Below are 72,089 nucleotides of genomic sequence, written 5' to 3'. Positions count from 1 at the left end.
TAAGGAGAGCGCAATTAATTACCTTTGACTCCTTCCCACATTCTCACGCTTCAAGAGAGCTACCCATGGAGTGGATGACATGTCTAATAAACAGACGATCGATCTAATAGATGGGCGATCAGAAGATGCTATAGGTATCGTTCGCCTTCCACATCACCCTTTCAGAGCCCTTTAAAAATATACCAATACACAATTATTATTCTTGACATATAATTATGATGGCTCCAACAAAATCAACACAAGCATAAGTAAAATCAACAACAAGCTCCTCAAAATCACCATGCGAGACGGAGCTATGTAATAATCAACAAAGATCCCCAAATTCAATGATGGATTTCAGAGATACTGATGAAATTTTAATCCCATTACTAAATAATAAATATATAAGTAGACTGCTCAGGAATTTAAATAAGATACTTCACATCCAATGCGAACAATTATTTCAAGAGAAAGCTCAGTCAACAGTTTCATAATACTAGTTAGCACTAAACTTACTATCTAGGGAATATATATTGCAAGCAGCAGGAGCTTCTTCTTGTAACAAAATAACCAGTATAAAGAAGTTAGCAAGCTAACAAAACGTTGGTCTCAATTTTATGATGCATTGTTCAATTTCTTGGAATCAACAAATTAAAAGATTCATACTATAGTTACTATGTTTTTGCCGGGGATTTTCTATATACATCTCAATTCTCAATGCAAGTTCGTTAGAATAACTGTTCTACTCTTACTTCAGTTAAGATATATACAATTCATATAGATAGATGTATGCACTTATGCTTCTGATTTCTCTTCAAGGATGAGTTCTCATATGGAGATTTCATAGATATCTCTTACAATCTTGTATCCAAACAGATTCAGAGAGCCGATCCCCTACAATATTGTATCCAAACAGGTTTTGAGAGCCGATCCCCTACAATTAGGGGTGGGAATAGGCCAGACCGACTAACAGGGGCCTACGGCCCAGCCTACATAGGCCTAGGTCAGGCCAGGCTTTTTAGATAAATAGAAAAGGCCTAGGCTTTTTTATAAGCCTATTTAGCTAACAAGACTAGGCCACAGGCCACATAAAAAGCCTTTTAAGCCTAAGAGGCCGGCCTATTTAAATACATATGAATAATTTTATTATTATTATATTATATTTTTTACTTTGAATTAAAAATATAAAAATAAATTTTAGTTATCTTGAAGAAATTATGAAAATAAGATGAAAAAAATCTTATGAACAATGTTATAAGTTGTTTCGATAAGTTCTCTCAAACAAATAATATCACAAAATTTATGCTACTAGGTAAACTCAAATAAACTAATGCAAACAAACATTTAATCTCATTGATCTTTTAATTTGTTAGTCTATATAAAGACGAGTTGAATGACTTATTTACAAATGTTCAAATGAAATAGGCTTTTAAGTAGGCTAATAGGCCAATCAGGCCTTCAAAAAGGTCAGGCCCAGGCCAAAAAATAAGCCTATGATAGACTACAGGCCAGACTTGGGCTTTGAATATTATAGCAGGCCAGGCTCAGGCTTGGCAAAGCCTAGCTCGGCCCAGCCTATTCCCACCCCTACCTACAATCTTGTATCCAAACAGATTCTATGGCTACTTTCAAGAAATTCCTTCTTATGGCTACCTGTTTTTTACAAACTTATATGTTTCCTGGCAATCTCAAACACTATATGTCTATATGGTACCTCACAAGCAAGTAAAGCATAGGAGAGGGTTCAACTATTCCATAATATCTTAACAACTTCTAATGTACTTTCTACATCAACTTCTTCATATCCAATTCCATCTTTACAAACTTTGAGCAACCTTTACATTCTTTTCTACTGCAATGCAAAACAATTGTAAAATCAAATCACTATACATTCTGAAAAAGAAATTCCAAAATGCATTATATTGCTCATTAATCAAAGAACAAAAAGTAGAGAATTAAATTGTAAGGACTAAGACCCTGCAGTAATGAACATGATGAGAAATTGCCACAGCTTCTGTTGACTTAGTTCAAACAACTCATATGAGATTCTAAAGAAATAATTGATAATAGCAGTGTTATGTGTGATACCGGTAACACCGGAAGCGGCCTTGCCGGAAAATCCGCATAGCGCCGCGATATCGGCCGCTACAGCCGCTATTAACAACATAGGTTGAAACTACTATCAATTCGTTGCCTAGTTTGATGGAGAGACATAAGAATTATGCAGTAAAAATAAAATACTAACTAAAGTTGTTTATTCTGATCCCCAAATCTGTCCACAAAATTTCAAAGTTAATACCAAACTGAATTAATATTTCAGTTATATTAGATTACCAATTATGTCCATCACAGCCTTAGTACAAGTTAGACAATAAGTAACTGATAAATGAGACTTTCATTCAATGTGATTCTAGAAAAATAATTGATATTGCAAGAAAAAGTAATAATACATAAAATATCTTTTAAAAGTAGAATGCACATTTCACCTTTTGGATCATCTAATTAATGATGTGAAATTTTGCCGAAGCTGAATTTTGAAGCAAAAATCCAATTATTTCACTAGGTATGGATGAAGATTGTTCTTTCAATTCTTCTGTTAACTTGGCAACTTCTTCCTGTGATCTGTCGGGCTTTTGAGCTAATTTGGCATTAATCAATAACCCAGATAAAGTAGATGAAATTCCTTTCTCTTTTATTATCAATGTCTTCAACTTGCGCAACGAATTGAGTTTAACCTTGCATACATCAGGAAATAAGGAGAGAACATGAAGACTAGTAGAATACAACACCAATGATTTAATATCAGCAAGTTCTTGAAACAAGTTGAGCAGAGCCGAGGGAGCTTCTCCATAATTCACTATTTTATCCAAGTAAATCTCCATCTGTTTAAGAGAACCGAGATGGCTTCGATGCACTATCTGAAACGGAGTACCAATAAAAACAAAAGAAGAGAGACTTGGGGTAGATAGCTCAATTTTGCAATGGACCCGGGGTTTAGAATACTTTTGTATGACTAATCCATCAAGGGTGTTACTTGATATGCATAGATTTTGTGCACCCAAAATATGAAAGTGACAAATAAGCAATCTATTCAATTTGGGAAAAGTTGAAAAATAATCAACTCCGCCATGAAAGGCCACAAAACCTATATTCAAGTAAGTCAATGATGGCATATTGAGAGAGTCTGGAAATAATATTTTACCACGACGATTTCTAGGGTTTCTCGGTGGGACAAAAAAGTTAAGAGATGTTAAACCGTGGTATGAAGCGATACAAGACGGAAAGACCTTAATATCACATTTGACATTCATTCGTAATTGCTTGACATTGTGTGAGACAGCATAATCTAATATCGAATTGAAGAGATCGGGATTCAGGCCGACGTCGAGGTGGGAAATTAGGCCGCCATTGTGGCGAAAATCGAGTGTGTGTAGTGAAGTGGAGGGATCGCGATAGCAATGACGGAGAATATTAGTGACAAATCTGATGAAATTATCGAAATTGTCGAAGTCTGAAGAAAATAGGTTAAGTGTGGGAAGATACTTCCAGAGATTGACCCATCTTTTGGATAAAACACACGTCTGAACAACTTGTTTGGCATTCAGAAAAGAGAATATGTGAAGAACAACAGAATCAGGTAAATTGCTCAGCCAGTCCTCTGCACTATCATTTAGTTTCAGAGTCTTCATATCTCACAATTTCTGAATCAATAATCAGATTTGATCATTTATATAGAAGAATTTCGGCGAGAATATCGGTTGATTTTGCTTGCTATCTGCCCTAACTAATGACCTAGATTTTCTCGTGATTCTGGGTTTTTTTTCTTTAAACTACTAACCAACAACTATTCATTCACACGGCTTCAAAAATATTTTGTTTTTTTTTATATATAATTTTTTTATCTCTTTATTAAAAAATCATATATTTAAAATATTTGATTTAATTTTTTATTATTTTAAAAATAATAAAGTTTTTTTTATTATTTGATTTTATTCTTTTGTTTTAAAACTCTCATTTATTTATATGTTTTAAAATTTTGAAAACAATAAAATTTATTTAATTATTTAATAATTATATTAATCATGTTGGTGTTAAATTTTGTGAAAATATTTTAAGATCGTCATATCTAAAAATCTAATAGATATTATATAAAATTTATAAATTTTATACTCTGACAATTATTATAAGTAAATATTCTTTTTTTAGATTCATTATATAATGAATGTATTTGATCTTTTATGTAGACCAGATACATTCATTAACCTAAAAAAAATAAACCAACAAATTTATTACTATTTGTAATCAAAGACTTTAATCACCCTTGAAATCACACTTGAAATCCCAAATAGACCAACAAATTTGAAAAGGAGCGAATACTTAGCTCTATTATTCATTTCAATTCTTCAAAAAGTACAAATACTCATGTTCTAACTTGTTAAAAATACTAACTTTTTCTTTTATACATCTTCCTCGCCGGCCTTTCTACCTTCTTTAGCTTGAATAGAGGATTTGAGTGTTTTTTAGTTTGTTAATTAATTCAATTTTTATGGTACTTTATTTAATTTTTGTCTGTTTTCGTTACTAAATCAGATTTAGTCTATTATATGCTTTTAACTTTGGTCATTCTCATGATATAAAGCACACATCTAACTCTAAGAGTTTCCACATAACACACACCAAAATATCTTGTGATAAATTTTGTGCTAAACCTCAGTTCAATCAGAACTTGAGGAGAACTAACCCAAAAGGACCCAAAAGAATGTGGGTACCTAAGGAAAAGATTATACATGTTGCAGATCTCGTTCAAGGCTCAAAAGACAAAGGAAAACATGTCATGGTACTTGGACTCTGGATGCTCGCGACACATGACATAAAGAAGATGCTCTGGAACCATATGCATTGATAACTCTCCCTCTATAACTAATGTTCTTTTAGTAGATGGATTAGCTCATAACTTATTGTCCATAAGTCAATTAAGTGACAATGGTTATGACATTATCTTCAATCAAAAGTTTTATAAAGCTATCAGTCAGAAGGATGGCTCAATCCTATTTACAGGCAAGAGAAAGAACAACATTTATAAGATTGATCTTCATGATCTTAAGAATCAAAAGGTTACTTGCCTTGTGTCTGTTAGTGAAGAGCAGTGGGTCTGGCACAGAAGATTGGGTCATGCTAGTTTGAGAAAGATTTCTCAGATTAACAAACTTAATCTGGTCAGAGGACACCCTAATCTGAAATATAAGTCAGGTGCTCTTTGCGAAACATGTCAGAAAGGGAAGTTTTCAAAACTTGCATTCAAGTCTAAAAATGTTATCTCTTCCTCTATGCCGCTAGAACTTCTGCACATTGATCTTTTTGGCCCAGTCAAAACAGCATCAATCAGAGGGAAGAAATATGGATTAGTTATCGTAGACGACTATAGTAGATGGACAAGGGTAAAGTTCTTGAAACACAAGGATGAGTCTCATACTGTGTTCTTTGACTTCGGCACTCAGATTCAATCTGAGAAGGAATGCAAAATCATAAAGGTCAGAAGTGATCATGGTGGTGAATTTGAGAACAGATTCTTTGAAATTTATTTCAAAGAAAATGGTATTACCCATGATTTCTCTTGTCCTAGAACTCCACAGCAAAATGGAGTTGTAGAACGAAAGAATAGGACTCTACAAGAAATGGCTTGAACCATGATCAATGAAACCAATATGGCTAAGCATTTCTGGGCAGAAGCAATTAATAATGCATGTTATATTCAGAATAGAATCTCCATAAGACCTATTCTAAATAAGACTCCTTATGAATTGTGGAAGAACAGAAAGCCCAACATTTCTTATTTCCATCCATTTGGATGTGTTAGAACAAGATTTGTTCTGATCAATATTCTTAGTTTTGATGATAACAAGGATATGAATTTTGTATGAGATAATGTGGTACTCTAATACTATGCAATTTCCGTTTCAGGAATAATACAAAGAGTATGCACAAAATCAGCGCAAGAAGCACTGACTCAGAAGGTTCAGCATGCAACATCAGAACATGGTCTGGCAAGACATCAGAAGATGGTCAAGCAGAATCAGAACATGGGTCTATGGAAGCATCAGAAGAACTTGAGATCAGAAGCAGAAGCACTGAAGTTCTCATGGTATCACGCTCAGAAGCACTTCAAGGTCAGAAGACAAGAAGATGCTCTGCACCAAGCTGTTTGACTCTGATGATATTCAAACTTTGTCTACACAAACATCAGATCGGAAGCAGGTACTAGATGGCAGGCTACGCTGACTGACAAAAGGAACGTTAGAAGCTATTAAAGGCAACGTCAGTAGACACAACGGAAACAAGGCTCGAGGTAGTTGACAAAAGAGTGAAACCTTAAATGCAATGCTGTAAGGATTACGCAAAGCATTAAATGCTCCCAACGGTCATCTTCTCAAGCCCCTATAAATATGAAGTTCTGATGAGAAGCTATGTAACGAATTTTGAATACAACACTTGCGCATTATACAGAAACGTTGTCAAATTCAAAAGCTCCCAAACTTCATCATCAAGCTCACTTCATTGCTGTTGTAATATATTAGTGAGATTAAGCTTAAACTTTAAGAGAAATATCACAATTGTGATTATAGCTTTTAAGAAGCATTGTAATACTCTTAGAATTTGTTTACATTAATTTGTAAAGAACTAGAGTGATCAGGTTGTTGATCAGTATAATCTAGAAAGTCTTAGAAGTTGTCTAAGCAGTTTGTTCCTAGAGTGATCAGGTTGTGATCAGGATACTCTAGAAGACTTAGAGTGTTTCTAAGTGGAAAACCATTGTAATCAAGTGTGATTAGTGGATTAAATCCTCAGGTGAGGTACATCACTCCAAGGGGGTGGACTGGAGTAGTTTAGTTAACAACGAACCAGGATAAAAATCATTGTGCAAATAGTTTTTATCTTACAAGTTTTTTAAAGCCACACTTATTCAAACCCCCCTTTCTAAGTGTTTTTCTATCCTTCAATTGGCATCAGAGCGTCGGTTCTAAGGTGCAAGCACTTAACCGTGTTTAGAAAAGATTCAGGAAGAGAAAAATGCTTCAGTAAAAGATGGCTGGTGAAATTCCAACAAACACATCTACATCTACATCTGGCTCTGCTGAGCAATACAATGGTAACAATGGTTATACTAGACCACCCGTATTTGATGGTGAAAACTTTGGTCTAGATTGTGAACTATGGGATCTTTTGATGGATGGTTACAAACATCCAGTAAAAGCTACAGGCGTAAGGCTTACCAGACAAGAAATGGATGATGATCAAAAGAAGCTTTTCAAGAATCATCATAAATGTAGGACTGTTTTGCTGAATGCTATCTCTCATGCTGAGTATGAGAAGATATCTAACATGGAAACTGCCTATGATATATATGAGTCATTGAAAATGACCCATGAGGGAAATGCTCAAGTCAAGGAGACTAAAACTCTTGCTCTAATCCAGAAATATGAAGCCTTCAAGATGGAGGATGATGAAGATATTGAGAAGATGTTCTCAAGATTTCAAACGCTAACTGCTGGATTGAGAGTTCTGGATAAAGGCTACACCAAGGCTGATCATGTAAAGAAGATCATCAGAAGCTTGCCCAGAAGATGGGGTCCAATGGTGACTGCATTCAAGATTGCAAAGAATCTGAATGAGGTTTCTTTAGAAGAGCTAATCAGTGCCTTGAGAATCCATGAGATAGAGCTGGATGCAAACGAGCCTCAAAAGAAAGGTAAGTCTATTGCATTAAAATCTAATTTTAAAAAATGCACTAACGCTTTTCAGGCAGGAGAAGTAGTTTCTGAGGAATCAGAATCAGAAGAAGAAGATGAACTGTCCATGATCTCCAGAAGGGTAAACCAACTCAGGAAGAGAAAGCAAAGGAAGTTCAAGAGCTTCAGAGGTTCGAAGAAATTTGAACGAAAAGAATCTTCTGGTGGCAGAAGATCTGACAAGAAGAAAGTTGTCCGCTATGAGTGCAATGAGCCTGGACACTTCAAGAATGAATGTCCAAAACTTTAGAAGGAGAATCCCAAGAAGAAGTTTCATAAGAAGAAAGGTCTTATGGCAACTTTGCACTGATGGCCACAGTGGATGATGGATCAGAATCTACATCAGAATCTACATCAGAATCAGATTCTGAAGAGGTATTTTCTGAACTATCTAGAGATGAATTAGTTTCCTGCTTGACTGAACTTCTAGAACTCAAGGCTCACCTTAGTATCAAATACAAAAAGCTGAAAAAGCAATTTGAATTTGAAACTAAGAAGTTAGAAGTGGAAAATTCTGAACTGAAGGAAAAAGTTTTAAAATTATCCAAAGATAGTGGATCTCCTTCTGAATCAGAAAAATCCATTCCTAGCCTAAATCATATTCTGAAAGAATATGACTCGAGTTTCAGAAAGTTCCTATCTAGAAGTATTGGCAGAAGTCATCTTGCTTCTATTATATATGGTGTTTCTGGAAACAGAAGGTTTGGTTTTGGCTATGAGGGTGATACCTCACATAAATTTGAACCTGTTGATGATATGAAAATCACATACAAGCCATTGTATGATCAGTTCAAATATGGCCATGCACACGATATTAGGCTCACTTCACATGCACAGAGTTTTAACACTGTACACACCAAGAAGTATGTGACACAAACTAAGAAATATCATGCTGTCAAACCTAAAGAATATCATGTTGTTCCTCCTATTAACTATTATGCTAAACCCAAGTTCAATCACAACTTGAGGGAAACTAACAAGAAAGGACCCAAGAAATTGTGGGTACCTAAGGAGAAGATAATTTTTATTGCAGATATCATTAGCTGCAAAGAGGACAAAGCACAAAATGTCATGGTACCTGGACTCTGGGTGCTCGCGACACATGACGGAAAGAAGGTCTACGTTCCAAGACCTGGTGCTTAAACCAGGTGGAGAAGTCAAGTTTGGAGGAGATCAGAAGGGCAAGATTATTGGCTCTGGAACCATAAGTTTTGGTAACTCTCCTTCCATAACTAATGTACTTCTTGTAGAAGGATTAACGCATAACTTATTGTCCATAAGTCAATTAAGTGACAATGGTTATGATATAATCTTCAACCAAAAGTCTTGCAAGGCTGTAAGTCAGAAGGATGGCTCAATCCTATTTACAGGCAAGAGAAAGAACAACATCTATAAGACTGATCTTTCAGATCTTGAGAAGCAGAAGGTGACTTGCCTTATGTCTGTTTCTGAAGAGCAATGGGTCTGGCACAGAAGATTAGGACATGCTAGTTTGAGAAAGATTTCTCAGATTAACAAACTAAATCTGGTCAGAGGACTCCCAAATCTGAAATATAAATCAGATGCTCTTTGTGAAGCATGTCAGAAGGGCAAGTTCTCCAAACCTGCATTCAAATCTAAGAATTTTGTCTCTTCCTCAAGGCCGTTAGAACTTCTGCATATTGATCTGTTTGGACCAGTTAAAACAGCATCTATCAGAGGGAAGAAATATGGATTAGTCATCGTAGATGATTATAGCCGCTGGACATGGGTAAAGTTCTTAAAACACAAGGATGAGTCTCATTCAGTGTTCTTTGAATTTTGCACTCAGATCCAATCTGAGAAGGAGTGCAAAATCATAAAGGTCAGAAGGGATCATGGTGGCGAATTTGAGAACAGATTCTTTGAGGAGTTCTTCAAAGAAAATGGTATTGCCCATGATTTCTCTTGCCCTAGAACTCCACAGCAAAATGGAGTTGTAGAGCGAAAGAATAGGACTCTGTAAGAAATGACCAGAACCATGATCAATGAGACCAATATGGCTAAGCACTTCTGGGCAGAAGTAATAAACACTGCATGTTATATTCAGAATAGAATCTCTATAAGACCTATTCTAAATAAGACTCCTTATGAATTATGGAAGAACAAAAAGCCCAACATTTCATATTTTCATCCTTTTGGATGTGTGTGTTTTATTCTGAATACTAAAGATCATCTTGGTAAGTTTGATTCTAAGGCACAAAAATGTTTTCTTCTTGGATATTCTGAACGCTCTAACGGCTACAGAGTATACAATACTGAAACATTGGTTGTAGAAGAATCAATCAATATCAGGTTTGATGATAAGCTTGGTCTTGAAAAACCAAAGCAGTTTGAGAATTTTGCAGATATAGATATTGATATATCAGAAGCTGTAGAACCAAGAAGCAAAGCTCCAGAAGCTGAAAGTCTCAAAAGCAATGGATCAGAAGATCAAGTTGCTGCATCTTTAGAGAATCTCAGGATTTCTGAAGAGCCAACAGTCAGAAGATCATCTAGACTTTCATCAGCTCACTCAGAAGATGTAATTCTTGGAAAGAAAGATGATCCCATCAGAACAAGAGCATTCCTTAAGAACAATGCAGACTGTCAATTAGGTCTTGTGTCTTTGATCGAGCCAACTTCTGTTGATCAAGCTCTAGAAGATCCAGACTGGATAATTGCCATGCAAGAAGAACTTAATCAGTTTACAAGGAATGATGTATGGGATTCGGTTTCTAGACCAAAAGGATTCAACATCATTGGCACTAAGTGGGTGTTCAGAAACAAGCTTAGTGAAAAGGGAGAAGTGGTAAGAAACAAAGCCAGACTGGTGGCTCAGGGATATAGTCAGCAAGAAGGGATTGACTATACAGAAACCTTTGCACCAGTGGTCAGGTTAGAATCTATTCGCTTATTAATCTCTTTTGCCACTCAACATAACATCACTCTGTATCAGATGGATGTTAAGAGTGCCTTCTTAAATGGATATATAGATGAGGAAGTCTATGTCCACCAACCTCCTGGTTTTGAAGACTTTAAGTCTCTAGAACATGTTTTCAAACTTAAGAAATCATTGTATGGATTGAAGCAAGCTCCTAGAGCTTGGTATGAAAGATTAAGTTCTTTTCTTATGGACAATGGTTTCACTAGAGGACAAGTGGACACAACTCTCTTCTATAAAACATCTAAGAAGGACATTTTAATTTGTCAAATTTATGTTGATGATATTATCTTTGGAACATCTAATGCTTCACTTGGAAAGGAGTTTGCTAAGTCTATGCAGGCTGAATTTGAAATGAGTATGATGGGAGAACTCAAGTATTTCCTTGGGATTCAAATCAACCAAACTTCTGATGAAACCTATGTTCATCAAACGAAGTATGTGAAAGAACTTCTGAAGAAGTTTAATCTTTTTGAAAGCAAAGAAGCCAAAACTCCTATGCATCCAACATGTGTCCTAGGTAAAGATGAGGTAAGTAAGAAGGTAGATCAGAAGTTGTACAGAGGTATGATTGGATCTCTTCTATACTTAACTGCTTCTAGACCTGACATTCTATTCAGTGTTTGTTTGTGTGCTAGATTCCAATCAGATCCTAGAGAATATCACTTAACTGCTGTTAAGAGAATTATGAGGTATCTGAAAGGTACTACTAACGTTGGTTTAGTCTACAGAAGATCTAAAGAATACAACTTAGTAGGATTTTGTGATGCTGACTATGCTGGAGACAGAATTGAAAGGAATAGTACTTCTGGAAGCTGTCAATTTCTTGGAAGTCATCTGATCTCCTGGTACAGCAAGAAGCAAGCTACTATAGCTCTCTCAACTACAGAAGCAGAATATGTTGCTGCTGCTGGATGTAGCACACAAATGCTCTGGATGAAGAGTCAGCTAGAAGATTATTAGATTTATGAGAGTAACATTCCTATTTTCTGTGATAATACTTCTGCTATATGTTTATCTAAGAATCCTATCTTACATTCCAAAGTTAAACATATTGAGATTAAACATCATTTTATAAGGGACTATGTTCAGAAGGGTGTTCTCTCTTTGAACTTCGTAGATACAGACCATCAATGGGCTGATATCTTTACCAAACCCCATGCTGAAGATAGGTTTAAGTTCATTCTGAAGAATATCAGTATGGACCTGTGCCTAGAATGAGAAGATGAGAAGATCTTTGTATGAATATCTTCTGAAATGTGTTAGGACTAGGCAGCCATAAGTAGTTCTGATACTAATCAATTAGAAATTCTGATTCTGTTGTTACTAACGTTTCATTATCTAAGTTGATTCAGAAGCTCTTTTAAAGCAAAACAGTTGTCACCAGTCTTTCCAGAAAATGAACACGTGTTCACTATTTTTGAACAAGCATGCGTGCAGTTGAGGAGACGCCGCCCTAGGTAACTGTGCAAATCATTTCACTTTGTCACATTATCTCTCCTAACGTCATTTCTCATTAAATGCATATTGATGTCTTTTTTCTTGTAATCATTTCTTTTAAAATAGTTTTCTTTTTTCTTTATTTTAATCTCCTTTTCAAACCGTTTAAATAACCCGCTTCATCTTCATTTCATCTTTTTCACTCTCTCTCCATTTGTGTATCTCTCTCTTTGCATTCGTTTCCTTCAAACCCTAGTTTCTGATCTGAACTCAAGCATAATCATCATGTATTCATCTTCAAGTTCATCAAGCCCAGTAGAAAGACTCACCTCTACTTAGATTCAGTTACGCAAGTATGGGTACGCTCCTCTGAAAACATGCATGATTCCCACTGACGAACTGGAAGTTTTCTATGAATCTGCTGTGGACTTCAACAACCTCAGAGCAAATGGTTTTCTGTGTGACGCCAGAATATTAGAGCAAGGATGGTCAAAATATCTCGATAGATTGGTTGGACCAATTTATCCTGAACTTGTGAAGGACTTCTAGGTACATGCAACGGTTACCCCAACTGCTATCATTTCCTTCGTGCTAGGGCATGAAGTGGTCATTACTGAAAAGCTCATCAGGAAGCTATACAACCTGGATGATGAAGAAGGTTGCACCGGTCCTCAACCTGGAACGATAAACTAGTATCAGGTTGAACATCAAATCTCTCTTGCTTTCGGAACTGAATCTCATAAAACGGGTACCTTAAGGTCGTCTTATCACGCGTGGGCTGAGATTATTCTGGGTTCTCTTCACCACAGAAAGAAGCTATTTTCCTCCTCCGCCTACATCAGTCCGAATCACAAGTATAGTCTCTTCTGCATTGGCAGAAAGATAGAACTCAACATCTCTCACATTCTGTTTGAGAATCTGAAAACTGCTATTTTTGAGTCAAGAGAAGAAGAAAGGGAAAAGTACCCACATATTCCAAGGAACACTATTCCTTTCACCAGAATGATATCTGACATTCTGAATGAAAGCAATCTGCTGGATTCCATCAGGACCCTTGATGCGTCCCAATTTCTTGGAGTGGTTCAAGGTCCCGTCTTCAACGGTGTGGATTTGTTCAGACTTGATCTCATCCAGACGGTATCTTCTGTTGGTACAAGCTTTCCTGACATTCTGTCAAGGAGAGTTCCTGTTGAAGGCTTTGCAACTTTGTTTCATCTAGAACTTCACAAGGCTGTCAAGCACTACTTGGAAGATTCTGTTAGGAAACAATCAGAAGTTGATCCTGCTTGGATCCGTGGCAGAGTACTTCTGTCCAAAGCTGATCTTCAGAAGAAGGATTAGAAGAAACAACTGGCTAGGCTAAAAAGAAAGGCTCAAGAAGATGAGGCCAAGCAAGCCAAGAAGCTGAGGGTCACCTATGATCCTGACAAGGTGAACACTCCAAAATATAGGCAGCAGAAGATCAGAGATTCTTTTCGTACTCCCAGATCTGCAAATGCTCATTCTACAACAGTTACCAGGCATGTTTTTACTCCTCCTCCTTCTGTTCCTCAATCTTCTAACCAACCACCTTCTTCTGAACCCCAAAACACCTTCACTATACCAAATCCTCTTCCACCTTCTCTTTCACCTCCTGTCTTAAACCCTACACCTCTAAACATCCTTCCCCTAACTCCTTCTGATAAGCCATCCTCATCAACCCCCATCATAATAATTCCTTCTTCTCCTACCCAAATCACAGATATCCCTTCCTCCTCAAACACTGCACCTCCACCTTCTCTATCCCATCCCCTACCTACCAAAAAATCCAACCCCTACTGCCTTCTCTACCCTGACTATAAATTCACCTTCAATCCACCTGAACCTGAACCCCATATCTACCTGGAGCTGTTCAGAAATGAAGTGATTAGCAGGCTGGACCTCTTGAGGGATGCTTTCCTCAATGGTCTTGATGATGTTTCTACAAGAAACCTCTGGAGAATCTTTCGCCAGGATTTTCAAGTAGGAGCAATGGGAGTACAGAAGAGACTAGTGGCTGCTGCCCCTGGTTATGCTGGTTATCTTCTGGAGGGTGATAATGGTTGAAGGATAGAAAAACACTTAGAAAGAGGGTTTGAATAAGTGTAGTCTAAAAACTTGAACGATAAAAACAAATTGCATAGTTATTTTTATCCTGGTTCGTTGTTAACTAAACTACTCCAGTCCACCCCCTTGGAGTGATTTACCTCACCTGAGGATTTAATCCACTAATCTCAACAGATTACAATGGTTTTCCACTTAGCCCACGACTAAGTCTTCTAGAGTATCCAGATCACAACCTGATCACTCCAGGAACAATTTCTTAGACACAAGCTAAGACTTTCTAGAGTATCCTGACCACCACGTGATCACTCTAGTTACAACTGCTTAGACACAAGCTAAGACTTCCTAGAGTATCCTGATCACACTTGATCACTCTAGTTACTTACAAATTAATGTAATCAAATTCTAAGAGTATTACAGTGCTTCTGAAAAGCTATAATCACAACAGTGATATTTCTCTTAAAGTTTAAGCTTAATCTCACTAATATATTACAACAGCAATGTAGTGAGCTTTGATGAAGATGAAGTTTGAGAGCTTTTGATTTGAACAGCGTTTCAGCAAGTTTATTATCAGCAGAGTTGGTAACCTTGCTTCTCATCAGAACTTCATACTTATAGGCACTTGAGAAGATGACCGTTGGGAGCATTTAATGCTTTGCGTATTCCGTACAGCATTGCATATAATGTTTCACTCTTTTGTCAACTACCTCGAGCCTTGTTTACGCTGTGTCTACTGACGTTGCCTTTAATAGCTTCTAACGTTCCTTTTGTCAGTCAGCGTAGCCTGCCATCTTGTACTTGCTTCTGATCTGATGTTTGTGTATACTACGTTTGAATATCATCATAGTCAAACAGCTTGGTGCAGAGCATCTTCTTGTCTTCTGACCTTGAATTGCTTTTGAGCGTGATACCATGAGAACTTCAGTGCTTCTGCTTCTGAACTCAAGTTCTTCTGATGCTTCCATAGACCCATGTTCTGATTCTGCTTGACCATCTTCTGATGTCTTGCCAGACCATGTTCTGATGTTGCATGCTGAACCTTCTGAGTCAGTGCTTCTTGCGCTGATTTTGTGCATACTCTTTGTATTATTCCTGAAACGGAAATTGCAGTGTATTAGAGTACAACATTATCTCATCCAAAATTCATATCCTTGTTATCATCAAAACTAAGAATATTGATCAGAACAAATCTTGTTCTAACAATCTCCCCCTTTTTGATGATGACAAAAACATATATAAATGATATGAATTTACGATCAGAAAGAGCAGACGGCTAAAGAGAATTACACAGCTAAAGCATAAGCATGTGAATATGTCTCCCCCTGAGATTTATAATCTCCCCCTGAGATAGATAATCTCCCCCTGAAATTAATACTAGAAGAATTTTAATAATAAAAGACGTCCCTGAGTATTTCAGTAGAGACGTTCACATATGCTTTATCTTCAGAACATTCATGACTTCTGATTCTTGCTTCCATAGGACAGCTTCAGAACTTTGAATTTCTTTAGATCCTCAGAACATCCATAGCTTCTGATTCTTGCTTCCATCGGACAACTTCAGAACTTGAATTTCTTTGATCTTCAGAACATTCACAGCTTCTGATTCTTGCTTCCATCGGACAGCTTCAAAACTTGAATTTCTTTGATCTTCAGAACATTCACAGTTTCTGATTCTTGCTTCCATCAGGACAGCTTCAGAGCTTGAATTTCTTCTTACATCACTTCATGCTAGATTGTATCAGAACATTGTTGAATGTACCAGAGCATCACCAGAGCATCTCTACATCCTGAAATGTTACAAAACAAAGCTAAACGACAAAAGTCAACATGAATGAGTCAGAACACATAATATGTATTAGAGCCACATAATATGTATCAGAACAAATAGACATAATGTTTCAGAGCATATTCTATCATTAGAATATCTGAACATTTTTCCTTCTTGCTTCTTGCTTCTGATTCTGAAGCTTCATAGCACTCAGCTTGCTTCAAGAATCCAAGAGCTTGATTCTTTATACTTGCTTCTCCTCATGATTTTGCTTCTCATGTTGAGCTTTGAAGAGGATCTTTAATTCCTGCAAGTCACTTAAACAACACAGAACTTACAAGTTCTTGTTAGAAATGTGGGGACTTTCACCCAGTAACTGATAGAATAAATCAGATCATTTATCACAGTTTCTCCCCCTTTTTGTCATAACATCAAAAACATAAAAGATTCAGATGAAAAACAAAAGGAAACATATGGAAGAAAAAGATAATTTTCATTTAAGCTCAAGAAGACAGAAGTACAAGAGGATAAGCAAGAGAAGATGCACAAAACAGATGTAGCAAAAAAAACAGAAAAACAAACAAAACAACTAAGACTCAATCTACGATGACCCTAGCTTCGACAAGATCTTGGCCAGCATATCTTGAACCCCATTGTTGTGCTCATTCTGCCTCTCCATGAAAGCTTTAAACTCAGCATTTACTGAGCAAGAGGAAGGGCAAAAGAAGATGCAGAAACAGATTTAGCAAAAACAAAAGAGAAAAACAACTAAGACTCAATCTAAGATGACCCTAGCTTCGACATGATCTTGGACAGCATATCATGAATCCCACTATTGCTCTCATTCTGCCTTTCCATGAAAGCATGAAACTCAGCATTGATGGATCTCTGCTCATCCTGGTTCTTCTGAATAACTTCCAGAGTCCTTGTAAGACGGGAAGGTTCATCAGAAGAAGCTTCACAGCTTCTATCCACAGGGATGGCATTGTGATCTATAGCTTCCATTGATAGATCATTTGTAGGGTTTTCCTCAATAGGAATTGTTTCAGCAACATGATCTTCTACAACTGCTTCTTGCATAGAAGCATCTTCATATTCTGCAGCCAGAATCTCAGAATCTCCATTCTCAAGTGCCTGAAGAATGGCAGCTAGATTCCTAGGGGCAGAAGGACCTTCAACTTCTGGTGGGTCAACAACTTCTGGAATGACCAAGCTTGGGTCTTTCTTAGAAGGGTTTTCCCTCAGAAAGTCAAAGAGAGTCTTGAAATCTCCAAGCAGAACAGGATATTGAGGTCTCCAGACCACAATTTCCCTGCAAGGATAAGCTTCCAATGCAGCAGCAAGTCTTGCTTCTTCCAATTCATCCACAAAGGGCTTCTCCTCAGCAGCAACACAATTTCTGATAGGAAATTGTGTTGCTGCTGAGGAGAAGCGGTTTGTGGATGAATTGGAAGAAGCAAGAATTGCTGCTGCAATGGAAGCAAACCCTTGCAGGGAAATTGTGGTCTGGAAACCCCAATACCCTGTTCTGCTGGGAGACTTCAGGACTCTCTTTGAATTTCTGAGGGAAAACCCTTCTGTGAAAGTCCCAAGCTTGGTCATTCTAGAAGTTGTTGACCCACCAGAAGTTGAAGGACCTTCTGCTCCTAGGAATCTTGCTGCCATTCTTCAGGAACTTGAGAATGGAGATTCTGAGGTTCCTGCTGCAGAGTATGGAGATGCTTCAATGCAAGAAGCAGATGCTGATCATGTTGCTGAAACAATTCCTGTTGAGGAAAATCCTGCAAATGATCTAACTATGGAAGCTTCGGATCACAATGCCATTCCTGTGGATAGAAGTTGTGAAGCTTCTTCTGATGAACCTTCCCGTCTTGCAAGGACTCTGGAAGTCATTCAGAAGAACCAGGATGAGCAGAGATCCATCAATGCTGAGTTTCATGCTTTCATGGAAAGGCAGAATGAGAGCAATAGTGGGATTCATGATATGCTGGCCAAGATCATGTCGAAGCTAGGGTCATCTTAGATTGAGTCTTAGTTGTTTTTCTCTTTTGTTTTTGCTAAATCTGTTTCTGCATCTTCTTTTGCCCTTCCTCTTGTACTTCTGAACTTCTGTTTCTTTGAGCTTAATGAATTATCCTTTTTTTCTATGTGTTTGTCGTGTTTTTCATCTGAATCTTTTATGTTTTTTTTGATGTTATGACAAAAAGGGGGAGAAAAATGTGATAAATGATCTGATTTATTTTAACAGTTGCTGGGAGAAAGGCTCCACATTTCTAACAGAACTTGCAAAGTTCTATGCTTTTGAGTGTTGTCTTGTAGGAATTGAAGATCCTTTTTAAAGCTCAACATGAGAAGCAAAGAGATGAGGAAAAGCAATTCTATAAAGAACCAAGCTCTTGGAAATTGAAGCAAGCTGAGTGCTATAAAGCTTCAAGATCAGAAGCAAGAAGGAAGAATGTTCTGATATTCTGATGATAGAATATACTTTCATTCTTATCCCTTATATGTTCCGATGCATGTTTTTAGTTACAAAATGTGCTCTGAAACATTATGTTTGTGTGCTCTGACACATAATTATTTGCTCTGATACATATTATATGTTCTGAAACATATTCCATGTTATGATTCATTCATGTTGACTTTTGTCATTTAGTTTGTTATGTAACATTTTAAGATGTAGAGATGCTCTGATGATGCTCTGGTACAGTCAACAATGTTCTAATACAATCTAGCATGTAATGACTCAAGAAGATATTCAAGCTCTGAAGCTGTCCAATGGAAGCAAGAATCAGAAGCTATGAATATTCTAAAGATCTAGAAAATTCAAGTTCTGAAGCTGTCCTATGGAAGCAAGAATCAGAAGCTATGAATGTTCTGAAGATCTAAGCATAAGTGAATGTCTCTACTGAAATACTCAGGGAAGTCTTTTATTTATAAAATTCTTCTAGTATTTATTTCAGGGGGAGATTATTTATCTCAGGGGGAGATTGTTAATCTCAGGGGGAGACATATTCACACATTATCTATATGCTTATGCTATAGCTGTGTAATTGTCTTTAGCCGTCTGTCCTTTCCGATCGCAAATTCATATCATTTATGTATGTTTTTGTCATCATAAAAAAGGGGGAGATTGTTAGAACAAGATTTGTTCTGATCAATATTCTTAGTTTTGATGATAACAAGGATATGAATTTTGTATGAGATAATGTGGTACTCTAATACTATGCAATTTTCGTTTCAGGAATAATACAAAGAGTGCACAAAATCAGCGCAAGAAGCACTGACTCAGAAGGTTCAGCATGCAACATCAGAACATGGTCTGGCAAGACATCAGAAGATGGTCAAGCAGAATCAGAACATGGGTCTATGGAAGCATCAGAAGAACTTGAGATCAGAAGCAGAAGCACTGAAGTTCTCATGGTATCACGCTCAGAAGCACTTCAAGGTCAGAAGACAAGAAGATGCTCTGCACCAAGCTGTTTGACTCTGATGATATTCAAACGTTGTCTACACAAACATCAGATTAGAAGCAAGTACTAGATGGCAGGCTACGCTGACTGACAAAAGGAACGTTAGAAGCTATTAAAGGCAACGTCAGTAGACACAGTAGAAACAAGGCTCGAGGTAGTTAACATAAGAGTGAAACATTAAATGCAATGCTGTACGGATTACGCAAAGCATTAAATGCTCCCAACGGTCATCTTCTCAAGCGCCTATAAATATGAAGTTCTGATGAGAAGCTATGTAACGAATTTTGAATACAACACTTGCGCATTATACAAAAACGCTGTCAAATTCAAAAGCTCTCAAACTTCATCATCAAGCTCACTACATTGCTGTTGTAATATATTAGTGAGATTAAGCTTAAACTTTAAGAGAAATATCACAGTTGTGATTATAGCTTTTAAGAAGCATTGTAATACTCTTAGAATTTGTTTACATTAATTTGTAAAGAACTAGAGTGATCAGGTTGTTGATCAGTATACTCTAGCAAGTCTTAAAAGTTGTCTAAGCAGTTTGTTCCTAGAGTGATCAGGTTGTGATCAGGATACTCTAAAAGACTTAGAGTGTTTCTAAGTGGAAAACCATTGTAATCAAGTGTGATTAGTGGATTAAATCCTCAGGTGAGGTAAATCACTCCAAGGGGGTGGACTGAAGTAGTTTAGTTAACAACGAAACAGGATAAAAATCATTGTGCAAATAGTTTTTATATTACAAGTTTTTTAAAGCCACACTTATTCAAACCCCCCTTTCTAAGTGTTTTTCTATCCTTCAGGATGTGTATGCTATATTCTGAATACTAAAGATCATATGCATAAGTTTGATTCTAAAGCTCATAATGTTTTCTACTTGGATATTCTGAACACTCAATAGGCTACAGAGTATACAATACTGAAACTATTGTAGTTGAAGAGTCAATCAATATCAGATTTGATGATAAGCTTGGTCTTGTAAAGCCAAAGTAGTTTAAGAATTTTGCAGATATAGAAATCTTTAACTCGGATCTTGAAGAACCCATAAGCAAAGTTTCAGAAGATCAAGTTGCTGCCTCTTTAGAGAATCTCAAAATATCTTAAGAGCCAACACCCAGAAGATCTTCTAGACTTAACTCTGCTCATTCAGAAGATGTTATCATTGGAAAGAAAGATGATCCTATCAGAACAAGAGCATTCCTTAAGAACAATGCAGAATGTCAATTTGGTCTAGTATCTCTGATTGAGCCAACTTCTGTTGATCAAGCTCTGGAAGATGCTGACTGGATAATTGCCATGCAAGAAGAACTAAATCAGTTTACAAGGAATGAAGTTTGGGATCTAGTTCCAAGACCAAAAGGATTTAACATCATTGGAACTAAGTGGGTCTTCAGAAACAAGCTATTTGAAAAAGGAGAAGTTGTAAGAAACAAAGCCAGACTGGTTGCTCAGGGCTATAGTCAGCAAGAAGGAATTTAATATACAGAAACCTTTGCCCCAGTGGCCAAGTTAGAATCTATTCGCTTATTAATTTCATTTGCCACTCAACATAACATCACTCTGTATCAGATGGATGTTAAGAGTGCCCTTTTAAATGGTTATATAGACGAGGAAGTATATGTCCACCAACCTCCTGGTTTTGAAGACTCTAAGTCTCTAGAACATGTTTTCAAATTAAAGAGATCATTATATGGCCTGAAGCAAGCTCCCAGAGCGTGGTATGAAAGATTAAGTTCTTTCCTTCTGAATAATGGTTTCACTAGAGGACAAGTGGATACAACTCTTATTTGTAAAACCTTTAAAAAGGATATTTTAATTTGCCAAATTTATGTTGATGATATCATTTTTGGAACATCTAATGCTACACTTGGAAAGGAGTTTGCTAAGTCTATGCATGCAGAGTTTGAAATGAGCATGATGGGAGAACTCAAGTATTTCCTTGGGATCCAGATCAATCAAACTTCTGAAGGAACTTATGTTCATCAGACCAAGTATGTGAAAGAACTTCTGAAGAAGTTTAATCTTTCAGAAAGCAAAGAAGCAAAGACTCCTATGCATCCAACGTGTGTATTAGGTAAGGATGAGGTAAGTAAGAAGGTAGGTCAGAAGCTCTACAGAGGTATGATTGGATATCTTCTATATCTTACTGCTTCTAGACCTGATATTTTATTCAGTGTATGGCTCTGTGCTAGATTTTAATCAGATCCTAGAGAATCTCACTTAATTGCTATTAAGAGAATTCTGAGATATCTTAAAGGTACTACTAATGTTGGTTTAGTCTACAGAAGATCTGAAGAATACAACTTAGTAGGATATAGAAATCTCTAGCTCGGATCTTGAAGAACCCAGAAGCAAAGTTTCAGAAGATCAAGTTGCTGCCTCTTTAGAGAATCTCAAAATATCTTAAGAGCCAACACCCAGAAGATCTTCTAGACTTAACTCTGCTCATTCAGAAGATGTTATCATTGGAAAGAAAGATGATCCTATCAGAACAAGAGCATTCCTTAAGAACAATGCAGAATGTTGTAGCAACCTGCCCTAAAAATTTAAATTTAGAGTCGCCACCTATTCTACCAAGGCGAATATGAAACCTTTACACAATTACTGAGATTCAAGGTAAGATACTATATTCAGGTCGAGGGAAGGTGTTAGACACCCTCAACCCTTTCCTAAGGTTTGCATTATAAAGCTAAGGTTTATGGCTAACATAAAGAAAGATGACAGACAGTTAACAGGGTTAAGGCAAATAATTAAGATTAAAGGTTTATGGTTCAAAGAAATAAAAATCGGGACAAAATGAGATTTATGGGGGAGGGGACTCGCCTTGTTGCCAAGTGCCTACGTACCTCCTTATGGAGGATCAGAGTCTACGTAGTTCGGGAGACGGGTTGTACGCCTTAGAATTTGATATGGAGATGTTTGAAGGCTTTTTGAATGGCCTATCATAGTTTTGAATTTGATTTGAAAGGCATTTTGAATTGCCTAGGATAAAAATCCGTAGTGTCGTGGTTTAGTGTATTTTGAATGTTTGTTTGGATTCGGGCGTACAACCCTGATTTTAATTTGTACCATTAATCGCGATGATCAATAGGTTTGATCACCATAATTAACAGATTAATAAAAATATTGCTAATTATTCTAATCGATTGATTCGATTATCACCGTTAGCAAATTGATGTGTTTTAATTATTTAATTTTATCGTTATCCTTCATAATCAATAGGTTTGATTACAAATAATAACGAACTAATAAATGAATGCTAATCATCGTAACCAATAGATTCGGTTAAAACCATTTAGCAAAATAAATGTACTTTATTTTAATTATTATTTAATTAAAGAATTAAATAGTTAATTGATTATTACCCACCGCGATCAATTGATTTAATCGAAGCGAATAATAAATTAAATCTTATTGTTATAGCCTAGAAGACTAATGGGATTGGACAAACCCTAATGCTTACCCCTTATAGGGTTTTTTAATGATTAAAATAATTAAGTCGATATATCCGAAATAATCGGGACAATAATCATAACCTAATTCTAATTATGTATCCTAATCCTATTTTAAATATTAAATTATATACATAATAACAATAATTAATTATATAATTCTATAAACAATATAAAATAAATAATTAAATGAAACCTGGAAGTAATCCTGTGCAGCAAGCTTGTGAGCATCCATAGTATGCCCTCAGCCCTAGTACGTTAGATCTAGATTATAGGCAATCTTGTGACTGAACTCCTGAGGGCGCATGGTGAGCCAAACTTGGGCGTACACACCAGAACCTGTGGCTGAAGCTACGAATGAAATAAAAATTAAAGATCCCTACCCAGGAATCGAACTGGCATGATGAGTGTTCACGCCTATTACATTTGCCACTTAATCTATGCATTTTTGTTGTCAACATGATGGTTCAGAAAATTAAAATATAAAACATTGATTAATTGGGAAACAAACAAACTCAGCCAACATGTGGGACCCCTTTGTCCCCTGCGCCGCCAGTGAAGGAGAGAGAGAGATGATGGAGAATTTTGACCGTCCAACCACGATGCGCCACGTCTGGAGAGAGAAATGCATGCTGCTACCGGCCAATGCTGCGTCGACACGCGGTCATCTTCTTCATGGGAAGAAGAAGTGGATCGTGAGATACCACACACTAGAACCAAAAACGCAGCTTCACCTTCCCACCTTCATTTGCCCATAACTCTCTCAATTCTCCATGAAATCAAACGAAATTTGAACCAAAACTGTAGAGCTAAATGCCATGAACACAACCATCATAAATTTGAGACAATTGGAGCATTTTATCACGTATAAAATCAAACGCAAAGTCATGGTTTCAATATGTTTCAATATCATAAACACAAAATTAAACTAAGACAAAACACGGTTATTATAACAAAGAGATCGCCCAGATCTTCTAATCAAATCACGGTGAGTCTAATGGTATGATTTGTTTGGCTCAAAACCGGCCATAATCATGGAGACGAAAAGGAGGACCTTTATGCTCTAACAATGGCAAATGTTTGTCCCTGTGCCAAAGCTCATCACCAGCGGTTCAGACCTTCTCTATACACTGCCAGGAACTCAAGCATACAGTTAAATTAAATTAAAACGTTCTATAATGCATGATACATAAGTTTGAACCTGTACATAAATGATGGACACGTGAAGCACTTTTAGGGCGTCATGGCCCTTAGCTCTTGATCCAATCTTGCTCCTTAACTCCTCAGGGACGACTTAGAGTTGTTAGAACGAATTGAAACTTGGAGAGACGGATTTATCACCATGCCCTAGTTTCTTGCATTCTTTGAACTCATAACCCTAGTATTCCCTAACCAAAAATTCGTCCCCCTGGCCCATGAATACATTGCATATATATAGAAGAGACAAATAGGGTTTTAAGTTTGGAAAAAAATCAAGGTTTTGATTGAAAAAGAAATTTGATTTGATTTTTGTGTCCAAACTTTCTATTTCAAGTACAAACTTATTTTATGCATTTTTCCACATTTTGGATGCCCTTGGATTGATCTTGAAATTGATTATGATTTGTAAAAAATCAAATATATTATCTTTTAATATTTAATCATGACTTAATTTGATTTATTTTAAATTTAAATGAATAAATTCAAAGATAAATTAAATAAACCATAAAATAAATAAAAATTGATAAATGGGCTTCCCATGATCTTGTATTCACGTGAGAAGTTCAATCTTATAGGCCCAATACTCAAAGTTCAAAATCCAGCAATTAGGGTTTCATTTATTTCTCCAAAAATCGACCAACTTCTGAGCCTTTGAACGGGAAAGCCTTGGGATTGAAGTTTGATAATTGACATGGATGTACTTTGATATATGTGAGACACCTTGAGATCCATTTGAGGCCTTAGAGATTCACAATCCTTTGATAAAATGAAAACCCTAATTTTTTTTGGAGATCTTTGATTAGAGATAGACTTTGAGACAACCTTAGAACCCTGAGTTATTGAAGATGAAATGAGGAGGGCAAATTTTGGGGTATGACAAATGTCAATTTTGTCTAGTATCTCTGATTGAGCCAACTTCTGTTGATCAAGCTTTGGAAGATGCTGACTGGATAATTGCCATGCAAGAAGAACTAAATCAGTTTACAAGGAATGATGTTTGGGATCTAGTTCCAAGACCAAAAGGATTTAACATCATTGGAACTAAGTGGGTCTTCAGAAACAAGCTAAGTGAAAAAAGAGAAGTTGTAAGAAACAAAGCCAGACTGGTTGCTCAGGGCTATAGTCAGCAAGAAGGAATTTAATATACAGAAACCTTTGCACCAGTGGCCAGGTCAGAATCTATTCGCTTATTAATTTCATTTGCCACTCAACATAACATCACTCTGTATCAGATGGATGTTAAGAGTGCCCTTTTAAATGGTTATATAGACGAGGAAGTATATGTCCACCAACCTCCTGGTTTTGAAGACTCTAAGTCTCTAGAACATGTTTTCAAATTAAAGAAATCATTATATGGCCTGAAGCAAGCTCCCAGAGCGTGGTATGAAAGATTAAGTTCTTTCCTTCTGGATAATGGTTTCACTAGAGGACAAGTGGATACAACTCTTATTTGTAAAACCTTTAAAAAGGATATTTTAATTTGCCAAATTTATGTTGATGATATCATTTTTGGAACATCTAATGCTACACTTGGAAAGGAGTTTGCTAAGTCTATGCAGGCAGAGTTTGAAATGAGCATGATGGGAGAACTCAAGTATTTCCTTGGGATCCAGATCAATCAAACTTCTGAAGGAACTTATGTTCATCAGACCAAGTATGTGAAAGAACTTCTGAAGAAGTTTAATCTTTCAGAAAGCAAAGAAGCAAAGACTCCTATGCATCCAACGTGTGTATTAGGTAAGGATGAGGTAAGTAAGAAGGTAGGTCAGAAGCTCTACAGAGGTATGATTGGATATCTTCCATATCTTACTGCTTCTAGACCTGATATTTTATTCAGTGTATGGCTGTGTGCTAGATTCTAATCAGATCCTAAAGAATCTCACTTAACTGGTATTAAGAGAATTCTGAGATATCTTAAAGGTACTACTAATGTTGGTTTAGTCTACAGAAGATCTGAAGAATACAACTTAGTAGGATATTATGATGCAATCTCCCAATCTGCTTTCTTTGGTCCTTGTTGCTGATGGGATTGCTGAGGTGGCTGATATTGTTGCTGGTAAGGTGGTTGTTGCTGAGGCATATACTGTTGTTGTTGAGGAACTTGCTTTGGAGCATTACCCTGCTGATCCTTCCAAGAAAAATTTGGATGATTTTTCCATCCTTGATTATAAGTATTGGAGTAGGGGTTATTCTATCTCAAGAACTTTATAGCCTCCACTTGTTCCGCAGTAGCAACACAATGAATGGCAAAGTGTGGTCTGCCACAGATTTCACAGACCATCGCTTGAGCAGGTTGAACTTGGGCTACCCTATGGGTACCTAAATTCATACCTTTCAATCTTCTCTCCACTTCAACTTTAATTTGATCTTCCATGTTCACAACATGATCTGCTAGTTTTAAATCAATTCTTCCTTCAGGTTGACTCACAGTACGATCATATAACTCCAAATGCTCATTTGCAGCAATAGCCTCAATAATCTTCTTAATACCAGTGGCTGTTGCGAAGTTGGATGAGCCACCGACAGCTGTATCAATAAGTTGCTTAGTCTTCACTTTCAACCCATTCACAAAGTTTTGCATTTGTTCAGTTGGGTCCAGATTATGAGTGGGACATGCAACTAAACACCTCTTAAATTGTTTGTAAGCATCTCCAAGTGACTCTCCATCCTTCTGTTTAAAATTCAAAATGTCATACCTCTTACGGATATACACAGACGCTGGAAAATACTCATTCAGAAATGCTGTCTCCATCTGTTGCCAAGTAGTAATACTTCCTGCAGGTAGGGAATAGGACCATTCTTCAGCATCTTCAGATAAGGTGAATGGGAACATGACCAACCTTTTTGCTTCTTCTAAATGTACCTCGGTTTTTAATGATGTGGTCATAGTCAGAAACTTTTGTAGGTGCTTGTTGGCATCTTCATTGACCTTGCCTGAAAAAGGTTTACTTTCCAACTGACGAATGGTTGACGGGTGCAATTGGAAGTGAGCAACATTTACCGGTTGATTGACTATCGTCAATCTTACTGTTGGATTATTTTCTCTGCCATAATCACCCAAAAGACTTTCCGGAGGAGGTGGGTCATCCATGATATGAACTTCTGAATGTGAACCTGTGTCTGACTCTGAATCTGAATGTTCGAAATGAACAATGATTTTTTCCTCTCTTTCTGATTCTGCCAGTCTTTCTCGTTTAGCCTGTCGGAGCCTAGCACACAAAGATCTTTCTGGTTCTGCGTCAAAAGGAAAATCAGCTGAGTCCTTACCTTGCATACATAGATTAGACAGAGGTTAGTATGAGAAAAGTACAAAAGTAACTATAATACAGAAAATAAAATTTTAATAAAAACTGTGTTCATTACAGAATTCTTGACGAAATTAATCTTCAATGGTGAAAAATCACGAAACTCCACTGAAAACTCTGTTCTCCAGCCTTCAAATCGCACCTTTTCTCCCAAAAATCGTCCAACCTGGTGAAATTCGCACTCCTGGTTTTTATAGACACTTACTGGGCTTTTCAGAAAATATTGGGCCACCATACGCGTATGGTACGCGTATTGCTTTTGGAGGCAATGAAGCGTACGCGTACAATACGAATAGGAGCAGACAGGTAATTTCATCCAGCAAAGCATACGCGTATGGTACGCGTACAGGCAGGTTGCCTGTTTTTCTTCACTTCATACGCGTATGGTACGCGTACAGGCAGGGAGCCTGTTTTTCTTCACTTCATACGCGTATGGTACACGTACAGGCAGGGAGCCTGTTTTTTTCTTCTATGCATACGCGTAAGATACGCGTATGGGCAGGGCACCTTCTTCTCCTTGTTCTGTTGCTGCCTTGATCCAACTGTTCTTTGATACTACGATCATTAGAACCTGCACAGACATACTACACATACCAAACGTGTAAAAACTGACAGTAATCACTTAAAAGCAACAACTACGGACTAAACTAAAAATGACTTAAAATTTACTAGAAAATAACAAAGTTATACAGTTAATCATGGCTTTTTGACGCTTAAGTGACAGAAATATTTAGTATAAATGGTGACTGATCAGGATCCACTACTGAATCAAAAAGGACATGTTGGGTAGGTCGGAGTCAGGTTTGTGCACCTAAGAAGATGGGCGGTCTTGGCAGGAAAGAGCTGGAAATCTTTAACTTATCACTCCTAAATAAATGGAAGTGGCGCATATTAACAGATCAAAACACATTATGGTGGGACCTCTTGAAATTCAAATATGGACCTCTACAACAAAAAATCCTAGATGCTCCCAATGCAGCCAATAGAAGAGGCGAGTCAACTTGGTGGAAAGATATCATACTCGCGAGCACTTCAACAACACCAGAAGAATCATGGTTATCCAATAACATTCGATGTAATTTTGGAAATGGAACAAAAATTGACTTCTAGACCGACAGATGGCTGGGAGAAGAAACATTTGTTGCATTGTTTCCAACCCTTGATGCAAACAGATCCGAAAACCGCTACAAGGTAATAAAAAATTGGCAATGGGAAAACCACAAGTGGAATTGACTCTTATGCAACGTGGACATAATTTCATAGGAGGGTCTACAAGAATTTTCGAAAATTAAAGCAATACTAGATGGAGTAACACCATTGAAAATCAAGGATTCTTGGAGCTGGACACCAAACTGAGCCAAGCTCGTGCAGGGAGGTGAGAAGCTCTATATATATGGTTTCTATGTCAAAGATGAGATCCCCTTTCAACCTTAGGGTTGAGGTATTTATAGAATTTTTTGAGCCTGGATCCCAGACTCCTAGAAAATAGCAATAGCCTCTCATCAAGTGTCGGAATGGGACATTTAATCCCCTATCATTAAGGAGAGCGCAATTAATTACCTTTGACTCCTTCCCACATTCTCACGCTTCAAGAGAGCTACCCATGGAGTGGACGTCATGTCTAATAAACAGACGATCGATCTAATAGATGGGCGATCAGAAGATGCTATAGGTATCGTTCGCCTTCCACATCACCCTTTTAGAGCCCTTTAAAAATATACCAATACACAATTATTATTCTTGACATATAATTATGATGGCTCCAACAAAATCAACACAAGCATAAGTAAAATCAACAACAAGCTCCTCAAAATCACCATGCGAGACGGAGCTATGTAATAATCAACAAAGATCCCCAAATTCAATGATGGATTTCAGAGATACTGATGAAATTTTAATCCCATTACTAAATAATAAATATATAAGTAGACTGCTCAGGAATTTAAATAAGATACTTCACATCCAATGCGAACAATTATTTCAAGAGAAAGCTCAGTCAACAGTTTCATAATACTAGTTAGCACTAAACTTACTATCTAGGGAATATATATTGCAAGCAGCAGGAGCTTCTTCTTGTAACAAAATAACCAGTATAAAGAAGTTGGCAAGCTAACAAAACGTTGGTCTCAATTTTATGATGCATTGTTCAATTTCTTGGAATCAACAAATTAAAAGATTCATACTATAGTTACTATGTTTTTGCCGGGGATTTTCTATATACATCTCAATTCTCAATGCAAGTTCGTTAGAATAACTGTTCTACTCTTACTTCAGTTAAGATATATACAATTCATATAGATAGATGTATGCACTTATGCTTCTGATTTCTCTTCAAGGATGAGTTCTCATATGGAGATTTCATAGATATCTCTTACAATCTTGTATCCAAACAGATTCAGAGAGCCGATCCCCTACAATATTGTATCCAAACAGGTTCTGAGAGCCGATCCCCTACAATTAGGGGTGGGAATAGGCCAGACCGACTAACAGGGGCCTACGGCCCAGCCTACATAGGCCTAGGTCAGGCCAGGCTTTTTAGATAAATAGAAAAGGCCTAGGCTTTTTTATAAGCCTATTTAGCTAACAAGACTAGGCCACAGGCCACATAAAAAGCCTTTTAAGCCTAAGAGGCCGGCCTATTTAAATACATATGAATAATTTTATTATTATTATATTATATTTTTTACTTTGAATTAAAAATATAAAAATAAATTTTAATTATCTTGAAGAAATTATGAAAATAAGATGAAAAAAATCTTATGAACAATGTTATAAGTTGTTTCGATAAGTTCTCTCAAACAAATAATATCACAAAATTTATGCTACTAGGTAAACTCAAATAAACTAATGCAAACAAACATTTAATCTCATTGATCTTTTAATTTGTTAGTCTATATAAAGACGAGTTGAATGACTTATTTACAAATGTTCAAATGAAATAGGCTTTTAAGTAGGCTAATAGGCCAATCAGGCCTTCAAAAAGGTCAGGCCCAGGCCAAAAAATAAGCCTATGATAGACTACAGGCCAGACTTAGGCTTTGAATATTATAGCAGGCCAGGCTCAGGCTTGGCAAAGCCTAGCTCGGCCCAGCCTATTCCCACCCCTACCTACAATCCTGTATCCAAACAGATTCTATGGCTACTTTCAAGAAATTCCTTCTTATGGCTACCTGTTTTTTACAAACTTATATGTTTCCTGGCAATCTCAAACACTATATGTCTATATGGTACCTCACAAGCAAATAAAGCATAGGAGAGGGTTCAACTATTCCATAATATCTTAACAACTTCTAATGTACTTTCTACATCAACTTCTTCACATCCAATTCCATCTTTACAAACTTTGAGCAACCTTTACATTCTTTTCTACTGCAATGCAAAACAATTGTAAAATCAAATCACTATACATTCTGAAAAAGAAATTCCAAAATGCATTATATTGCTCATTAATCAAAGAACAAAAAGTAGAGAATTAAATTGTAAGGACTAAGACCCTGCAGTAATGAACATGATGAGAAATTACCACAGCTTCTGTTGACTTAGTTCAATTAACTCATATGAGATTCTAAAGAAATAATTGATAATAGCAGTGTTATGTGTGATACCGGTAACACCATAGGTTGAAACTACTATCAATTCGTTGCCTAGTTTGAGGGAGAGACATAAGAATTATGCAGTAAACATAAAATACTAACTAAAGTTGTTTATTCTGATCCCCAAATTTGTCCACAAAATTTCAAAGTTAATACCAAACTGAATTATTATTTCACATCTATTAGATTACCAATTATGTCCATCACAGCCTTAGTACAAGTTAGACAATAAGTAACTGACAAATGAGACTTTCATCCAATGTGATTCTAGAAAAATAATTGATATTGCAAAAAAAAGTAATAATACATAAAATATCTTTTAAAAGTAGAATGCACATTTCACCTTTTGGATCATCTAATTAATGATGTGAAACTTCGCAGAAGGTGAATTTTGAAGCAAAAATCCAATTATTTCACTGGGTATGGATGAAGATTGTTCTTTCAATTCTTCTGTTAACTTAGCAACTTCTTCATGTGATCTGTCGGGCTTTTGGGCTAATTTGGCATTAATCAATAACTCGGATAAAGTGGATGAAATTCCTTTCTCTTTTATTATCAATGTCTTCAACTTGCGCAAGGAATTGAGTTTTACCTTGCATACATCAGGAAATAAGGAGAGAACATGAAGACTACTAGAATACAACGCCAATGATTTGATATCAGGAAGTTCTTGAAACAAGTTGAGTAGAGCCGAGGGAGCTTCTCCATAATTCACTATTTTATCCAAGTAAATTTCCATGTGTTTAAGAGAACCGAGATGGCTCCGACGCACTATCTGAAACAGAGTGCCGATAAAAACAAAAGTAGAGAGACTTGGGGTAGATAGCTCAATTTTGCAATGGACCCGGGGATTAGAATACTTTTGTATAACTAATCCATCAAGGGTGGTACTTGATATGCATAGATTTTGTGCACCCAAAACATTAAAGTGACAAATAAGCAATCTATTCAATTTGGGGAAAGTTGAAAAATAATCAACTCCGCCATGAAAGGCCACAAACCCTATATTCAAGTAAGTCAATGATGGCATATTGAGAGAGTCTGGAAATAATATTTTACCACGACGATTTCTAGGGTTTCTAGGAGGGACATAAAAGTTAAGAGATGTTAAACCGTGGTATGAAGCGATACAAGACGGAAAGACTTCAATATCACACTTGACATTCATTCGTAATTGCTTGACATTGTGTGAGACAGCATAATCTAATATCGAATTGAAGAGATCAGGATTCAGGCCGACGTCGAGGTGGGAAATTAGGCCGCCATTGTGGCGAAAATCGAGTGTGTGCAGTGAAGTGGAGGGATCGCGATAGCAATGACGGAGAATATTAGTGACAAATCTGATGAAATTGTTGAAATTGTCGAAGTCTGAAGAAAATAGGTTAAGTGTGGGAAGATACTTCCAGAGATTGACCCATCTTTTGGATAAAACACACGTCTGAACAACTTGTTTGGCATTCAGAAAAGAGAATACGTGAAGAACAACAGAATCAGGTAAATTGCTCAGCCTGTCCTCTGCACTATAATTTAGTTTCAGAGACTTCATATCTCACAATTTGTGATTCAATTACCAGATTTGATCATATATATATATAAATATATATATATATAGAAGAATTTCGGCGAGAATCTCTCTGCTGCGAAAATCATGCTTCAGATCCACAACTATTTTTGCTTGCTATCTGGCCCAACTAATGACCTAGATCTTCTAGTGATTTTTGGGTTTTTTTTCCTCTCTTTAAATTACTAACTAAGCTATTCATTCACCGCTTCAAATTTTTTTTTTATATATAGTTTTTTATCTCTTCATTTAAAAAATCATATATTTAAAATATTTGATTTAATTTTTATTATTTTAAAAATAATAAAGTTTGTTTTATTATTTGATTTTATTATTTTTTTAAAATTCTCATTTATTTATATGTTTTAAAATTTTGAAAATAATAAAATTTATTTGATTATTTAATCAATATATTAGTCATGTTGGTGTTAAATTTTGTGAAAATATTTTAAGATCGCCATATCTAACAATCTAATTGATATTATATTATATAATTTTTTTTTACATTGTTTATTACTATTTGTAATCAAACACTTGAATCACCCTTGAAATCACACTTAAAATCCCCAATAGACCAACAAGTTTGAAAAAGTTTGAAAAGGAACGAATACTTATCTCTATTATTTATTTCCATTCTTCAAAAAGTACAAATACTCACATTTCAACTTGTTAAAAATACTAACTTTTTCGTTTATACACCTTCCTCCCCGGCCTTTCTACCTTCTTTAGCTTGAATAGAGATTTGAGTGTTTTGTAGTTTGTTAATTATTTCAATTTTTTATGGTACTTTATTTAAGTTTTGTCGGTTTTCTCGTTACTCAATCAGATTTAGTTTTTGATTTAGTCTATTAGATGCTTTTAACTTAGGTTGCTTGCTTTATATATATATATAAAAAAATTCTCCTTTATTAAGTGTAAATATTCAAAAATAAACCAAAAAATTATTTTCTTTCACATATTCAAAAAGAACAAAAACATGTAATTTTTTAATTAGACTTATTTTCTCAATTAATCAAAAATTAATAAATAAATAAATAAAACAAGATCTTTGAGCCTCCACTATGTGAGTAAGCATATATATTTATTGCTCGAAGGTGACCTTACATCGTTCCATAAAAATAACTAACCAAACACTTTTAAACTACGTAGAATCAGATTTTCTCATCCTTTGATGAGAGATACGTAGGCACACGGTTGTGAAATCAAGGCGAGTCCACTAACTTTTTTCCCTTTTTTAATCTTTGTAAATACCCATTCCTTTGTAAATAAAGCAATTAAGCAAGAAATGATTAAGCAAACAAACCATAGCAACCAAGAACGAAGGGGCCAGCGACCAAGAACGCAACACCTATTACTATAAAATTAGTTAATAACAACAAGAGTCCCCGACAGCGGCGCCAATTTGCATGGCTATTGTGTTCGGGTCAAAATCGAGTAATTAAAACAGTAGTAGGGAAGTGACACTCGAGTAGTCGTATCGCAAGGACTTTTGTATAATTTTTAACTTATTGAAAATGATTAGGGGGTTTGTTTTGATGTAGAAAATAATTAACAAAAAGTGATTATAAAATAAATGATTATGAAATAAGCTAATCTGTTGATTCGATTCCTACCTATCAACGATTATTATAACTTCACTGTCCTATGTGGATCCTATTCCTGTTCGATCATAATATCAATCAACAAGTGCAAACGATATTATAAGAATTATGTTTCCTGGTTTCCAAATTAAGCAACTGGTTAAGAATAAAGCACATTAACGGATTAAACATACAGTAACATGCAATCAAATTTAGGGAACATAAATCAGTCGAACCAAACAAAACTAGGCTATGATAAATCAGATTAAGCAAATGATAAACACATTATAGAATCAAAAGGAATAGAAATTAAATTGCAAAGTTATATTAATCTTAATGTATTGGAACTTGAATACAGCAAATTAACAAAAAGCGATAGTTCTCCATAAGTTACAACCGCCTAATATAAAATTAGTAAACAGTGAATAGTATGTACCATAGGTGCGACTTTTCGCTTTTATAATACAAGGTAAATTGGGCCAAAATGAAATCCGACCCGAAAACATAAATGAAATTCTAGTATTCAGGTCTCAGATGTCCTAAGAGATGTTGAGATACTAATCTCTGAATAATAGCCAATGGTAAGGTATAAAATATAAACACTGCAAAAACTTAAAAGAACACAAGTAATTGTTCACCCAGTTCGATGCATAACAACACCTACTCTGGGGGCTACCAAGTCAGAGATAAGTCCATTATGATAGTATCATTTGAAGTACTATGCAAATAACCTCCAGTTCACACGTAAACAACCTCTGGTTTACTGCCTTCATGCCTAACCACTACGCGTGTTATACTTCTACCTAAGACTCGCCTAGGTATGAGACCCTTCTCAATCCCTACCAATCACAACCGTGATAATCAATTACAATAATTTAGAAGTCACACTTCAAAGACAGACAACCTCTTAATGCTTAAAAACTTATGAGTAATCAACAAAACATACAAATCAATAACACAGTCATAAAACCTGTTAAGACTGAAAGGTTGAAAAATTGTGTGTCAATTTAAGAGAGTGGACACGTACCTTGAAGATTATCAAGATCAATATTGAGATTTGAGGTGTTGAGATCAGAAGTAGTTGTGCCCACGTCATCCTACATTTACAAGGTAAGATGTAAACTTAGCTGTTGAGGTTAAGTGTGAAAAATGGTTATGTTAGAAAATCCAAATACCTTGGTTGGGACATTATTTGGGCTCGAGTTATGACTTTCCACAACTGGAATAGAACTAGCAACCTTTAAAGGTGATTCATCAGAAGATACCTTGTCGCTCGATGAAGTAAGCTTCGAAGTCCCAGATCCCTTTTCTTTGGTTAAAGAAATGGTAGTCTTTTGTCTTTTCTTTGCTGCTTGTCTAGTACGAGGGGGAGACCTATCTTCATCATCTGAACCATTTGTCTGAGGAACTTTTCGCTTTGAAGGTGTCAGAGGCTTCGAACTCTGAAAATGCACATTAATCAAAGTGAGTAATATTCAGAAACTTGCATAAGTTAGAATATAAGGTATGTACATACCGTGGGTTTTTTGCCAGCAGTGACAGAATCACTCCCGCTTTTCTTGGTGCTTTTCGAAGCTCCAGCGCCTTTCTATGCAGGGGTTTCCTTAATAACCCTCTTTCGACTCACAGCTGTGAACAAGATAGAAGTCAGTAATTAAGTAAGGAAAGAAAGTTAGTTGAAGGATAATCCAAACTCCAACCTTCAGGTATAGGAGTCAAAACACGAACATGCTCAAGACTTAAATGAAGATGTCCATTGAAATTATCCAAGGTGTGCTTAGTCAGAACCACACATTCAACGTGTTTTTTAGATTGTTCACAAAGAATTTTGGGAACATTCCCACACACAAACCAGTCTGGAAAAGAAGGACTTAGAGCCACAACAAAATCAGCACTAGGTAGTGGAGGGAATTTTGGAGGATTAAGCTTAAAAGCCACTTCATAACGTAGTTCAGGTCGAACATACGTGGGCAATTTTAGCTTATCCAGTTTAGTTGAAAATTTTTCACGTAAAGTGACTGCAGCTTCACGAACGGTCCGACTAAGGTCATCAGGCCTGTAAATAGTTTCAAAGAATTTTTGAAAGGCTTGGATTTCTTTATTATGATTCGAAGTACCTTTATGGAAGTTCGCCTGCACATCAGCAAAAGTTTCAGTTAGTTCTTGAGTAAGGCTTTCAGCGTCGAAGATTTGCGTAGTATAATAATCTGTCCACCATTGATGAAAATCTATGGTAAAGTAGAAGGCAAGCTCGAAGGAGATGGGAGAGAGTTGTGATGCCAACGTATTTGGAGATTTTAGATTCATATTCTTCTTCAGCTAAATGCAGAGTGTGTAGACACATGTGATTCCTTTTGTCATACATGCATTTTGGTTTAAGTTGAACCAACCCAAATTGTCTCGATACCAGATTTGGTTGGTAGCAAAGAAGACAGCAATGACTTTTGGGAGATCGAAGTCGGTGGTATAACAGTTTAGGAGTGAGGAAAGCCTCCCAAATAACCATGGATTCGGCTTGTTGGTCTGGAGAAGTTGCTGGAAATTCTCGAGTAAACCATTCAGGACCTACTATCCTTTTACAAAGGGAGCCATGGAAGGACTAAACTGATAACGTTTAGCGAATATCATCATGTACGCTAAAAAGGTTTCACGAAGCTTTCCCGTTTCTTCTTTTGGAGTTAGGTGAGCCAATCTGGTTCCTTTCACTGTTCGATTTTTTATAACTATATCTTCTTCATTCACAACACCTTTGTATGGGAGATGATCCTCGAAAGTGGCATTGAGCCATAGCTGCAACAACCAGAAGGGGCCAGCAAAAAGAAGAGATCCTATTTTGTAGTTCTTGACAAGATCTGTTGCTTCACCAAGATTCTCGTAAAGGAATCCTAAAATTAACTGGCTTAAGTTTAACTTTTTCCCAGCATTTATCTGGTTAGCCATACAAAGATATCTCTTTGCCACTTGGATAGACTTAGAACAAAAAACGCATCTCGAGAGCCAGAGTGCTAGAAATGCAATGTGTTCTTCATTAGTGACTTCTGTAGTCGTTTGGACATGGTATCTTTGGATAAAAGCAGTATAGGTGACTGTTGCTTCATTGAACTTGGTGGTGTCAGTATCCATGAAGTTGGGATCGAAGAGTTCCCCAGTTGGTCGAAGCCCTGTGATAGAGGCTACGTCGAAGAGAGTAGGGGTAATCATTCCACAAGGAAGGTGGAAAGTATTGTGAGAAGCATCCCAGAAATGTACCGATGCTACTAACATGGTTTGGTTGTATTCTTAACCTGTTTTAGATAACTGGATTAGGTCATAAATCCCCAGTCCCTTTCAAAAGGAGGCATTTTGTTTTTCTACTTTTGCTAGCCAAGCGTAATACAGGTCAGGATCTTTTGCTAAAGGAATTGATCTAAAGACTTTCACGAAATTGGTTACACAGTTTAACCTAATTTTTTCAAAGGCTGCGGTAGTTTCAGTCGAAGTATCATCTGCATTGACAGGTTCAGCTAAGATTGGATGGCCATCTTCATCTATTTTGTTCTTACTAACCAAAGGCCTAGTTTTATAATAAGCAGGGAAAAACTTACCCAGAGAAGGGTTGTTTCCTCCAGGTAAAGGACCCATGAAGGCATGAGTTTTTCCAGAAAGTTCAAAACGAATGATTACCTGAGAAGCATAGATAGTGCGAGCCTCTGCGGCATTTGGGTCTGGATTGTGTTGTTGAATCCCTTTCTGTGTGGGATTTTGAAGCTTTTGAATAGGTTGGAGAGCATTTGAAGAAGATGCCATGGATGAGTTTGTTTTAAGAACTGGGTTAAACAAAACTAAAGAGGATTTCTTTTTTGTGATAATCGCGGGAGAATTAAAGTGGAAGTTGTGTGAAGACAAAGGTTCAAGTATTTAAAGGTTTAACGGAAACCCTTTCAAATCTTTTGGGTAAAGGTCAAAGGACACAAGGCAAGCGTTGATTTAATCCAACGGCGGTCAAATAGTTGTTAGCCTTACTCCTAGTATATAGGAGTAATGATCACAAGTAATGACAAAACATGGGAATGCACGTTCTGAAGAGACGTTTTTGAAAATGACAAGACGTTCTGAAAGTTGAGTCCTAAATGATTATGACGTTAGTCAGTTGTCTCGGAACTCTAAAAAAATGAGTAAGACGAAATCTCATCACGACAAGAAACACCTATTTCTCTTGTTTTCGAAACAGGCATTTATTGGGGGCAATTTGTTGGCTGGAGATTTCGTTTGAAGAAAATATTCTTTGAAGGATTAAAGTTCAAGGAAGAATGGTTACTAATGACCATTTCGAGAAATAAATGGCTACTGATGGCCATGGTCGAGGATGTTGTTTAAGTTGAAACAAAGATAATAAGTATTGGAGCTGGTTCGAAGTAAATTGTCTTTAAGACTTAAGCGTTTTTAGGAAATACGAAGGGTACTAAAGCTTGGCGTGTTTCGTAGTATTCTCGGTTTTGATCACGTTGCCACGTATCGAAAGAGGATTCAGGCGGGAGGATTTGAATTTCGAAATAGTTTGTGTAACCGAACAGGGACAGATGGCGCCCCAGGGATTCGAATCGTATGCATGTGAGCAACGTGGCATCATGTTAATGTAGGACCGTTAGGGTCGAAATTAGTATAAATAAGGGTCTTAATGTTAGGATTCTGTGTGTTCATTTTGTACAAATCACTCACAAATTACTCAAGTATCAAGCGCTAAGAGAACGAGTTCGCTAAGAAATGTACGTATGACACCACCATCTTAAATACGTTTGTATTCATCTTTATGCAAGTATCTTTTCAGTATTTTTTCTATCTTTCATTACGTTCCAGCCATTTACATTCTTGCAACTTTATCTTTCGTTTAAACTTACTTCGAAGTCTTTACTTTCTGCAATTTACATTCTTGTACTTTAAGTTTCTTGCAAGTTTATCTTTACTCTATCTTTCGCCAAAGTTATATTTACGTGTATAACAAGGTGGTTGTCAGTCTTTACGTTTTATCTATTTATTTCTTATATCGAAGACCAAATAACCAACCAATATGAACCAATTCATCTCAAATGACAACCTTTTTGACTATGTCCTATGATCAATCTAGTCGATCCTGCGAGTAACCAAAGTATATTTTATAGTTTGGAAGACTAGCGGTTGTTTACCGGAAATCACCGTAAACAGTTAGAAAATCTAAATACCTTGGTTGGGACATTATCTGGACTCGAGTTATGACTTTCCACAACTGGAATAGTACTAGCAACCTTTAAAGGTGATTCATCAGAAGATACCTTGTTGCTCGATGAAGTAAGCTTCAAAGTCCTAGATCCCTTTTCTTTGGTTAAAGAAATGGTAGTCTTTTGCCTTTTCTTCGCTGCTTGTCTGGTGCGAGGGGGAGATTTATCTTCATCATCTGAAGCATTTGTCTGAGGAACTTTTCGCTTTGAAGGTGTCGGAGGCTTTGAACTCTGAAAATGCACATTAATCAAAGTGAGTAATATTCAGAAACTTGCATAAGTAAGAATATAAGGTATGTACATACCGTAGGTTTTTTGCCAGTAGTGAAAGAATCACTCCCGCTTGTCTTGGTGCTTTTCGAAGCTCCAGCGCCTTTCTGTGCAGGGGTTTCCTTAATAACCCTCTTTCGACTCACAGTTGTGAATAAGATAGAAGCCAGTATTTAAGTAAGGAAAGAAAGTTAATTGAAAGATAATCCAAACTCCAACCTTTAGGTATAGGAGTCAAAACACGAACATGCTCAAGACTTAAATGAAGATGTCCATTAAAATTATCCAAGGTGTGCTTAGTCGGAACCACACGTTCAGCGCGTTTTTTAGATTGTTCGCAAAGAATTTTGGGAACATTCCCACACACAAACCAGTCTGGAAAAGGAGGACTTAGAGGCACACCAAAATCAACACTAGGTAGTGGAGGGAATTTTGGAGGATTAAGCTTAAAAGCCACTTCATAACGTAGTTCAGGTCGAACATACGTGGGCAATTTAAGCTTATCCAATTTAGCAGAAAACTTTTCACGTAAAGTGACCGCAGCTTCACGAACGGTCCGACTAAGATCATCAGGCCTGTAGATAGTTTCAAAGAGTATTTGAAAGGCTTGATTTTCTTTAATATGAGTCAAATTACCTTTATGGAAGTTCGCCTGCACATCAGCAAAAGCTTCAGTTAGTTCTTGAATAAGGCTTTCAGCGTCAAAAATTTGCGTAGTATAATAATCTGTCCACCATTGATGAAAATCTATGGTAGAGTAGAAGGCAGGCTCGAAGGAGATGAGAGAGAGAGTTGTGATGCCAACGTATTTGGAGATTTTTTATTCATATTTATCTTCAGCTAAATGCAGATTGTGTAGACACATGTGATTCCTTTTGTCATACATGCATTTTGGTTTAAGTTGAACCAACCCAAATTGTCTCGATACCAGATTTGGTTGGTAGCAAAGAAGACAGCAATGCCTTTTGGGAGATCGAAGTCGGTGGTATAACAGCTTAGGAGTGAGGAAAGCCTCCCAAATAACCATGGATTCGGCTTGTTGGTCTGGAGAAGTTGCTGGAAATTCTCGAGTAAACCATTCAGGACCTACTGTCCTTTTTACAAAGGGAGCCATGGAAGGACTAAACTGATAACGTTTAGCGAACATCATTATGTACGCTAAAAAGGTTTCACGAGGCTTTCCCGTTTCTTCTTTTGGAGTTAGGTGAGCCAATCTAGTTCCTTCCACTGTTCGATTTTTTATAGCTATATCTTCTTCATTCACAACACCTTTGTATGGGAGATGAGCCTCGAAAGTGGCATTGAGCCATAGTTGCAACAACCAGAAGGGGCCAGCGAAAAGGAGAGATCCTATTTTGTAGTTCTTGACAAGATCTGTTGCTTCACCAAGATTCTCGTAAAGGAATCCTAGAATTAACTGGCTTAAATTTAACTTTTTCCCAGCATTTATCTGGTTAGCCATGCAGAGGTATCTCTTTGGCACTTAGATAGACCTAGAACAAAAAACGCATCTTGAAAGCCAGAGTGCTAAAAACGCAATGTGTTTTTCATCTGTGACTTCTGTAGTCGTTTGGACATGGTATCTTTGGATAAAAGCAGTATAGGTGACTGTTTCTTCATTGACTGGATGGTGTCAGTATCCATGAAGTTGGGATCGAAGAGTTCCCCACTTGGTCGAAGCCATGTGATAGCGGCTACGTCGAAGAGAGTAGGGGTAATCATTCCACAAGGAAGGTGGAAAGTATTGTGAGAAGCATCCCAGAAATGTACTGATGCTACTAACATGGTTTGGTTGTATTCTAAACCTGTTTTGGATAACTGGATTAGGTCATAAATCCCTAGTCCCTTCCAAAAGGAAGCCTTTTGTTTTTCTACTTTAGTTAGCCAAGCGTAATACAGGTCAGGATCTTTTGCTAAAGGAATTGACCTAAAGACTTTCACGAAATTGGTTACATAGTTTAACCTAATTTTTTCAAAGGCTGTGGTAGTTTCAGTCGAAGTATCATCTGCATTGACAGGTTCAGCTAAGATTGGATGGCCATCTTCATCTATTTTTTTCTTACTAACCAAAGGCCTAGTTTTATAATAAGCAGGGAAAAATTTACCCAGAGAAGGGTTGTTTCCTCCAGGTAAAGGACCCATGAAGGCATGAGTTTTTCCAGAAAGTTCAAAAGGAATGATTACCTGAGAAGCGTAGATAGCGCGCGCCTCTGTGGCATTTGGGTCTGGAATGCATTGTTGATTCCCTATCTGTGTGGGATTTTGAAGCTTTTGAATAGGTTGGAGAGCATTTGAAGAAGACGCCATGGATGAGTTTGTTTTAAGAACTGGGTTAAACAAAACCAAAGAGGATTTCTTTTCTGTGATAATCGCAGGAGAATGAAAGTGGAAGTTGTGTGAAGGCAGTTCAAGTATTTAAAGGTTTAACGGAAACCCTTTCAAACCTTTTGGGTAAAGGTCAAAGGACACGCGGCAAGCGTTGATTTAATCCAACGGCGGTCGAATAGTTGTTAGTCTTATTCCTAGTATATAGGAGTAATGATCACAAGTAATGACAAAACGTGGGAATGCACGTTCTGAAGAGACATTTTTGGAAAATGATAAGACGTTTTGAAAGTTGAGTCCTAAATGATTATGACGTTAGTCAATTGTCTTGGAACTCTAAAAAAATGAGTAAGACGAAATTTCATCACGACAAGAAACGCCTATTTCTCTTGTTTTCGAAACAGGCATTTATTGGGGGCAATTTGTTGGCTGGAGATTTCGTTTGAAGAAAATATTCTTTGAAGAATTAAAGTTCAAAGAAGAATGGTTACTGATGACCATTTCGAGAAATAAATGGCTACTGATGGCCATGTTCGAGGATGTTGTTTAAGTTGAAGCAAAGATGATAAGTATTAGAGCTGGTTCGAAGTAAATTGCCTTAAGACTTAAGCGTTTTTAGGAAATATGAAGGGTACTGAAGCTTGGCGTTCTTTCGTAGCATTCTCGGTTTTGATCACGTTGCCACGTATCGAAAGAGGATTCAGGCGGGAGGATTTGAATTTCAAAATAGTCTGTGTAACCGAACAAGGACAGATGGTGCCCCAGGGATTCGAAGCGTATACATGTGAGCAACGTGGCATCATGTTAATGTAGGACCGTTAGGGTCGAAATTAGTATAAATAAGGGTCTTAATGTTAGAATTCCGGGTGTTCATTTTGTACAAATTACTCAAGTATCAAGCGTTAAGAGAACGAGTTCGCTGAGAAATGTACGTATGACACCACCATCTTAAATACATTTGTATTCATCTTTATGCAAGTATCTTTTCAGTATTCTTTATATCTTTCGTTACGTTCCAGCCATTTACATTCTTGCAACTTTATCTTTCGTTTAAACTTACTTCGAAGTCTTTACTTTCTGCAATTTACATTCTTCTACTTTAAGTCTCTTGCAAGTTTATCTTTACTATATCTTTCGCCAGGGTTATATTTACGTGTATAACAAGGTGATTATCAGTCTTTACATTTTTTCTATTTGTTTCTTATATCGAAGACCAAATAACCAACTAATATGAACCAATTCATCACAAATGACAAACTTTTTGACTATGTCCTAGGATCAATCTAGTCGATCCTGCGAGTAACCAAAGTATATTCTATAGTTTGGAAGACTAGCGGTTGTTTACCGGAAATCACCGTAAACAATCGTACATTCTTCAATCAATGCTTCATATATATGGCATTATGTACAAGTCCTTATTTTAACCAAGAACATGCTTATGCATTGTGGACCGAGTGAGGACGAAAGAAGGGAAATTAAAAACTTCTCTAATTGGCTTCTGCGCATCGGTGAAGGGAAAGTAGCTGAACCAAATGACGGTTTTGCCGAAATTGACGTGCCACCTGATCTTTTAATAACTAATTTTTCCGACCCTATTGTTTCCATTGTCAGTAGTACTTACCCGGATTTCATTCGTAATTATCGATCATATACTACCTCAAAAGTCGAGCCATTCTTGCATCAACTCTTGAAGTTGTTAATCAAATCAATGATCATGTGCTTGAAAAGATGTCAGGTGACATTTGTAATATGGTTTTTCATTTCAACAAACAGTATTGCTATAATAATATGACTCAATATAGAAATTTTAATATGCAGGTGAGCTACGTGACTACTACAGCTCAAACTCCGTTGATCGTTCCCAAATACATGACATCAACTTCCTCGATATACTTAGTCCTGAGTTTCTTAGTTCTTTAAAAACGTCTGGACTACCCAATCATCACATTAAGTTAAAGGTCGAAACTCCGATTATGCTTATGAGAAACATCAATCAATCTGAAGGATTGTGTAACGGAACAAGGCTCATCGTTACAAAGATGGGAAGCCATGTTATTGAAGCCGCAATCATGGGTGGAAAAACAAATGGAAAATTAATTCACATACCCCGCATGGATATGTCCCCGTCCCAATCCCCTTGGCCATTCAAATTAAACCGGCAACAATTTCCCATATTGTTTCATACGCAATGACAATTAACAAGTCACAAGGACAATCTTTGGATTAGGTTAGGCTTTATATTCCAAGGGATGTTTTCACTCATGGTCAAATTTATGTAGCCCTTTCAAGAGTTACTACCAAAAAAGGGATCAAGATTATGATTCACGATGACAAACTCAACCTCAAGTCTACTACCATTAGGGTTGTTTACAAAGAAGTTTTTCACAACCTTTGAGTGGTAATATACAAGTTTAATAAATTAGCATTTTACATGTCACACACATTGAGCATAATATAATTTCCAATCAAGGGTTATGTATAATACACATTGTTATCTTTCATTGCAGGATCATTCACATATTCCATTTGAAGATCAAAGCTGCAATTTTATATCCAATTCAAATTGTGCTCCAATGCTAATTTATCAAACTTCTTTGTAATTTCCCCCCTATATTGGTACTGTAGTTGTAACTCTTTGTTATTCATATATCAAGCCTCAAGGTCTTTATGTCTAAACATCTCCATTTTGCCAATTTTTAAATATTCCCATTCTACTGACTATCATTTACCACAAATTAGAGAAATTAAATCCTTTGAATGTGAGATCACTTTCTTTATGTCCAAACATTACTATTATTTCATTTTTGTTATATTCTCATTCTACTGACTAATTTATATAAATTATGAAATCAAATTCTTTTAAAAAACGTCAAATTGCCTTCATGAAATAAGAATGCCCAATTATAGTTTTTTTTACGTTTCATAACCATTTCGAGTACCGCTTGAAATTGTTTTAATTTTGGTCAGTTTAGGTTTCCAATAATTTAACTGTACGTTTTGATTTTGGTCGGTTACTTTTCCAAATATCCTTCCAAAATCTTTTGCCTAATCATTAAGGGATTCGGTGGCTAAATGCATTGTTGGTCATGTTGAAACCTATTAAATCATCGTACTAAATTATAATCTTAAAAGTTTTTCCCACCAAAATTTCCAGCCAAAATCTATAATAAATTATTAATTAATTAAATATATAATAAATCAATAAAAACTCACTTTATATCTCTTTGTTGATTAATTGATTAAATAAATATTAAAAAAAACTCTAACCCCATATTCTCAATTAGTTAATTAATTAAATAAAAATATTAAAATTTATAAAGTAACAATTAATTAATCAAATAAAAAATAAAAACATAAATTTGATAACTTCCACGATAACATTAAAACTTCTTTTAACCCTACTAAACCCATTTATAATTAGTTAAATAAATCTTAATTACAATTAAAATCTTGTTTGCTCTTATTATTTTTATTTTATTCTCATATTCTTTATTTTCTTTACTATTATTAATTTCATCTTATTATCTAATGTTATATTATTTTATGTTTAATTTTACTGATGTTTATTATTATTATTATTATTATTATTATTATTATTATTATTATTATTATTATTATTATTATTATTATTATTATTATTATTATTATTATTATTATTATTGGCACATACCACTACGCCAAATTTAAGCTGTAGCAGCGCAGCTACTAAAGCGCTTTTAGCAAAAGCGCTCTCGTAGGGCTCGCTAAAAACAAAATTAATAAACAAGGGAAAATGATGCAAAAAAAGCGCTCTGGTAGGGGGGGTTATGAGAGCGCTTTCAAAAAGCGCTCTGGTAGGGGGGGTATGAGAGCGCTTTTAAAAAGCGCTCTGGTAGAGGGGGTTATGAAAGCGCTTTTAAAAGCGCTCTTATAGGGTGGGTGCTACGAATGCGCTTTTGGGATAAAAGCGCTCTGGTAGGGGGTGTTCTTAAAGCGCTTTTGAAAAGCGCTCTGGTAGCCCATTTAAAAAATTATATATTTTACAAACACACGCGTTTTGTTTCAGATCCAAAACACGCGAACCTTCTTCTTCCTTTCGTTGCTCCGCCGTCCTCACTCCCTCTCCAGCCTTCAACCGACTCCGCCGCCGCCTTCCTCACTCCATCGCCACCCTTCAACCGTCTCTTCTCTGTTCAGGTTAGGGTTTTGTGCCGGAAATTTTCCTTTTTTTCATTGTTTGCTTTCAAAAATACAAAATTTTATTTAGGGTTATAGTTAATATTATTGGGGCTTTTTTAATTTATCAGTGATTTAGGTTTTATCAGTGTGATTTAGAGTATTGAAGACAAAGTTTGTTAGGTTTTTATCAGTGATTTAGAGTATTGAAGACATGTATCAAGTAAGTAGAAGATGTTATTGATAATGAGACCTACAAGGGATTATATTTATTAGTGTGATTTAGAGTATTGAAGACAAAGTTTGTTAGGTTTTTATGCAGAAAAAAAAAACTCAAGTAATTTGTTTTTGGAATAAAAGTTTCATTAGATCCGTGAAGTTAGTATTTACATCTATAGATGTATTATCTATAGTTTTATACACTTTTTAATTTAGTATGAATTGATTTAAAGGGCCTCCAGGATTGATCGCTTTTTACATGATCTTTTCTGGACATAAAGCATAGGACTTTTTGTTTTATTAGCCACTATTACGAGTTCCAATGTGGAACGTGTTGAGAACATTCATTTCTATGGAACTTTTGAACTCTTTTAGCTTTCACATTCTAATTTTTTTTCTTCAATATAATGTATCTGGAAATTAACATTCTACTTTTAACTAGCCATAGATGACAATCATAAAATAAACTGAGCTATTAAACTTTTATAAATGACAAACTAATCATTTTAAATGACAATCTGAGCTATTAAACTTTTATAAAGCGCTTTTGTTAGGTTTTTATCAGTGATTTAGAGTATTGAAGACATGTATCAAGTAAGTAGAAGATGTTATTGATAATGAGACCTACAAGGGATATCTGTTTCATCAACTTTTACATGATTCAAGATTTTCTATATGTAGTTAGTAATAATCATGTTTTTCTATTGTAGGTTGAGCTTCAAACAGTGGATGGACTGGTAAAGGATAGAACACAATGTGCCCCTGCCGATTATGTTCCACAGAATATGAATCAAGTAATTGTACCCCGAAGTCTTCTGTGGCAGGATCCTTCGGGGTACAGTTATTTGATTCATATTCTGTGACACAATACAACTTGAATAGAAATGAGGCGATGCAGGTTAAGTCCAACAAAACCTTCAAATTTCTAGTCCAACAACCCCTTCTCATTATTGCAACATTTATTGATTGAGTAAACATACTAATCTTTCCTCAGCAATCTCAGCCTTCTTAATTTTTGCATCAACCTTTTTTCTCTCTATCTCAAGTTTTTCACCCTCAATGCGTGCATAGTCTTGTGCAAACATTGACATCAGATCAATTTTTGTTTTTAAGTCATCTTTCAAAGAACCATATTTGACATTGGGTGTAGAAGACATTTCCACAAGCTTTTCTTTCTCCTTCCTTTTGGCTGCCTTTTGACCGATTGGACGACCTGACAAAGTAGGTGATGATGGATCGTATTCACTGCTTGTTGGTGTTAATGGATTAGAAGGCGAAGAATATGCTCCTGAAGCCGAATCCTTTCTTCTTTTTGTAAAAGCTTTTGATGAACCTGCGAGCCATTTAGGTTCATCTTTCAATAATCTCCATGCAACCTCAAATGTAAACTTTTCACCTTCATCTTGGAAATAGATTTTATATGCAGCTTGCATGATATTGCTCTCGGAACTTCCACTTTGTTGTGTAGACACGGCTTGTTTGTAGCATCCAACAAACTTTTGAACATATGGGTTAATTTTGTGCCATCTCCCTTTTAGTTGTGCCGGTTTCCTTTCTTTGTAATTAATGTCACGATGCTTGTTGTAAGCTTCGCCGATCCTCTTCCAAAACTATCTCCTTTTTTATCAACCCCGACAATTGAATCTTTTGAAACGTTGAGCCATGTTTGAATGAGAACTTCATCCTCTCTTTGTTGGAACCTTTGTTTATGTGTATTCACAACCGGTGCAGGTGCAACTTCTTCACTAAGGTTAGTAGTTTCTAAGCTACCTTGAGTGCAAGATTGTGGTGTTTCATGTTCTTGATCATTTGGTTGCACACCACTACTACATATTTGAGTTCCATGATGCATTGTGGGGTTAGTTAATTGAGATGTAAATTGTTGATATTGATATGGATAAGGTGGTGTATAGTATGAGTAATTTCCAAAGTGTGGATTATTTTGTGGATTTGGGATAAATTGAGAGTTTTGAAAGTTTGGGTTATGGTGTGAATTTGAGATAAAAGGTGCATTTCTAAAGAATGGGTTTCTTTGTTGATTTGGAATAGAAGGAGGACTACCACCATTTGTATAAAATTATACCAAGAGCTATTTTGATTAGGATCCATTGACAAATAATGTGTAGAAGAAAAAATTTAAGATGAGATAAAATCAATAGTTTAGAAGTAGACTAGTTGTGAATGAAAATTATAATTAAATTACTAACTTATTTATATAATTAAAAAAATGTTACCGTTAATCATTTAAAAATGTTGAGTAAAAAAATATTAAGGTTACTTTTGTTAATTTCAAAAATATTATTACCGTTAATGTTACAATTAATAATATAGGTAGGTAAGTATTAAATGATATAGCAATTTTTTATTAATATTACTAATCTAGCTGGCAAGTGTGAACCGTTTCCAAACTTACCAACGTCACAAATAAAACAACCCATATTCTTTTCAAATATCCATCAATTCTGACATTAGTGGCTTTGGTTATATTGTAGAAACTTAAAAAAAACAACCGATAATTGTGCTCTAATACCATCCAAAACTACCAGAATGGTTTGATAAATTAAGTATACCCGAAATTATATGAAACTACAATAAACATTAGATACTTAAAAAGCTGTCAAAGTTTAATACATTGTGATAGATATGATATGAACTTCAACACTAGACAACACCATCCTTAATTCCTCCCTAGATGAACATGACATTTGAAAAATGACACATTCTAAAAGACAAAACATTTGAAAAGTGACGCATATGCATTCTCATGATCTTCAACAACAAATATGCCAAGGTTGCAAACCCTAACTCATTATGGAGGTAATATGTTACTAGTATTTGAGACCACTAAATCAGGGCCAATATAGAATTTGGACCACCTGTTTTTAAAAAGAGGTACATTCGTACTAATAAACTATGGTAGAGTGAAATATTGGAACTTCAAGTGTGACATGGCTACAAATAAGACAAATAATAAATAAATGTCAATAATAAGTGAGAAGAAAAAATTTGTAACAAAATTGGAATACGGAAATTTTAAAATTAATAAACTTTGTAGTTTGTAACAAAAATGGATGGTTGGTTTGGAAAAGAAAAAATCCATCCAATAAATCCGGGGTAGAGATCCTCTCCATTTCTTAAAAGAAATGGAAAACTCCATTACTATAGTTTTGAGTATATAAAACTAAATAAATGTGAAATAAATGTCACATGTCATGAAAATACGTGTTATTTATATACAAAACTATAATAATGGAGAAAATGGAGAGAGAGAGAAAAATGGAGAGGATCCTGGCCCATAAATCCGGGCCATGTATTTGAAATGGAATTTCTATAATATTGCCATTAAAAACTGGAAAATATATATCAATTTATACACGCTGTTATACAAACAAACGTTTGGTTTGGAAAATCAAATAATCATCCAATAAATTCGGGCCATGCATTGGAAAAGATTACTGAGGCTGCTCCTGACTCCAATCTTTTTAGCCCTCAATGGACTGATGCTTTTGGAAGTACCACTGATTCAGCTAACACTCCAGGTCGAAGTCGAACAGAGCCCCAAAACAATCCCATTATTGGGCAAGCTCAACCTGCAAATGTCAAAGCTACTGATCAAGCCTCTCATTCAAAGCAAGACATCATTTCTCAATCCAAACAACATCCTACTGTTGATGACACCAACTCGAATAGTTCTCTTAATCAGGAGGAAATTCTGGACTTGAAGAAGACCAATCCTGTAGAAGCTCTCTTTCGACTTCAGAAGCTGCGACCAAGTTCTTTTGAGATTCCTGCTCAGTCGACCAATCCTGATGCTGAGATTGACGCTTCTCTTGTTGAAGCTATATGTCAGCTAAGAGCCCATCTGAACGAACCTGAGTTTCTCGTTGTTCTTGAGATTTCTGAACATCTTGGTGGAGAAATTCGTAAAATCCTTGACTTACTAATCAAAGCTTCTCTTCCAGCAGTTGTTGTTCAATTCTTCTTTAATTTTGAGGCGTACTTCGACCAGCTCTGGAGGGACCTTATGACGAAGAAGAACATTACTCGTCAGGCAAAGAACAAAGAGCGTGAAATGGAGAGGGAATGGGATGCCAGTGCAGCTTCGACCAAAAAGGTTGAAGAATTTCAGGAGAAAACTTTAAAGTTTTCTGATAAGAAGGGAGAGATCAACAACAAGATTGCTGATTACAAGGCTCAAATTGAAGACCTCAACAAGAAGATTCAAGATCTTGAACAAGAGAAAATCAATTTGGCTCAAACTGAAGAGGTCCCTTCGCCTGAAATTGTTGACCAGGAAGTCTTGAAAGGACTTGGTCATGGTGAAAATGCCCTCAAGTTGGAAAGCAGCGTTCGACAGCTCAAACAAAATTTGTCTCGACTTGATTCTAAGATTGAATTTGAATCAGCCAAGTTAACCTATTTTAGGAATAATTTCCCTGCTTTGTAATTTCAATTTTGGCTGACTGGCTATAATTTTGTAATGACCGACAATGTGCTTTATAAGAATCTTTTGTAATAATTGGCCAAATTTTTAGCCATTTTAATATAATCTCTTAGTTTTTATTCCCTTATGTGAATTTCTTGAAGTATAGGTTTATATTTTTTCAAATATTTACCATTTATCCTCAAGATTCGACCATCTGAATTTAATTCTTCAATTTCATATGCATTGTTTGAAAACACTTGCAAAATTTTAAACGGTCCTTCCCAACTTGGGGACCATTTTCCCAATAACTTATTCCTTTGATCCATGGGCAGGATAACTTTCCATACATAATTACCTACCATGAATGTCTTCTCTTTGACTTTCTTGTTGTAAGCCTTCGCTACTTTTTCCTTTTGTCTTATTAACCTATCCAACGCTATTAGCCTTTCTTCGTCTAATTCTACTAATTCATCTAACATCATATTCCAGTATTCGTCAGACGAGAGACTGTTTTGTCGTTGAATTCTTGTCGACTATAGGTGAATTTCTGCAGGCAATACAGCATCATGCCCAAATGTCAAACGAAATGGGGTAGTCTTTATTGCTTCCTTTGGTGACGTCCGACAAGCCCAAAGGATTTGGTCGAGCGTTTGATGCCAATTTCTTGGCTTTTTCCCCACATGCTTCTTTATCAAATTTATAATAACTTTATTAGCAGCTTCGACCTGACCATTGGCCTAAGCGTAATATGGAGTGGATGTTAGCAATTTAAATCCTGTCTCTGCTGCAAAAGCTTACATCTTTCGACCAACAAAAACTGATCCTTGATCAATAGTAATAGTTTCTGGAATCCCATATCTGTAGATAATGTGTTTTTGTATGAAACTAATCACTGCTTCTTGATCAGAATTAACTAGTGGGATTGCCTCTATCCATTTAGTAAAATAATCTATTCCTACTAAAATGAATCTTTGTTGCTTAGAAGATGCAGGTTTGATTTCTCCTATTAAATCAAAAGCCCGTCCTCTAAAAGGCCAAGGTTTGACAATGGCATGCAATTCAGTGGCTGGAACATGTTGAATGCCTGAAAATTTCTGGCACTCTTGGCATCCTCTTGCATATTCAATACAGTCTTTTAGCATTGTCGGCCAATATAAACCTTGTCTAAACAACAGCCATTTCATCTTATGGCCTGACTGATGATCTCCACAAACACCACTATGAACCTCTGACACAGCCAAATATGCTTCAACTTCACTTAAGCATTTCAATAATACACCTTCAGCTGTTTTCTTGTATAAATCATTTCCTAATATCACATAGTTTAGAGCTCTGTATTTAATCTTTCGATCAGTTCCTCCGACTGGATTATTTAGGTATTGGACCAATGGGTTTCTCCAATCAGCATCAGTCATATTGTCGATGGCAAGAATTTCCAAGGCATACAAATCTTTACTTTCAACTTTACTTTCAACATTATCACCTACCCCCTCGAATTTTGACGTCGACAATTGACCTAACTTGTCTAATACTTCATGGGTTTCTTTATTCTTGATCTCGACCATGTCTTCTAACTTGTCTTTAGAAACTCTATACCCAGAAGCAATTTGTGCCAATTCATTGGCAATGTAATTGTTAGATCTTGGTACATGCAAGATCTCAACATGTTCGAATTTTTCTAATAAGCGTATCACAATTGCATAATACATTATTAAATTTTCTTGGATGCATTTATACTCTTTTTTGATTTGTCGAATGATTAGCTCAGAATCACCTCGAATCTCAACTCGTTTTGCCCCTAAATCTATTAGGGCCTTCAAACCAGTTATCAAGGCTTCATATTCGACCTCATTGTTAGAACATACTTCTTTCATTTTATAATGGAACTTTGTTGGAAGTCCTTTGGGAGAAATAATCAAGACTCCAATGCCTGATCCATTTTTGTGTCTAGAACCGTCAAAAAACAATTTCCAGTTGGTTCGTTCGACTTGATTTACAGACAATTCGACTAACCCATGGTCGACTATAAAATCAGCCACAACTTGTCCTTTCATAGCTTTTAAAGGAACATACGTTAAGGAAAATTCAGTTAGCGCTAAAGCCCACTTACCAATTCGACTATGCAAAATTGGTTTAGACAACATATGTTTAATAACATCAAAATGAGAGGACACATACACATCAACAGGCTTTATATATTGCTTAAGTTTGTTACATGAGAAATACAAGCATAAGCACAATTTTTCAATATCATTATACCTAGTTTCAGCATCTACTAGGGTTCGACTTAGATAATATATAGCTCTTTCGACGCCATTATCATCCTCTTGGGCTAACATACTCCCAATTGTCGAGCCTGATGCAGCTATGTACAATTTCATACTTTGTGTCCTATTGAGGGGTAACAAATAGGAGGCTTAGTTAAATAAGCTTTTATTTGGTCGAATGCCTGTTGATGTTCTTGCTCCCATTTGAATTGATCTTGGTTCTTGAGCTTCACAAGTGGTGAAAATATCTTCGTTTTGCCACTTAGATTTGAGATGAATCTCCTCAAGAAATTAATCTTTCCCAACAATGACTGGAGTTGTTTCTTTGTTTCTGGCGCCTTTAGCTCCAAGATTGCTTTCGTCTTATTTTGGTTTATCTCAATGCCTTTCTTGTGAACCACGAAGCCCAGGAAATCCCCTGCATGTACACCAAAAGCACATTTTAAAGGGTTCATTTTGAGTCCATATTTCCTCATTCGTTCAAAAGATTGTCGAAGATGGTCTAAGTGACCATTTTCAGAGTTAGATTTTATTACAATATCATCGATATAAACCTGCATAAACTTGTCAATAAAATCATGAAACATGGAATTCATGGCTCGTTGGTATGTAGCTCCAGCATTCTTTAAACCAAAAGGCATTACCCATTCATAAGTTCCTAAAGCACCTGGGCATCGAAACGCCGTCTTAGGTACATCTTCGTCAGCTATAAAAATTTGGTTATGACCTGAATATCCATCCAATAAGCTGAGATATTCAAATCCGACTGCAGAGTCGACTAACATTTCAGCAACCGGCATGGGATATTCATCTTTAGGGGTAGCCTTATTTAAATCTCTGAAATCTATGCATATACGAAGGCTACCATTTTTATTTATGACAGGCACTATATTAGCTAACCATTCGACATACCTCGCAGTTCGAATAAACTTGCTTCTCAGCAATCTTTCAATTTCTACTTTGATTTTTGTGGTGTCGTTTTCTTTTACCTCCCCGTTTCACTTGGGAGGACGGCACGCTAAACCCTTCACGCGAAATTTGGAAGGAGAATGCGCCCGTGGTGGGATGAATTTTATTTCAGTTCTTCCTACGATATCACACGAACTTTCTTATTTGTCCTACGAGTAGGAAAGGGGAAAAAAGATCTCAACTAAACCCTAGGAGTTTGCTAAGTGTGGGGATTTCACCTAGACTAGAAATTCTGGAGTCCGGGGGGTCGGTTATACATAGGGAAGTGTTTAAACACCCTACATATCTGTATTACTCTACAGGAACCTTCTCTGTGTCATTGTGATTGTGTTTGCTGCTAATGATTGGGAAAGTTTCTCCTTTGTGTTAGGAGAGAGAATTGAATTGATTAAAGAAAGACAGACAGATAGACAGACTGACTATTTTTGGTATTTTATTAGCTCGCTGAGATTCCTTGTGAACCTCATGCCTACATACCCCTAGTGGAAGTCAGAGCTTAATGTAGTTCGGGGAACTAACTAGGGAAATTACTTGTTTTTGGTGCCTTGCTTGAAGCTCAAGGTTGAAGCTTGGAATTAAATCTCTGTTTACAGTAAAGAGACATGAAATCATCTTTACAGAGAGGTATTTGTACTATTCTACCACAAACATTTAAAAGTGACAGAAAAAGCTAAAAAAAATGATGTTTCATTAAGAGGGGAGTCTACTTGGTTGATCAAGTATGACAGCCATCGTGCCTCTAAAATGAAAGAAAGATGCTCATCCAAATTAGGGAAAGTGTACAAGTCTGGGGATGTGCCAGAGCATGTCTTTCAGAGTCCTAAATGGGAGACTTTGAATGAAATTGAAATTGAAATGTTTGTTTGTTTGAATGTGGTAGAGTAGTAAAAATATCTCTCTATAGAGATAAGCTATGTCTATTTACTATATGAAAGATTTGACTTTAGCTGGCTTGAATGAGGCCCAAGCTTGAGGCTTTTTTATTGACTTATTAATTATTGACTCTGGGAGATGGCTCCACTGGGGATTAATTACAGGGTATTTTTGTGTTCTGTACAAAGCCCAGAATTGAGGCTGACTCTACTTAGGGAGACTCTATTTGTGTGCCTTGTACAAAGCCCAAGGTTGTGGCTGACTGTTGAGGATAATTGAATTTTTAAGACTATGAATGACTCTATTTCGTGTGCCTTGTACAAAGCCCAAGGTTGTGGCTGACTGTTGCTAGGGAAAACATTATTTTCTACCTTGTACAAAGCCCAAGGTTGTGGCGGACTCTTAAATGAATTAAGTATGGATGACTATATGGGGAAAGATCCTAAGTGTTAGGAATCTTTGACACATGAAAATATGGTTTATCTGCCTTGTACAAAGCCCAAGGTTGTGGCTACTGAATGATGAAGAACTCACTGGGGAGACTCTATTATCTGCCTTGTACAATGCCCAAGGTTGAGGCTGACTCTTGACAGGGGAGTTTTATTGTTTGGTGCCTTGTATGAAGCCCAAGGTTGAGGCTAACTGTTTTTGTTGGTTTTGACTCTACTGAGGAGGTTTTATTTATTGAAAGACTGTTTTTCTTTGGAAGCTAACCCTTTCCAGGGATTTTGACTCAGCTGGTGAATTTGTCTGTTAAAAGACTGACTTTTATCATGTTTTTGGAGGCTGACCCTTTCCAGGGGTTTTGACTCTTTTGGGGAAATTATCTCCTAAGAGAAATGAATCTTTATTTTTGACATTTTTATTAATTGACTTTGGAGGCTAACCCTTTCCAGGGGTTTTTATTGAAATGATGGATTGATTTTAATTGACTTTGGAGGCTAACCCTTTCCAGGGATTTTGTTGAAAAGGTTGGCAGAAGGATTATCTAATGGAGACTTCTTGTTTAAAGCCCAAGATGAAGGCTGACACATGCTGAGGAGAAATGAACATAGATCCTAGACTCTGCTAAGGAAGATTGATGAAGGTAAGGGTGACAGAGACTGTCCATGTCTCTCATTCCAAAAAATGTACTCAATGTAGAATTGAGACAAACTTAGCTTGTTTAAAGTCTGGTTTAAATTGGAAGAAACTCACCAGGGTAGGCTAAAAGGTGACTAAAGACCTGTTCCTATGTTTATAAGAAACCTGAGGGGTCCTTGTATACAAGCTCAAGAGGAAGCTGGAAATGCTTTTAAGAAGCCTGTGGGTCCTTGTACAAAGCCCAAGAGGAGGCTAATCGAGGGTCCTTGTTATAGCACAAGAGAAAGCTATGCAGTTTTGAACTTATTTTGGCTCTAAGCAAATGGGTAAGAGGTTTCACCGGGAATAATTCCTCTTTGGGTGGATGTGTCCTATTATTTGGATTCTAAGGTTTTTGCCAAGATGTTTCACCGGGAATAATTCATCTTGGGGGTTTGAACTACAAATCTCTAATTAGGAAAGAGCCTTCACCGGGAAGACATTCTCAATCCTAGGCCATATTCCTATAATATATATATAGTTTAACTGTCCTAAGGTTTATACTCAAACGTAGTTCTAAACTAATATATGCACAGTTTATATTTGACAGTAATTTAAACAAAGACTGTAAATTGAAAGCTTGTAAAGCCTAACCTGGATGGAGTGGAGGCCATTGAAGAAGTATGTACAGAGCCTCAACAGTAATTTTTGTTGTTTTGTTGATAACAGTTGAATATATATATGATAAACAGTTAATGGTTTTTGAAAACAGAAGAAGTGAAGATGGACAAAGGTCACATAGGTATCTGAAGAGTTTCACCGGGAATAATGCCCTTCAAATACCAGAAGAATGTTTTGAAAACAGAAAGAAGATTTTGAAAATACAGTTTTGAAAACAAGCTAAGAAGAGAAGGTGTTTGGGACTTATACTCTATTAGAGGCCCAGTACTTTACAGTACTGGTGTAAAAGCAATTTGAAAATGATCTGGAATGATACAAGGTTTTGTTGTTTGAAAACCCTAATCATTTGATTTATTTGGAGATTGAAAACAGTTTTGAGAATTGACAAAAGTCAACTTAATTAAAGTAAAAATAAAGATTTTTTACTTAATTAAGACCTAAACAATTAGGGTTTTTTCATAAACTTTATTTACAAAATGATTTAGGTTAAAACAAAGTGAAAATATGTATTAAAGTATTTAAGAAAACACCTAAAACATACTATTTTAAACCTAATAAAAATACATGAAATAAATAATATTTTTATGATTTTTTTGATTATTCACAAAATATATACATTAAATGACAAGTGTGTGAAAAATGAAGTAAAAATGGATTTATTTGATAAGTTAAATGATTGTGTGAAGTTGATAAAAAAAAGGAAGAAAAATAGTAGTAAAAATATGGTTTGGTCTCACCAAGGGTTGAACTCACGCCCTCTTGGTTACCAAACAAAACAAATACCAACTGGGCCACGCGCGTGGCCTGTTTAAGGAAAGAGCCCATATGATTATATGTGAAAGCAAGACATTAAATGAGTTGAAAAAAATAAAATGAATAAAAGGTCTGAGGGGGGGATCGAACCCCAGACCTAAGGCATGAGAAAGTGAGAGGCGCTTGTAACCAAGTGAGCTGAACGTTTTAGTCGTTCAAAACACGCTTCCAATTGATTATATTTTAAACTTGCTTCTGAGAATTCAAAAAAACGCGCGCAAAGCAACTTCATCTTCAACCTCACGATTTCAATTTCTGGAAATCCTATCTCCCTCAATTCTCAACCAAATTCAAAGATGTAAGGATGGATTTTGCTCGTTTTTGGACGAGGATTATGATGGTGTCCTTTAATTTCATTTATTCTAAGTGTAACATAAAATTCGCAAGCATGAACACTAAGAACCCTAAAACTGAATTTAAACATGAAATGCTATATATGTATGTTTTGATGCAACTGATTGAGGGCTAATGATCTATGAAGGTGCAGAAACCAACTGGTAACTTCATTTTTAATTTATCATGCGTGAACCATAGAGTTTGAAGTTTTGGAAACTTACCTGAAAAATGAAGATCTGGCTCTGATCAAAGTGTGTTGCAGAGTTGTTGCAACGATCCAAATAGCTTCAGTGATCCTCCTGGAAGGTGTTGAGATGCTTCGCTTGGACTGAAAGTACCCAGAACCTCTTGCTCGACCCCAACTGCAACAGCTCCAAGTGAGAGGTGCAGATGATGATTCCTCACTCCCAGAAGTGTTTCAGAGGTTTGGATCATCTCTAAATGACTCCCCTAATGTGTTTGAATACTTAATTCCAAGGGAAGAGCTTTGGTTTGAAGAATCCGAGTCTTCTTGCCAAAGAACCTTTGAAAACCTTAAGTATGGAGAAAGAAGAGAGAAAGCAAGAATTCTGTTGCTTTGGTGTGTTTGATTACTGAGGTATGCTCTCTTATTTATAGGCAAATGATGCTGAGCAATTGGAGATAGTAAGCTTGCTTAATGAAGTCACTTTGGTTTCTTAGCCATGAAGAAATTCAAAGAATATCCCAAGTGCAATGATGAGCTCTTTGATACCACTCCCTAGCCATCGGTTTTGCTTGATCTTAGGGGACAAATTTGCTGCAGAAATGAGCTCCAATTGGTTGGGAGAAGATTCCTTTGATGAATCACCAATTTGCCATAAATTCAAAAATGCAATCATTACATAATCACATGCCTTTGTTTTTGGGAATCTTCTCTAATCCTTATGCAATGATGGAAATTGATGTATGGTATGGTTTCAGATGCATTAGAGGTCGTGTAGCATCACTTAGTGAAGCAATATGCACAAAATTGCAAAGTTTCAAATTGTACATGACCTATAATTTTACTTCATGAGGCCAACTTTGAACAAGCATAACTCCTAGCTCAAATTGAATTTGGAGAAGTTTGAACACAATTTGGAAAGCCCTAAACATCTACTTTAAATCATTAGTTTATGTCTTCTTCAGAATCATTTGGGAAATTTGTGAAAAATGAGCCCAAAGTTGGATGAAAACTAGGTTAAAAACACTTAGAAAAATTTCTAAGTGTTTATGACCTAAACTTCAAAATTTCCAAAACTTCATAAATGGTTGATCTTTTGAAAAAAGTTCCTTTGTAAGATGTTGTTTTATTTTGCAAGATCTACAACTTTCATGTTGGAAGTTTTTTGAGTTGTGTAGGTGAAATTTTGAGTTCTCACTATGCCCTCAAAAACCCTGATTCCCGACTTTTTGCTCCTTGATGAATTTCTTGGAATTTCTTTGGTCAAATGACTTTAATATCCATATATTGATGATATTAATCTTTGAAAGTCATTTTTTGACCAAAAACCTTAAAAGTCAAAGGTGATCCCATACAGTTGACTTTTGCCTAATAAAGGGAATTTTTGGACTTTTGTGTAGAAACAAGATCTTATCCTCAAATGAATGATGTAAATGGATTATATTGAGGTAGTAGAGACTCTTGAATCATGTCTTGAGTTTTGGATTCATGCCCTGATTAAAAGTCAACTATCTTGGTGAATTAGGTCAAAAACCCTAATTGTCGACCAGAGGACAATGATGACTGTAGACTCTGAACTGAGGTGTAATGTCTAGTGGATCTTGTCATATGAGTTATTTGAAGATGATTGATGTCTTTGAATGGTTCCCTGGGGCTTTTTAGGGTTTCCCAAGAGTGATCCCTGATTTTAGTCCTTGATAGGCTCCAAACCCTAGTCTGTTGATCTGAGTAATCCTGTGCTTAGATGACTGGGTGTTTTAATCAATCATAGGTGTAATAATGAGGCTTTTGAATCTTATGATTGTATTAGAGACTAATCCCTCTATTGATTGATCCTTTGCCTGAGTTTTCTTGTCTTTGAATACCCTCGATTGAATGTCAGGCTGCTCTGGGTACTTGTTTTGACTTGATGAAAAATCCTGAAGATATGTCATCTCAGGGGGGGTCAAAAATTAGGGTATGACAGATGCCCCTATTTAAGTTTCTTTTATTTGGAGGGAGAGAGATTGAGATCTCGATCTCTCCTGCGTAAAAGAGACTTAAATATCAAAGAATGCCCGAATTTTGGGCGCTCCTGAGATGATAAAATCTTTGCATGATTTGATCCCGCTGTCGCACTTGGCGGGGGATGAGGAGACAAACTCCTGCAGAAATACTTGATGTGGATTCTGGTGAATGGATGGCAATGTAGGATGCGCAATCCATCTTCTAAGTGTTTGATACTTAGAAAAAGGTAAACAACCTCCTCTCGTTCCGGATGTCCAAATCTCGAAACTGGTTTTAGTTGCGTTTGGACAATATCTCAGATAAAGAGAGAATTTCCAAAGGTTTGTTTCCTCGTCAAACTTCTTATCAGCGCTTGGAGATAAGATGCCATTTGACGGCTGTAAAGAAACTTCAAAGGTTTGTTTCCTCGTCAAACTTCTTACCAGCGCTTGGAGGTAAGATGCCATTTGACGGCTGTAAAGAAACTTCAAAGGTTTGTTTCCTCGTCAAACTTCTTACCAGCGCTTGGAGGTAAGATGCCATTTGACGGCTGTAAAGAAACTTCAAAGGTTTGTTTCCTCGTCAAACTTCTTACCAGCGCTTGGAGGTAAGATGCCATTTGACGGTTGTAAAGAAACTTCACCATCTTCCCTTTTGACTTGACGTCTTTGAAAGAATGTCATATGGCCTCATGATCTTTTGAGGGGCTAATGACTTTGTTTGAAGGCGGACGAACTGTTTTCGGGGTGAAAACTGCCATTCGTCAACTGATGCCTGGGGAATCAACGAACTGTTTTCCTAAGAGGAAAACTGCCACTCATCGACTCTGTGGGGAGTTAAACATCCCAGAAACAGACAAACTGTTCGAAGAAACTGCCATTTGTCGATCTCTTGAGTATTTAACAGACAAACTGTCTTTTCTTGGGAAAAGACTGCCATTTGCCAATTGCTAGGGGAGCAAACTGTCTTCTACTGGGAGAGACTGCCATTTGTCGACCCTGTCATGAAAGAAAGTGAGCAAACTGTCTTCTGCTGAAAGAGACTGCCATTTGCTGACTTTGTTGTGATAGACAGTGAGCAAACTGTCTTCTGCTGAAAGAGACTGCCATTTGCTGACTTTGTTGGGGAATCTGAACTATCTTCTGGACGAAGACTATCATTCGCTGACTCTGCTAGGGAATCATTTGTCGATCTGCTGGGAGATCCTGAATTATCTTCTCTGATGAAAACGTGACATCTCTCGACCCTGCTGGGGAAATACCAAACCTGTAGGGAATTCCAAAATGTGAAGCAGACTATCTTATCTGAAGAAGACTGTCGAATGTCGCTCTGCAGGAGAATCTCGGTTGAGGAATTCCAAAAGTGAACAAACTATCTCTTTGAGGGAGACTACCATCTGTTGACTTGCTTGAGGAGATCCTTGTGTATGAACTGTCGTTTCGAAGGAAAAAGTTTCTCCGGAACTTGCAGGGGAAACTTGAGTTCATGCCTTAATGACTTGGGCATTCACAGGATCAAAGCCTGACTCGGCTATGCAATTATGATGTAATATATGCATGAATATTATGACAACGATAAAATGTAAAGTGAATGTGAATAGAATTGTCGCGGATGGAAAATCCTAAGATACGACTTGAATTCTTGTTGATCAGAAGATGTCCTATTCTTGCAGTTCGAACTCTGTTGGGAATATCTGGTTATTAGTTGTCCGCTGTCCGAAGTGAGTAATATGAATTGAAGTGAAGATCCGTCATCGGGAGATGTTCGCAAAGCGACCTCATGGGGAAATCTTGGTTCCCGGAGTCTCAACCGTTCTCGGAGCAACTGTTTGCATTCTTCCTATTGTTTGTAATCCTCAGAAAGAAAATTCACCTTTATTTTTGCAAGTAAATTCATTTTATTTTATGAAAACATTTGTCTCAAGAAATTGACTGTTTAAACTTAAAATGCATTCCAAGAAACTGAATAAGACTAGATTGCAAAGGAAAAGCACAAGGCTCAAATTATTATATATGGAATGGTAATCAGCCAAATGCTTGATTCCATGGAGTATTTACAAAGTTGGAAATTGGTAATTTTTTGGGAAAAGGGCTACGATGAAACGTGACGACCGTTATCTTTCCCTTCCACTCCGAGTTGCGCTGTATTCGTGCTTTGTAGAAGATGACCTACTGCTGATGAACACTCCGCTATGGATTTTGAATGATCAAGTTTGTCCTGAACACAGTTACTTTCCATATATCCCTACCTTTTGCGTAAACTACCCCTTTCGGGTTTTAAGTCTACCGGGATTGATTAATATATTTTTTTTTATGTCTCTAATTTTTGCCTGAATCGCCCTTTCGGGTTTTCGATTCACCGAGACGCTCTTTTTTGCCTAAGTCGCTCTTTGCGAGTTTTCAACTTAGCGAGCTGTTCTTTTAATTATTTAGGCGAAGTATTTCTTGACTGCGTCGACGTTCACAGGACGGGTGAATTCTTCTCCATCCATAGTCGTGAGTATTAAGGCTCCTCCTGAGAAAGCTCTCTTGACCACGTAGGGGCCGTCATAATAGGGAGTCCATTTCCCTCTCGAATCTGTGAGAAAAGATTGAATCTTTTTGAGTACAAGGTCGCCTTCTTTGATTGTGCGAGGTCGAACCTTTTTGTCGAAAGCTTTCTTCATTCTTTGTTGATATAGCTGTCCGTGGCATAAAGCTGTCATGCGCTTTTCTTCGATTAAGTTCAATTCATCGAATCTGCTTTGACACCACTCGGCTTCTGTTAACTTTGCCTCCATCAAGACTCTCATTGATGGAATCTCAACCTCTATTGGTAGGACTGCCTCCATGCCATATACCAGGGAGAAAGGAGTTGCTCCAGTCGAAGTACGTACTGATGTACGGTAACCATGAAGAGCATACGGGAGCATTTCATGCCAATCTTTGTAAGTGATGACCATCTTCTGAATGATTTTCTTGATGTTTTTGTTAGCTGCTTCTACAGCTCCATTCATCTTTGGCCTGTAAGGAGATGAGTTGTGATGTTCAATCTTGAATTCTTCACAAAGCTCCTTCATCATTTTGTTATTCAAATTTGACCCATTGTCAGTGATTATCTTGCTAGGAACGCCGTAGCGACAGATGATGTGATTCTTAATAAACCTGACGACAACTTGTCTTGTAACGTTTGCATATGAAGCTGCTTCAACCCATTTGGTGAAATAGTCTATGGCTACCAAGATGAAGCGATGTCCGTTGGACGCTTTTGGTTCGATCATTCCAATCATGTCGATTCCCCACATGGAGAAAGGCCAAGGGGAAGAGAGTATGTTGAGAAGAGATGGTGGCACATGAATTCTATCGGCGTAGATCTGGCATTTGTGACACCTCTTTGCGTACTGGTAGCAATCTGACTCCATCGTCAGCCAATAATATCCTGCTCTCAGTATTTTCCTTGTCATGGTATGTCCATTGGTGTGAGTACCAAAGGAACCTTCATGTATTTCTCTCATGAGTATTTCTGCTTCTTTTCTGTCAACGCATCTGAGCAGAACCATGTCGAAGTTTCTCTTGTACAGAACATCTTCATTCAGGAAGAATCTACAAGCTAACTTTCTCAAAGTCTTTCTATCTTTCTTTGATGCCCCAAGAGGGTACTCTTGCTTTTGAAGAAAGTTCTTGATGTCGTGATACCACGGTTTGTCGTCGATGATTGCTTCTACTGTGAACACATGAGCGGGCCTATCCAGGCGCATAACATCGATCCGAGGAATGTCATTCCAATGATTTATCCTAATCATGGAAGAGAGTGTGGCTAATGCATCAGCCAAATTGTTTTCTTCACGAGGAATGTGATGAAAATCTACCCTGTCGAAGAATGGTAACAATCTTCTCGCGTAGTCTTTGTAAGGAATTAGCCCTGGTTGGCGTGTTTCCCATTCTCCTTTGACTTGATTGATGACCAAAGCAGAATCTCCATATACATCCAAGTGTTTGATTCTTAGATCCATGGCTTCTTCGAGACCCATGATGCAAGCTTCATATTCGGCCTCATTGTTTGTGCATTTGAAAGTTAATCTGGCGGTAAATGGAATATGGGTACCCTAAGGTGTAACAATGATTGCCCCAATTCCTCGTCCATAAGCATTGACAGCTCCGTCAAAGATTAAGCCCCACTGGGATCCTATCTCAGGTCCTTCGTCTGGTAGTGGCTCATCGTAATCTCTCATCTTGAGGTACATGACGTCCTCGTCCGGAAAGTCGAAACTGGTTGATTCATGACCATTGAGTGGGTGGTGAGCCAGGTGCTCAGCTAGAATGCTTCCTTTCACGGCTTTCTGTACGTGATACTCAATGTCATATTCTGATAACAACATCTGCCAACGGGCAATTCTCCCGGTTAAAGCAGGCTTCTCAAAGATGTACTTGATTGGATCCATATGAGAGATCAAACAAGTAGTATGTCGAATCATGTACTGTCGGAGACGCTTGGCAGCCCAGGCCAAAGCACAACACGTCTTCTCGAGCATGGAGTAGCGGGATTCACAGTCAGTGAATTTCTTGCTCAAGTAGTAGATGGCATGCTCTTTTCTCTTTGTCTCGTCTTGCTGTCCAAGGACACAACCCATGGAGTCTTCTAAGACGGTTAAGTACATTATCAAAGGTCTTCCTTCCACTGGAGGAGACAAGATGGGTGGTTCGAGCAGATATTCCTTAATGCTGTCGAACGCTTTCTGACAATCGTCTGTCCAGACGCAACTTTGATTTTTCCGTAGAAGTTTGAAAATAGGAGCACAAGTTGCTGTCATGAGATATATGAATCTCGAGATGTAATTCAGACGTCCAAGAAATCCTCTAACTTGTTTCTCGGTTCTGGGCAAAGGCATTTCTTGAATTGCCTTGACTTTGTCTGGATCTACTTCAATTCCTCGTTCGCTGACAATGAAACCAAGGAGTTTTCCTGAATAGACGCCAAAGGTGCACTTGTTGGGGTTCAGGCGAAGCTGAAACTTCCGTAAGCGTTGAAATAACTTTGTCAGATTTTGTATGTGATCTTCTTCATTTTCTGATTTGGCAATCATGTCGTCCACATAGACTTCCACTTCTTTATGCATCATGTCGTGGAAAAGTGTAGTCATGGCCCTTTGATAAGTTGCCCCTGCGTTCTTTAGTCCAAAAGGCATAACACGGTAGCAGAACGTGCCCCAGGGGGTGATGAAAGCTGTTTTTTCCATGTCTTCAGGTGCCATTTTGATTTGGTTGTATCCTGAAAATCCGTCCATGAACGAGAAAACTTTGGATTTTGCTGTACTGTCTACCAACATATCAATATGTGGTAAAGGAAAATCATCCTTAGGGCTAGCTTTGTTCAAATCTCTGTAGTCGACGCACATGCGGACTTTTCCGTCTTTCTTAGGAACGGGAACAATGTTAGCTAACCACTGAGGGTATTCTGAAGTGACAAGGAAACCTGCGTTGATCTGCTTTTGAACTTCCTCTTTGATTTTCATGGCCATCTCTGGATGAGTTCTTCTTAATTTTTGCTTGACCGGAGGGCATTCTGCTTTTAATGGCAAGTGATGCTCCACTATACTGGTATCCAACCCTGGCATATCTTGATAAGACCAAGCGAAGACATCTGAGAATTCTTTGAGCAGCTGTACCAAACTCTCTTTGATCTCTAAACTGAGCGAAGCTCCAATCTTAACCTCTTTTCTGTTTCCATCGGAACCAAGGTTAATGATCTCTAGAGGCTCATTGTATGGCTGAATGGCCTCTTCCTTTTTGTTGAAGTAATCGTGAAATTTCCTTTGATATTTCTTCATCTTCTTCTTCCTCTGCCTCGAATACAGGAAACTCAAAGCTTGGAGAAGTCATACGGTCGCACGTTTCAACGGGGTATTTTATGATTAATCTGCATATGTGTGATAAGTTTTATTCAGACAACGAGGGAAGACTCGGTGTATGCAGTTAATGGAATATTTGATGTTTTTTAAGGTGTTTTTTAGGATTACCAATTTCCGAAAAAAGAAAAGGGAAAAACTAAACGAAGGAACAGAATGACATTTTTATTTATGGACAGTCATTTTTTTTGAAACAAAGACCCTATAAAACAAAACTCTATTGCTTTGGGCGAAGCAAAGAGGGACATTTTCTAAGAAATAGTAAAATGCAAAGCCCTATGAAACATCTCTTCACCCTGGGCTATGGTGAGAGGACAAAATAACGGTGAAAGTTCCTACTTAGGAGTGCGAACAACAGTTGAAACTTCAACAGCTGTCCAGTAGTGGCGAACCCCATTGTGCACTAAGTAATCTGGAACCTTAGGCTTAAGCTAGCCTGTGGTAGGTCTTGATTTACCAACCACTGTCTTTGCAACACTCAGACGATCTTCTTCTACTTCAGCAGACTGAGCGGTGTGAGCATACCCATTTCCAAGTGGAGTATGTCGAACTTTCTTTTGAGGAAACTTCCAATCTTCTGAATGGAGAGACTCGTTGTCGGAGACACTTTCGAGATCATCCTCTTCTGTATTTTGGTCTTGCTCTTCTCCCAAGATGGCATTGACTAGATATGTGAACTCTAAATCCGTAGCCTCGGAAGGTGACTTGGGGATATAATCCTCAATGATGACTTCACCAGATGCTGATGATGAATAGCAAGGGTTATATATCTCTTTTGGCTGAGAGAGGTACTCATAATCAATGTTCCATCCAGTGGGAACAATGTCTTCAAGAGAGATTCTTGAACTTTCAGGAGCGGAGTATTTCACCATGTAGTCGAATTTTCCGCTTGGTTCTCCTAATGTATCCCAAGTCTCTTCGGGGATAGGAGGAACTTCTTCTGATGAACCATGACTTCTGGTGGTGAAGCTGTCAGTAACTTCATCACTGCTTGGTTGAGTCTTACTTTCAGATCCTTTAGTCGGATAACAGCAAGGTGGATCAGACTCTGGTAGGGAGATATATCCTGCTCTGTTAAGATAGGATAACCATTCCTCTTCATCGGTGTTTTCCGTACCGATGGTATTGACTGTTTGTTGAACAGGTTGAAGAAAACCTCCACTGCAGAAAGTTTCTTGAATAGGGAGAACTACCTCAATCCCTAGGGTAGCTTTTGATGATGTTGGAAAGAATCCAATTCCCGTTCTGTTCTTGTTGTTGGTAGGGATATTAATGTGCCCCCAACCACTGGTAGTGCCATCCTTTACAACTTGGATTGCATCTTTGTATGAAGAGATAGACGCTGCTTTCTCCTTTCCTTTGTCTAAGGAAAGTGTTTGGAATTTAGTTCCAACAACTTCTTTTGGTTCTATGTCGGAGAATGATGACAGGTTGCTGACGATCAGAGCTCGTTCTCCACATACGGTTACCAATTTGTCATTCCTTATGAACTTCAGTTTCTGATGAAGTGTTGAAGTAATTGCCCCAGCCTCATGAATCCATGGGCGACCTAGCAAGCAACTGTATTACGCTGGAATGTCCATAACTTGGAAAGTGATTTTGAACGTCTGAGGTCCAATAGTTATGGGAAGATCTACTTCTCCAAAAACTGACTTTCTTGATCCATCAAATGCTTTGACGATGACATGACTTTTTCTTAGAGGGTAATCTTCGAAAGATAATCTTGACAATGTTGATTTCGGCATGACGTTGAGAGAGGATCCATTGTATATTAGGACTCCTGTGAGTGTATCACCCATGCAGCCAACTGAGATGTGAAGTGGAAGATTGTGGTCCACCCCTTCTTCAAGAAGATCTTCGTCACAGAAACTTAGGTTAGTTCCGGCAGAGATGTTGGCAACGATGTTGTTGAATTGGCTTATAGTAACACTTGGTTCTACGAAAGCTTGTTCCAAAACTTTCTGTAGAGCTTCCCTATGAGCTTCAGAACTCAATAGCAGGGAGAGAACAGATATCCTAGACGGAGTATGTAGTAATTGATCTACAATGTTGTATTCACTCCTCTGGATTAACTTCAAGATCTCATCATTTTCTTTCGCTTGAACAGCATTGGTCGGATGATCGTCTTGCCTATGTGGTACTTCCTCCGAAGGTTTCTCCACATTTTCTGTTGTTCTGTTGAAGACTCGTCCACTCCTGGTGACTCGACTAACATCAGCAATGTTGACAACAGAAGGTAATGGTATTTCCTTACCATTTTCAATGAATGTAGCGTTGTACTTGTATGGTATAGCCTTGCTGGACTCATACGGTACCGGACCTGGTAAGTAAATGACTAACGGAGCAATTGCTGTCTTCCTGCTATCATACTTAACTTGCATAGGTTCAACTTGATTAATTTGAGGAGATACGGTAAAGACTTCATCATCTTCTCTGTTGGCAAGAACAGTAATGGTATTGTCATCCATCAGCTTTTGAATGTCGTTGCGAACACGCAAACATCCTCGTGAATTTCTTCGACAGATTCTGCATCTACTGTAAGCGTGGAAATCTGTTCCAAAGTAGGCAAGTCCATTTAAAGTTTTATGGAACCTGACTACCGATCCTTCAAGGTCTTCAACTTTGTAGATTTTGTATTCTCCTGGACATCCTTGAACCATGTTGATGTCATGCTCAGTTCTGACTCGGATATGTTGAATCCATCCCAAGTCCATTTGTTCTTGTAATGCAGCTTGAACTATGGCACATCCTTGATTATTCTTTGGAAAAATTTCACATGTGAAGTAGTTGTGAGGTGGTACATGACCGTACCCAGCTTGTTTAGCGTGCATCTTGACAAGATTTTCCCTTATCTGACGAATGTCGTAGATTTGAATGACATTGGGGTGTTGATCTACCAGATTTACTGAAGCTTCTTTATGCTGCGGCAAAGGATTTGCTTGGACGTTTGGATTAGTATCTTTGAAGGATAGCATTCCGCTCTTCACTAATCGTTGGACGTCAATCTTGAAAGAGAAACAGTTCTCAATATTGTGACCTGGTGCCCCCTGATGATAGGGACAAGATTGGTCAGCCTTATACCATGGTGAGGAACTGTTTGTAGGATTTGGAGGACTCCTTGTCTGAATGAGTCCTTTTGCCAGTAATGTTGGAAACAATTCTGCATACGGCATTGGTACGGGGTCAAAGGCAGGATACCTTGGAGCCCGATTGTTGTAATTTGGAGGTCGAACCTGCTGCTGAGGTTGCTGCGACCTTTGTTGAATTTGTTGTTGCGAGACCTGAGGTTGATAAGCTGGTGCTGAGTTAACAACCGGAGTTATTGTTGCAACTTGAGGTTGAAATTTCTTCTTGATTTTGTGCAAGACATTGCTGACATCTTGATCCTTTTTTTTCTGGAAAGAACTTCCATACTTCCTTGGACCAACAGAAGATTCTGGTTCTTTGTTCAAGCGTCCTTCTCGAACTGCTTCTTCTAAACGCACACCCATGTTTACCATCTCAGTAAAGTCACTTGGTGCACTTGCAACCATTCGTCCGTAGTAAAATGGACTCAAAGTTTTGAGATAGATTTTTGTCATTTCTTTCTCTTCAAGTGGTGGACAAATTTGAGCAGCAACTTCACGCCATCTCTGAGCGTATTCCTTGAAGCTTTCTCTATCCTTTTGAGTCATGGCCCGGAGTTGATCTCTGTCGGGAGCCATATCCAGATTGTACTTATACTGTTTGACGAAGGCCTCTCCGAGGTCTCGAAAAGTACGAATCTCTGAATTATCCAAGTTCATGTACCATTTAAGTGCAGCACCAGTCAGGCTGTCTTGAAAATAATGAATGAGCAATTGTTGATTATCAGTCTGAGTTGACATTCTTCGAGCGTACATCACGAGATGACTTTGTGGGCATGAATTCCCTTTATACTTCTCGAATTCTGGTACTTTGAATTTGTGAGGAATCTTAACATTTGGAACCAGACAGAGGTCTGCAGCATTCTTTCCAAATAGATCTTATCCTCGGAGAGTCTTGAGTTCCTTCTGCATTTGCAGAAACTGTTCTTGGAACTCGTCCAATCTTTCATACACGCCAGCATCCTCACTTGGAGCGTGATGATATACCTGTCCGCCTTGCGGGGGAAAAGTATGCATAATGGGCTGTGGAGAAGCCATGACAGCAGATCTCGGTATCTCAGCGTTCTGTTGTGCGAAACCCATTGCCGTTGCTCTTGGAACTTCAATTTCCAGAGGTTTGTAACCCTCCGGTGGACGCATATCCATGGTGACTTTTGGAGCTTCAGAAGCTGGAGGTATGTACCCTTCTGGAGTAAAGTTATACGGCATGCCCCAAGGTCGATCAGGCGGCATGGTATACTGAGGAATAGGAGTAGAAACAATCTTGGAAACCACAGTCCTTTGTGGTTCTTCTGGCGTTGGTCGATTCTGCGCAACTACCAGGGCTTCTACCATACTATTGAGTCTTTCAACAGTACCTTTGAGAGTATTAATCTCTTCTGTGAGTTCTTCATTCTCTTGCTCAAAGTCTTCCATTCTTTTCTTGCGACTTGAACGAGTGTTGTATGGATGAGACAGCTTGAAAGCCTTGGTTCACCTCCTTCTCCTCCTCTCTTTCTGGAGAAAGGAAAGTGACTATTAGATCCGCGACAATTCTCGTGTCAGTGCGTACGACTAAAGCGATGTATGATATGCAATTAAGTTATTTTTTAAGGAAACACCATAATTACGTTATGAAACATCAAACTTTTATTAATTAAGCGAAAACGCCGTTTTTACACACTTTAAAAATGGAAATACAGAGAAACTGAGAGAAAGGACTCTAAAACTTTGATGAAGAGCCGACTTCACGTTCTAACATCTTCTTCTGTTTCTTGAGCTGAGCATTCTCTGACGTGAGCTGATCGATGATCCAGGAAGCAGGAGGGATATGATGAGAAAGTGATGATTGTGTCACTTGTCGATCGAGCACTTCAAGTAACTCATCCTTCCTTCTTAGGATGTTTTGAATCTCAACATTTTCCATGTTGACAATTCGATACTTGTTCCTCCAAGCATTCCTTTCTTGGCATACCTTGTTTAATGCCTCTTGCAGTTTTTCAACATCGGTGGAGAAAAGGTAAATTGGTTCCCTTAAGGGAATGGGTTCTTGATGTTGATATGGCATCCTGAGCTTGAATGCTCTGACGCGTACCCATTGAAGGTAAGGATCCAGGGAGATGCAAAGATGTTTTCCTAACAATCTTCTCCCTTTGCTGTGAACAAGACGCCAGGCTTGGACAATTTCCTTCTTCAGCATGTTGCCATGATCGTCGATGTTCTTGAAGAACAGACCCTCCAATTGAATGTTACTTGGTATATTTTTCATGGGATAGCCGTATTGACGACGGGCTAAAGCTGGATTGTAACTAATTCCTCCCTTAGTTCCAATAAGGGGTATGTTGGGGAAACTTCCGCAACTGAAAATGATCTTGGTTTCGTCGTTGTCAGGACTACACCAATCAATGTCTGTATGAGTGAGAGACATGATTTTCTGTGACCAGTAAAGGCCATCCCTCATGTTCCAAAAAGTGCTAGACTTTGGCAGGTGCGAAACGAACCATTCGTATAACAACGGTACGCAGCATGTGATTAATCCTCCTCGCTGCAGGTTTCTTGAATGCACAGAGTGATAAGCATCCGCAAGCAAGGTTGGAACTGGATTTCCAATTAAGAAGATCTTAATTGCATTGATGTCGACGAAATCGTTAATGTTAGGGAACAAAAACAATCCGTAGATAAGCAAAGCCAAGATTTCCTCAAAAGCGCTCATATCTTGGATGCTGACGAAGTACCGAGCTTGATCAAACAGGAATTTGGAGGGCAATCCTTGAATTCCTCCTCTACTCACCATATGAGTTCTGATGTCGACTACGTTCAAAGGAGTAGTTGCAGCGATGATGACGTCGTCAGGATTCTTTTCCAAACCGGAGTACGGATCTTGCGCGTACACGGGTATTCCAATCAGACGAGAGTACTCCTCTAACGTAGGCATGAGCTGATAATCTGGAAAGGTGAAGCAGTGATACGTTGGATCGTAAAACTGTACCAAGGTGGGAAGGATCCCATCCACAATGTTGGTATTGAGCAAAGGCAGAAGTTTTCCATACTTCTCCTTGAAAGCCTGGGGATTGACCACCAGTTTTCCGAGCTTTCCCAGTTCCTCGACCTGGAGAATCTTGAAGGTGTATTTCCTAGCT

General features: G+C 37.3%; 2 protein-coding genes and 1 pseudogene across 2 annotated transcripts; all 3 read right to left on the bottom strand.

The window, feature by feature from the left end:
• Window positions 1–2,453: 2,453 nt before the first annotated feature.
• LOC131657007 (F-box/LRR-repeat protein 13-like) lies at window positions 2,454–3,757 on the bottom strand. Its single transcript, XM_058926527.1, has one exon. The coding sequence runs from the start codon at window positions 3,666–3,668 to the stop codon at window positions 2,478–2,480; it is 1,191 nt and encodes a 396-aa protein (XP_058782510.1). The 5' UTR covers window positions 3,669–3,757; the 3' UTR covers window positions 2,454–2,477.
• Window positions 3,758–29,586: 25,829 nt separating this feature from the next.
• LOC131657006 (putative F-box/FBD/LRR-repeat protein At4g13965) lies at window positions 29,587–32,597 on the bottom strand. The gene is made up of 3 exons (XM_058926526.1): window positions 31,364–32,597; window positions 30,536–30,796; window positions 29,587–29,878 (listed from the first exon to the last, which is right to left on the bottom strand). Exon 1 carries the CDS (start codon window positions 32,564–32,566, stop codon window positions 31,376–31,378), a length of 1,191 nt encoding a protein of 396 aa, XP_058782509.1. The 5' UTR covers window positions 32,567–32,597; the 3' UTR covers window positions 29,587–29,878; window positions 30,536–30,796; window positions 31,364–31,375.
• Window positions 32,598–39,329: 6,732 nt separating this feature from the next.
• LOC131659519 (glutathione S-transferase T2-like) lies at window positions 39,330–48,216 on the bottom strand (annotated as a pseudogene).
• Window positions 48,217–72,089: the final 23,873 nt, after the last annotated feature.

The sequence above is a fragment of the Vicia villosa genome, linkage group LG3 (genome assembly GCF_029867415.1).
Source record: "Vicia villosa cultivar HV-30 ecotype Madison, WI linkage group LG3, Vvil1.0, whole genome shotgun sequence".
Lineage (NCBI taxonomy): Eukaryota > Viridiplantae > Streptophyta > Magnoliopsida > Fabales > Fabaceae > Vicia > Vicia villosa.
The sequence above is the reverse complement of the archived record's forward strand: the minus strand, read 5'-3'. Positions and strand labels throughout refer to the sequence as shown.

What these genes read in the sequence shown, in the direction of transcription:
- LOC131657007 (XM_058926527.1), bottom strand. Translation starts at nt 3,668, where the DNA reads ATGAAGACTCTGAAACTAAATGATAGTGCAGAGGACTGGCTGAGCAAT.
- LOC131657006 (XM_058926526.1), bottom strand. Translation starts at nt 32,566, where the DNA reads ATGAAGTCTCTGAAACTAAATTATAGTGCAGAGGACAGGCTGAGCAAT.